This window comes from Brienomyrus brachyistius, chromosome 2 (genome assembly GCF_023856365.1).
Source record: "Brienomyrus brachyistius isolate T26 chromosome 2, BBRACH_0.4, whole genome shotgun sequence".
In the NCBI taxonomy this organism is placed as follows: Eukaryota; Metazoa; Chordata; class Actinopteri; order Osteoglossiformes; family Mormyridae; genus Brienomyrus; species Brienomyrus brachyistius.
The window spans coordinates 33294513-33349620 of NC_064534.1; the positions used below are offsets into that span (position 1 = coordinate 33294513).

A 55108-nucleotide genomic window follows, 5' to 3' on the forward strand; every position below is an offset into this window, starting at 1 on the left:
GTTTTGGGTTTCTTTTCTATTTATTTTTTAAATACTAACATACATTTGGAATTTGCACTTGCAGCGAGTTAACTGCCCCTTTTAGTAATCACGTCAATCAGGTCGGCAGGTTGCCACCATGTGCAAATAAACAAACATTTCCTCGACAGCTCATGATGAGACAGGCACGATAATGATTGGTGCATCTTTTTGATTTAATGCTCATGATTTATTAAAGCATTCCATTTAATTTGAACTCCCTACATAGAGTTGTGCATGCTAACTGTGCTGGGTGAGGTTTACTGGAGGACCGCGGGGGGATGACCAGTTTTGGGAGCGACAGCTCGACCGGAGAGCACGGAGTGCGTAAAATCTGCTGTGAGGTGCTGAATGCTTACAGATGCAGTACAGGAAGTGTTAGGGCCGGGTCATATGTCATTTGTGGGAGTCCTGACCAACGTACATGCCACGGCGAGGGCGTGTAAGAAGTGCTCAGATACAGCTGGATTACAGTACAGCTTTTCGCATCAGTAATGGTGGCTTTGCAGGCACTGCAGACCCACACAGAAAGATAAACGCCTGCCACCACATACTGCAGTGCTGGCAAATTCAGCGCAGGCTGCCGTGTACAACCGGAGGGCTGAGAACAGAAGATTTTTCGTTCTTCCTGCTCCTGTCCTTCACAGCCGGCACCACCTCCGGGCACCCTGATCTCGCCATAATATGGGGGGCAGAGGAGGGGGGTGACTCTTGGGAGTTCTTGTCCTGCATCACTGACGTGAGCCTGTGGGTGGTACGGACAGAGCGTCACAAAAACCAGGTGCAGGCTGGGATATTGTTGTGGCGGGGGGGGGGGCAGTGGTGGTGCAGCAACACAAAAGCAACTATTTTTTCTTCGCATCAGCATTACAGTTGATGGGTTGCTGGGGACAAGGTCATTCCCTTTTGGGGACCGTGAAAGGGAGTTTCTAAGGATGCGTTGAGGAACTGGTTGTGCGTGGTGGAGTGAGTTTGTGCACTGGTCATCAATCACACTGAAGTTGGAGAGAAAGCTGCAGTCTCGGCTATGGATTATTCCACAGTCCCATGTCCATCTTAGGTCCACAACGTCCCACACAGCATCGCCATTAGGCCACAGGGTCCTGCTGCTGGCCAAGGTCATCACCCCCCCCCCCCCCCCCTCCACCACCACCGCCCCCCCAGCCATCCCTTTGCCCTGCATTCTCCTCACTGGTCACCCATTGTGCACATGTTGTCCTGGAGACCCCTTCGTCACAGAGACATCTCCTTTGTCATACACAGAGGCTTTGCTGAGGTCAGGGCAGAAAATAAAATGATGGATAATCCCCTCACCGCACAGAAACACGCATCTCTATGCCAGTCCCTCCCTCTTTCCCAGGATGCACACAACACACAGTGTTCCCTTTACAATGCATGGAAACTTTGACTATACATTCTTATTTTGGCTTGGTCCATGAAATGTATGTTTGAGTTCGGTAACATGTAACTTTTGCGAGGTGTCAACAATGATATCGCCGTTAATGATAGACCTTTCAATGACAGATCTTCCAACATTTCTGGTATCCACTTCATATTTTCTGAAGGACAGCAGGACATTCAACAGTTTGCATGAAGATAACGTCATACACATAGGATCACGCCCACGTAGCTGGATTGATGCTACAGAATTCTATATTGGTTCTACAGAACGTCATTGTACCCTTCTATACTTCAGCCCCAAATCCATCAGTTACCTGGCTGGTTTATAGCTTCATAGCTGCTAGGCGACTGGTGCAATACACAAATGGAAAGGAAGGAACCTCAGAGATTCCTGTGTTTGGGAAGCATTTTGGGGGCATCTCATTTAGGTCCTGCTTCTGCCAGAGGCTACAGGAATGCAGGCTAGGGGTCCCTCTGATGCCATAGAAGGTCCTTTGGCTTGCTAGACTTCCCAAATGATCATACACAGAAAAAGGATTTATCTCGTTGTCAAAAAATGTTGTGGGACCTCCTGAACCACAGCATTACCAACCCCTGCACTGCCCCCCCCCCAACCAAAAACTTTCACCAGCCCACCTCCCCTGCCTCCAGAACTCCTACCTTCCCTGCTGACCCGCGCAAAAGTAGATAAAAGCTCCATCAACAGTATCACCGGGCACATTTACAACTGAATGAAGGGCAAGAATGGAGCAGTTTGTGGAAGAATGGGGGGGAGAGAGCGGCACTCACAGATGTTGGGGTGGAGGGGGGGGCATAGCGACCTATTGTTGCAGAAGGGGAAAGTGGAAGACGGGGAGGGTCCGCCTTTTGAAAGTTGATTTGTGACGGAGTGGGGGAGATGGTCGAACCAAGAGGCAGAGGCCAGTCAGCTACAGCTGTCCGGGGGGGGCGTGTGAACGGGGACACTGAGGGTCACACAGAGCGTAGCAAAGGTTGCGTGCGTGTGTGTGCGACTGTGCTGGGTGGCAGTGGGATCCTCTCAGGGTGCATTATTTAGGCTGCTTAGAATAGCAATACTGAAAGGTCTTCCCTGAACAGCTGGGATGAAAAGGCCACTACTATTGGTGACCCCCAAGTCCCCATCATCTTCCTCATTCAAGAGGCGATAAAGGGAAGTGATCTAATGAAGTCATTCCAGCAGAGCCGTTAAGAAGAGCTTCTGGCACGAACAGAAAGTTTGTCAAAGTTCAGCAGTGAGGGGCATGGCTAATTTCACTGAGGAAGACCAAACCCCACACATCCTCTCCTGCATCTGCCTGGCCTTCGTGGAGGGCATTGAGACCAGCCCCCCACCATGAGAAAACACATTCACACACCTAAAATCATATATACCATTGGCTGAGGAGACAGTGCCTCAGTGATACCATAATATGTCAGAGAACGATCCCATCAAAGGGTCCATGGATCCTAAGTTAGGTTAAACTCTTGCAGACACTAAACTTTAGATAACACCTCCTTGTGACTGATATCTTCCAGTCTTGGAATAAATGCATGCCAGCAGGTGCTACGGGTCCATAGATTCACATACATTTTTAATTTGAAACTTCTGCTTTTGTTTAATCCTTTTCAGCCATTTTGAGACACAAATGGAAAATCGATTGCTTTTCATTTATGCTTTTCATTTATGCCATGAAGTCTTAATGACAACACATACATGTCAGCAGCAAAGCCAGCTACATGTAATCCCTAATGTTCAATGACATCATGTGACAGAAGATTCAATTTCTACATCGGAATTTACTAGGGCCCCAAAAAAAGCATTACATTGTAGGCACTGTTTAGTGCAAAATGACTGCTGGCCGTTATTTGTATACTGATGTATCAACAGGACAGAGCTAAACCTTTCCTGTAACACAGACAAAGCAGGCATCAAGGCAACCCTGCTAGGTGGAATTTTCAGTAGGGGGGTGATGAAATATTATTCAAAATAGAAGAACTGATGTCCACACAACATGGATTAAAGATCAGGTTTGTCTGATCTGTAAACCTCCAACACAATGTCTGATTTCAGTGCGTCTAAATGGTGACTTCAGTAATACGTGAACTCCAATGTGTTAGTAAGAGTTAGCATGAAAGACTCTTAAAGAACGAATGTTGTTCTGGCCTAAAGTAGATGGGCAAAGCCACAGATCACTTAAGGTACTGCTAAGTAATTCCAATGCTCATTGCTGTTTAAGATCTAGATATTCAGACACGCAAGCTAGGCTCTCAGAGTCTCTAAACCCCTCTAGAAAAGCAGAGAAACCCCCAAAGTGTCACATACAGTCATACATGCGTCTTGACCTCAGCTTCGATGTCACCTTAAGCCCTGATCCTGCAAGCTCTGCTGTGATTACGGCATGTGGGGGGCATCAAGTGCATATATGTCAGGGGTCAGTTTGGTAATCTCCATTGTGTAACCCCTCCCCCCCCCAATCAGCATGCTGGGCTTATGAAAGAACAAAATAAGAAAAGAAAAGAGAGATGAAGCTCAGGGAGTCTCATCCTGGTTGAGTCAGGACAACCCATTCTCCATCATTCTCTTGTAAGCCAGGATGAAGGGGGAGTTATGGGGGTGTTTAATCCAGGTATTTAACTCACATTTCTTCAGTTCAGTTGTATTAACGGGCATAAGCAAAGTTTAAAGCTCTGCAAATCACTTCAGTCATGTGGGGAGGGGGGGGGGGGGGGGGGCACTCCCAGGGACTCTGTCAACCGTCACTTAAAGAGAGTCAGAGAGTCACTCAAAATGCTGGCGATGAAACTGGGCAGCAGGTGTCCAGTCGAACACGAAACCCCACTGATGGACAGCAAAAAGCTCGTGTGGCGGACATTGTGGGTCATGCTGCCCCCTCCATACACATCACAGCCCACCTTCGGGACTTCACAGAGCGATTCGGATAACTGCGCCCTCTCCTGGGCCAGGATCGTGCCAGCGGGTCACCTTGGTCTGAGGCAGGCAGCAGCCCTTCACATGGCGACTCGGCAGCCCATACACCTCGAGTTATCATACGGCCTCACAGTAGCCCACACAACACCAGCACCCATCTGCTGCAGTTTTTAAGGGGCCAAGTTGATTTCCCACTAAAAGGGCCCCAGTCTAATGTGACACTCACCATGTGCATGACTAGTATAGAGGCTCTTGACCTCAAAGTTTAAACTGCCTATACAAAACCCTGCACCTATGGGCAGCGAATAATGTCTAAATCTAAGAAGCTAACAGGTTAAAGGGGATAAAACCAAAAAGCATCAAACACTGTTTAAACGCAAGAAGCTAACAGGTTAAAGCAGGTCATCTCCAATGTAACCGTATAAAGAGAAGCAGCTAACAGGCTAAAAGGAGCTAAAATTCATAAGCAGAAGACACTGGTTTAAATTGAAGAAGCTAATAGGCTAAAGGAGCCAAAACCTATGAGCAGCAAACACAGTTTAAGGGGAAGGAGCTAAGGGCCTAAAGGAGCTAAAAGCCATGTGCAGCAAACCCTGTTAAATGGGAAGGAGCTAACAGGCCAAAGGAGCTAAAACACAGCAAACACTCTTTAGAGCAGGGGAGAGCGATCTTATCTGCAAAGGGCTGGTGTGTATGTGGGTTTTCACTGCAACTCCCTAATTAGATTAACAATTAGAGGACTGATTGGCTGAAGAGTCCTCACACCTGGGTTTGAACAGCTGACCTGCATACACACTGGCCCTTTGCGGATAAGTTTGCCCACCCCTGCTTTAGAGGGAAGGAGCTAATGAGCTAAAGGAGCTAACAGGCTAAAGGAGCTAAGAGAGTAACAGTTTGTTAATGGCAATACAAAATTAGTCTTATAAGTGATTAATCTAAGAACACATATCTTGCGTGTCAGACTTATACAAACTCGACGGACACAGGCACTACTACCAATAGGCTGACTAGGAGTCTTTCTTCACCAATATGTTAGAAATAAAGACGTTGTTGCATGTATCCATTGAATCAGTGATGAGTTTACTTTTACAGAGATCCTTATCATCCATTCACCAACTCACACATATAAATATAACACTGTAAAACACAGAGGTGGTCTGATATACCAGCCTTGATTTTTTCTCAATTATAATTTTGTCTCAGAGGCTTTTGATGTAAACATTTCAAATAAACCTTGGCTCTTGGTGAGAAGTGCCTGGGGGGCAGGGCCTGAGTGGTCCGAGGCAGGTTTAGCTGTGCTTGCTTTGGCGCCCCCCCTATTCCTCTCTGTCAGGGCCTGTGACGGGTCAGTACCGATCTGGTGGCGGATTGAATTGCAAATCTCTTGCCTTCTGTTGCTGTCCACGACCGCAGTGGCCTTATCCTGGCATTCATGTGGTAATGGAAAGTTGGGAGGGGGTGTGCATGTGTGGAGGGGGGGGGGGGGGGAGGGCGGTCAGGGGGGCAGCAGGACACCAAAATCGGCCTGAAGTCCATGGGAAACAGTTGTGACCAATACGGAACCCCTCACCATGTCCTTGAAACTTCTACGTCGGACCAGGATTCCTGCGAAATTCCCAACCAATGTCTGTGCTAGAATGTGAGCGTGAGTCTTTGTGACCTCAAGCATTTTCAAGCTTTCGTGATAATATTCATTGTTTATCGATTACAAAATAACAAGGCAGCTATTTAAGGATACAACCTTAACCACTTAAAGTATGAAGCTAAAAGCAGACTTTTCACCATGTTTGGCTTTACCTTTTAAAAATATAAACAGAAGAGATTACAGCCTGTAGATTCTTCACCATGTTCTCTCTTGGAAACCAAAGAATCAGACGTAAAAGTTCAGTGGCAGTTCTCACCATACAGGTTGCTCCACCTCTCCGTGCCACCTGTTATACACCTAGTCTTCCGTGGAGATGGCACAGTCTCTCCAGCACATAGCCATGGCAACCACAACAGGAAAGGGAGGGGGGGGGCAGTTCCCGTTAAGCAACACACAACTATTGCAACAGGGCAGATTGAAATGTGGATTCATCATACCAAGCCAAGGGCAACTAGGGGCAGACAAACAAGTGATTCTGCCTAACCTGTCACTCAGTCATTCTGCATCTGCTAAGCTCACTGTGTAAACAAAGTACGACAACTAATCCTTCCAGAAAAACTGAATAATCTAAAAGTAAACATAAATAAATTCACTGGCATATTGGGTTCCTTGAGGTACCATCAGCTGGTGAAACACTTATGAACATCATCAACACTAGTTTATGATACACAATTGTACATCTCGGACAGAAACTCGGGGGATCAAATTACATCAAGTTCCTTAACATAAAATCAAAAGAAGAGATTGTGCAAAAAATGAGCGCTTACTATCCCTTACCATAAACGTAACAAATAATCGAAAACTGCTTCAGTGTTTCCATAGCAGCTCCAAAATTTGAGGCAGTTCTTTAAAAAGGAATTAAAATAAATAAATAAGAGATAAATGCATAAAAATCAATTACTCTCAGCCACTGTACTTGGGCAAAGGCACTTGGTGTCTCTCTACTCCACAACACTCCTTTCTTGTCAATCTATTTGTCTGTAATTTGTAGCATTAAGTTGGATTGTAGTCCGAACAGAAAACTGCAAGGCATCTCAACAAGGGGCATGTTGAAAGCGTCTCTTTAGTGCAGTGTGATCGGTTCAGAGTTTTTCACAGAAATTTACTGCAATTTACTGGTGTGGATGAAAAACTATAGAAATTATTTGAGAAATGGATGTATCACCGGCAAACCGAATCACCCGCTTTGTTAGCATGCATTTTGCGTCCAACTTAAGAAACCAAAGTGGACTATAGAAAAAATACACTTAAAACACAACTGACTGATAAGCCATATTAGCACTTAAGACAAAAAGGTTTGACTATTTCCGGTTGTTTCTATAAAAATGACAGACCACATGGTGGTACCAGGGTGTAACGCAGCTTCAGTCACTGCATGCAGTAGCGGTTCTCAAAGTCTGACAGCAGCTCCCCGCTTGTCACAAGGCAACAGCAGGATGTTGGGCCAGTTTCTGGGCAGCACATGGTGTAGATGGGCCATGCAGACGGCACCAAACAGGCCTCCGGGCTCCAGATGCCAGACGTCTCAGTCAGAGCCTGGTGAGCTTTTATGGATCGCCACAACACCCACCCTCTGAGCCTTGGGGAGATGCCCCCCCACCTCCGAAAAAATTCAGGCTCAAAGGAAGAGGTTGACTTTGGCTATGACCGACTTACAGCCAGTGCTGGAGAAATGCTGGCCGTCATGAAGGGTATAGCTGACTGCACCTCCCACTGCTTCAGCTACGTCGGCGCGCTGGCATGCCCCGCGCTGGCACAGCTCTCGCCGGGCACAGCGCTCCACATGGTGCCGCCTCAGAGGCAGAAAGGGCACATAGAAGGTGATGAGCTTCTCTGGGATGATCTGCGACTGATAGAATCCACCTAGAAAACGGTACACTGTATCAGGGCACAGAAAGCACATGTCTGTAACGCATCACCTGCTTCATGCAATGCGGCAGTCAGGAAGCAGTGGCTTCAGGGTGCCACCTGGAGGAGGCCTTGTGGTACTACATTTTAACTGCAAGACTTTCGTGATGCACGTAAGACTCTTGTAACTTTCTTGGAAACAGTACAAAGGAAGTCAGTGAGACCATAAGGTCTTGCCAGAGAGACAAACCTCTCTTCCTTCAGACTAGCAAAACTTGAATACATCATCATCATCATCAACAATCAAAAATCTTATTCACGACTTGCAATTTTGCGGCATAGATGAACACATGCAGACGAGCCCCTCAGGCTAAACGGTGGAATTATGGGGCAGCCTTCTGGAGATCGCGGCAGCGGCCGGCATGCATGCAATCTGGGACGTGTGGCGGGAGCCCAGGCAGACGCGGCTCTTACTGTTCGGGTTGTTAAACACAGCTTGTGCGAGGGAAGCTTCCAGATCCCGAAGGCGGATGTCCTCCCGATCCTGCCCCCTTAGCTTGGTCTTAAGGGTCAGCTGGTTGACGATCTCCTCCCCAGTCGTGCTGTAAGTGCACATGCCTGGTCAGCTCCACCCGTTAACTTTACTCGTGTTTCATAATTTATTGTTTAGTGTAATAGGTGTCTCATAACAGTGTGCTAAGTGAATGAGTTTATTCTAATCACAACTTGAGTGCAATATGTAATATTACTAAAGGGGGTTCTGCAGTTTGATGTGGTCATTTTTTTTATACATCATACGCATGACAAAGAACACAATACAGATTCTCCAGAATTAAACACTTCACACTAGCACTCTTAGGGTCACTCGTGGTCACTGTCGACAGTACACATTAATTATTGTTAATTGTTTACTTAATGCCAGTTATCGTAATGTCGCACTGCAATGTTAATTGTGTGTGAAAAAGGCATTCAAGTAAGAATTTCATTGTACTCTCAACACTCTACTTTGTACGCATGACAACAACTATGAATCCTTGAAAGTATAATGCAAAATAACTATTTTAAGGATTTAAATCATGAGCACTGGCTTTATAGGAATAGAGAGGGTCTGATGGGTGATGTTTGTGAGCTGGTGCCACATCTGCTCTCTCAGGACTGATGGGGACCCTGCACTGGTTTCCACAGGACGACACGGGAGGGCTGCTCAGCTGTTCGTGGTTTATAACCGGGGACATGGGGAGGGGCCGGACACGGCGCCGTACCTCATGAAGATGTACATGGCCTTGCGGTAGTTGGTCTGGAACAGGACGTGGTCGGGGCCCAGAAAAGGCACCAGCACGTCGATCACGCCAGGGGGCATCTTCTCCATCTCATCAAAGATGAAAACGGAGCGAGCACAGGCGGTGAGGTTACCTTCTACCCAGTGCCTGAGCTCCTTCTGGGGTGGAGCGGGGGAGATGAGGGAGAGTAAGAGGGGGGAGGGGAAGGAGGAGCAATAGGAGTTAAATGCAAGTAGAAAAGGGAGAAGTAGGAGAGTTTTTGGCTGCACACAGTAACATATCATTGAGGCATCACAGATCTCCTGGTTGGAGAATGACACCGCATCCGAAGACTTGCACAATGTTTGTTTGCTGATCAGAACTGAGAATGTGATGAGCCTAGCAGGCTCATATAAACCCCCAGTGTATGAGACTAATATTACCGTATACTGCTGTACCAGGTCAGCCTTAGGAAAGTGCAGGGTGGGAATGAACTGGTGAATGTAGGGGCTGCCCATTGCTGCGCCATACAGGTGGCGGCCCACCATGGAGCCGACCAGCGTCTTGCCTGTCCCGGAGGCTCCGTGGAAGGACAGCACCAGCGGCCGCTCGGGGCTCTCCATCTGCAGGAAGCCTGCCAGAGCCTCCGAGACCACCTCCTGCGCTAGGTGCTGTCCGTATACATTTTTGTAGAGGTCCCATTCTAAACCTGAACAGACGCAGACATCATTAACCTTTCGTGTCCTACTGCAGGGCTGCCAACTTTGGTCAGCTGGCTGGAGTGAGATTTTCAATTTGATGCGCACACACATGCACAAGCATTTACATATAACAGTTTTATTACCTTTAAATAGTCTGTAGGGTTTTTTTGTTTCACCTGATATATATATATATGATATATGATACCATTATATACAGATAACATTGCTTTATACACATGTTAAAAAGCAGAAACTTCCAACGAAAAATCAACAAGAAACTATGTCTATTTATATCCAACATGTTATATAACACATAATGTGTTTGAAAACTTTTCAGCTGTATGATGTCAGAACAGATGAGCCACTCTCTTAGGAACATTACGGCTTTTTGGTTGCGGCTGTTAGCTTTGTTGCTGCTATTAACACTGATGGGACGATAGCGCAAGAAAAAGGGCTGCATACGCCGAACTACGTCTTGCTTGGAGGTTAAAGGTGTTTGACGTTCATTAGCGTAGGAAACAGCGGTTCTAGTGTTAAACCACTACCGAAAAGACTACAAACGCTGCGCCGGTTAAAATAGTCAGAGCAGGTCAGGTTTTAAATAACTTAATGTTTTGGCTATCGGTCCGGGTCTGTATGGTACAGCTTCTGGTCCGGACCCGGACCAGGGTCCGCCTGTTGGTGACCTCTGCAATAGACAATCCTAATTAAAGCCGCATGATCTTAACGGTCAGTAGTTCTCAAAGTCGGTCCTTGGGCCCCACTGCCCTGCTCGTTTTCCTACTATCCCTGCCCCACATACAAGTTCCAGCTGTCTTTCAGCTTCTGACTGACTGAATACACCTGATCCAGGTAATCAGCAGTGTGTAGGGCAGGATAGCTGGAAAACAAGCAAGGCAGTGGGGCCTGAGGACCGAGTTTGAGAACCACCGTCTTAACGACGCATGCAAGCTCGCTTAAATACGTGACATTCGTGATGCAAATATTCTCTCTAAAATATGTTTTGCAGAACAAAGTAACAGTAAAGAATACCCAAACGAAAAACTGACCACATTCAATTTCCACAAGGTTATCAAGATTAGATGATAAGGAAGTCCTTATAGGACGCCACGTCAATGACTTTAAGTACACTTTTTCACCCTAGCCTAATGGTGACATCATACACACGCGCACACACACACACATATATATATATACGCACACATATATATATATATATATATATAGTTTCGGTAAAACAGCTTTTAAATAAATCCAAGCACATCAAGTCACTCTATCCAGGTTGTGGCTGCATCGACAATCGACTCTTTGTCAGTACAGTACATTGTCTCGTTCTGTTTTTCTTACCTTTTATATCTGGATTAAAGTCACAGTCGCAATTGTTCGATATTGTGCAGTAAACTGATTTCATATTGGATTGAATAGCGTACACCACCGAAAAAGAACTACAGAAAAGTACCAAAAATAAAACTAGCATGAAAGGTACATTAACGGAACGCGCCATAGCAAGCGCACCATAAACAGCTTCTTCACGTGAAATCGCGGGCCACTAGAAGCTGCTGTAGTCTTTATTGAGGTCAAATTCAAGCAACATGCCCTGAAGGGGACCTCAAAAGAAACAACAACACCCACAATGCATCTAGGAATAAAGCTATCCGTCCGAAAAAGCGGAACTATGGGAACTATACCTTACGCTGCCACTGAGGGGCGCACAAGAACACCTGTAAAAACAGCATTGAACTGTTACAATGTCATAAATCCATATTTATGCACTCGGAACTTTAAATTCGATTTCATATTTTTTATCTAATTTCGACGTAACCTTTTTGCATTCTATGATTAATGTTGCTGGGCAAATAATATGTATGAGAAACTCCTCAGTTTAATATATAGCGACTATCATGTAACATCAGGTAATTGCAAAAGGGCTCTATAGGAGTGCCCATACCTCCAGTACTGTGCAAAAAAGCTGTAAGCCTAGTCTCTCCCCCCCAGTGGAATGTCACCTGTATGATCCAGGCACATTGGCTCTCGGCACATTTAGGGCTGGAGTTCACTGATCTGATCATTCTCACCCCACACTAATGAAGCACGGTCCTGGTTCTCAGCAGTCTATTGTCTTCTCTCGACAGGTACCACATTCAAGGAAGGCTCTGTTATCCAGGCAAGTATCTGGCAAATACAAGGTCAAAAATCGAATAGTGCTGGTATATCAGTCCTCGGATAAAGCTCTCAGATGAACTATGACAGATTCGTATATAAGATGTTCAAAGAAATATTCTCAAACCTTTTATCTGAATGATCCTCATACGAACAGTTAAGTTCCAAGGTCATGCACCATCCCGTGTAGCAGCTCACAATTCCTCATTCGAATGTAAAGCAACAATTAATAGTTTCTGCTTCAGGTAAAATAAAAATGTTCAAAATAGAGTAAAATGCTGAATGTACAGTGTAAATGTAGGGCAGTCTAAAAGACAATAGAGGATAATGAAATCAACTCATCTTTTTTTTCTTTTAATTATCTAACTGTAGTTAGGTATTATCTTGTTGATTAGGTTATTTTAAACAATAAAAGACATTTGTTGAGCTACTTCAAAATGACATAGCATTGTTTTTGTAATCACATTATTATCCTATTCAAAGCGTTATTAACAAATCAAAGTTCGTAATATTCGGAAATATCAGGTTTGGTTTTCCTTGCCTCATCATAGTGGAAGACGTTAAACTGTGTTGGGTTTGTGCTAAATGTGATGGGTGACTATTATTTGTCTGATTTTTAGAACCAGCACATTTTAGAACGTTCCTCACTCTAATACACAGGTCTGGTTTGGGCAGAGTTCTCATTTCTCACCTGAAGTAAACTTTGTTGCTGGTTTTACTGCAACATGGCCGTACAGGATTAGTTCCGTTAGAGAGTAAATGTGCAATAAACAGCCTGAAAGACAGAGTTCTAAGTCATTCCGTAGATTGTGGTCACACATTGTGGTATATTTTCTGTACCTGTGTCCTGATGTGTCCAGAAAGCACAAATCCAAAGCAAGATTTTGTTCTAACCAACCAGTCGAGCATTAAGAGTCACAGTCATAGGGCACTCAACTGGCCGGTTGGAAGAAAATCATTGTCTAGATTGTTACTTTCTGGACCTGAAATTTCCACCTCTGATAGTATGTAAATAAAATACACTATCTGGAAATAAACAGAGATATAGGAATCTCCATTCTGAAATAACGAAAGGAAAAAACCAATAATTTCAACAGGTAAAGGCCATTCAGCTAATTAAGTGGGTAATTAAGTTAATCAGTACACATTTTTATATATAATTTTGTAAATTCTTTATGCATAATTTCATTTTTGTAAAAACAAATTGATTATTACAGTAACATGACTTCCATTATTTCTTCATATAATAGTAGGCGGGGAATGCAGCAATGGAAAGCATTAATGTCCATTAATCTACTAAAAAACTGGGCGTCCATCTACAGTAAAATACCACCGAGAGACATGAGTATCATGTATAAAGTAAACCAAGAATAATATAAAATCTCCATGCCTGAAATCTGATGACATGATGAGTCCATGAGCAATAAGATTGATGGAAACTGCTTGCGTGCAAAGGTTAACCAAGGAGAAACATCCGATGTTAAAAAATAACACTGTCTGTATTCGGGTTTATGGGGACAATGAGATTCTGTAAGATTTCTGTTAGTCTCTGGCAAGATGAGTCCTGTGAGTCACAATCAAAAGTGTGATGTTCAACAAAACCAAAATAACCTTATAATCCCTATAACCTTACAAACCTTATAACCTTATAATCATCCGTGGGAGAATCACGGTCTGAAGTTGATTCTGTTGGATCTTGAGAAATCCTTTGTAGGGGTTATACAGAATTCTTGAATGGAACATCAGTGTGTGAGCTAAAGTTGGCCTAAGCATCAGTTCTTACAAGACAATGATTTCTGGATTTCTGGGAGTTGAAACAAAGATTGACCCTAGAACCACAAATAAGGGATATTGTGTTTTGATTAAGTCAATACCTGAATGTAAATCTACACGTTATTGATTAACAGGTTGTTAGCGCAGAAGAATATCTGAGTTTGACAATCTAAACATATTTTGTTTTTTGTCGTCGGCCCTTTATTTTCAATATCGAAGAAACAAAGCATAAAAATAAGGATCTGCATTATTAGTTTTTTTTAATATATGAAAATGATAAAGCCTCAATTAAGGCTGACACATTTTCAGGCATCATCATGTATCATATATCCTGTATCTACACCATTTGCTTCAAACTACCATAGCATAATCGTTCCAATAGCAGGTCCAATATTGTGAAACTTTTGTGAAGATAAGGGATGTGATTACCCCTCCTACATTAGTCTGCCAGTTTGTACATCATGTCATATTTATTTAATGATTAAACCAAGGGATTGTATTGAATGAAATGTTAAACTAACTAACAAAAACATATATTCCAGAAATGAATGCTCAGATCATTTAATACAATTATTATAAAAATAATGTCCACACAAAAAGGGAGATTAATGTCTGTATTTCAGAACAATATTTTTTTTTTCCTCTTCAGCAATTTACAAAATAAAATCTCACAAAAATAAAATACAAACTTCAGCAGACAAGTAGGCATATTTATGATAAAAATCTTTACATGGAAACCTCACGCCTGTACATAACCATGTAGGCAACGAGCTTGCTGAAAGACTTCCTCAGCTATTTGTAAAACTTAAAAGTATGGTAGTATGTGACATTTATCAAAGAAACTTCCGGTGTGCAGTGCGCGTAGTGATTTGCGTGGGATGAAGGGACAGCATTCTTGTCTCATCGCAGGATGTTCCATCCATTATCTACCACTGTCCTTCAGGACACAGTGGGCCACAGCAGATGTGCAGACAGATTCCTGTCCCCATTTTGCTTTGGGTTGCAGTGACAGGTCCAAATTTAAAGTGACACTGCACCAGTTGTGCCACAGTAGGGCACCTGTCAACAGTGAACTCTGCATATGGACATATTTTCAGTGAAGGCCATCGCAAACGTGGTCAGATGAGGCGACATCACCTGACTTCCCTCGACTGATCCTGGTTGCTCAAGCGGCTGGGTGGAGCTGAGCAGATAGGCCCGCATCCAGAAATTTGCTAATTTTGTGTTAAACACAGGTCACTCCCTAGAACATTCTAGTAGCTGTAGGGCTACAGAAATCTATATAGCTGCCCTGAAACCACCTCTGTGGGCTAACCATAAAAAGACACAATTCCCCATCACCCACAACCCTTTATTTTAAGAATGCAGTAAACATATGTTTTACAAAACAAACCATTTTAGTAGCAGCTGTAAGGGCTAAATACATAGAACTGCATAGCTAGATTTTTCAGGAAACAAATTCACGATGAGTGATGTTGCAGGTGTAGCCTAATTTTCGCTGGCAAAAACGATCAAATTGGTTATGAGTATAAGTGCTTCTCGCTTAAGTGCTTTGTCTGGCTGGGAGTTATTAATCAGTGCCTCCCTGAACCAGCAATGTTACACTGAGGTTCTGGATGACAATCTGACATGCCGAACTGATATACCGACACTCCTCTTTTGGACTGACTTCACCGTACAGTTTCCACAGGATTTTGTCTTTGCATTGCGTCTCTGTCCTAGGTGTAGTTGAACGCTGACACCACCCCTTTGCCCTTATTTGGACATCCATTTACCAGTCTTTCCACTCACTGATTGGAGGGTTACATTGCTCATCCCACTTCTTGGGACATACTTATTTCAGGTTCTTTCTACCCTTTGCCCACCAGGGGGCTCCAGCTTGTTGGACAGGGCTGTCAGGACCTTGTCAAATTTCTGGTAACGCTCTGCCTGGCTTGCCACCACTCCCCGGCTGCCCCACAGCAAACGCATCTGGAACTCCGTGAGGAAGATCTCCAGCAGCTCCGGCTGCTCCTGAAACCCTGTAGGGGAAAAGGACCTTGAGCTTTATGCGACACAGCCAATCATGTTTTGACAACAGAGGGCTCACTGTTTCTACGTTCTTCCTTTCCCGTACCCTGCAGTTTGGTCTGGGCGTTGCTGCAGTAGAGTTGCCCGTGTTGTGCCATGGTACGTGCTGTTTCCAAGTGACTCATTACCACGTCCACTCCCATGTCTGTGCACTCCCAAAGCTCCGCCTCCTCGCCCACAGCCACTCCCCTCTCCAGCAGAGACAGCAGCGGCACCACGTGAGGGAAGGTGGTGTCAGAGGGTATGCAGTTTTCTGAAGGACAAGGAGAGGAAACAGCTGTGTGGTTTGGCTTCCGCTGAGGCAAGGCTTTCTTACAATGATACTGAGAACAAAACAAACTGTGATGGAGAGATACCTAGATTGCCTTCATTCATGCTCTTCAAATAAGGTTTGAGTTTCTTTTCGTACAGGATAGCTCCCTCTGTGTGCCTCTGCCGGAGTGTGATCCACGTCTGCTCCAACCTCTTGACCTGGAAAAGGAAGCACATCAGGTTTACACAGGCCAAATCCTCGCGAATCACAGTCAAGCCCTTATGAACCTCATCACAAATCAGGGATACTCTGAATATGGAGTAATGTTATTGCTGATGACCTCCATCTGATGCCACCATTGCTCCCTCTCCACAACAGCCCCCCCTGGTGGCAGGTACCTGGCGTAGCTCCAGTGCTCTCATGATTGTGGCAAAGCCAAACATGTTGCCCTGGCTGCTCTTGAGCTCGGAGGCCAGCAGGATGACCTTGAAGAGAAAGGCAGCCCTCTCTTCCCTGCTCCCGGTGCAGCCCAGCAGTTCAGCTGCCATCATAAATGACATGGTGTGGAATCTGAGGGGGGGTAAAGATCAAGGCTGAGGCGGGAAAGAGTTGTGTGTGTGTGTGTGTGTGTGTGTGTGTGGGGTGGGGTGGGGGGGGGGGGAGGGATCACCACAGGTGGCTGCTCAGCTCAACCTCACTGCAAAAAGGGGACAGTACAATTCAACAAAACAATGGACTATCGCAACATCTGCAAGAATTGTGGGTATTCTGCCATAGAAGAACCTAGTCACTCTTCTATTGTACCCATCAGCAATTAAAGATTAATTGCAACAGTTAAATTATCCAACTGTATAAATGAGTATCAGCTAACATTGTAATGTTTTACATTTGATAAAAACATCTACGAAGCATATATATGTTTTATTTCCCATGTGCATAATGTAATACTTTTGGTTCTGCGTATGCAGTTCTACTTTTCATGAGAGACACAGTTTTGGGGGCAGAATGGAGAATCGGGGTTATTGGTCTTGCTTAAGGACCCAACGGTGATACAATAACTCTACAGCCACCAAGTTTAAACCCACAGCGCGATAAAATGGTACTGCTTCATCAAGCTATTAGTATGGAGCAACCTGGCAGTTGCATGATACAGAAGTTCCTTATTCTCTTATTCATTGTATCAGACCAACTGAATACGGATTTCAGTGTAAGCAGTGTTACTCAGTAGTGTACAAGATTTGAATCTTTAATGTTTTGCTCACAACCCCCATCTTCCTCCAAGGTCTCACCTTTCCCACAAGTCCAGGCGGAGTTGTTGTCCATGTGGGAGAGTCAGCAGCTCCAGACCGGAACTCACTGCCATCTTCTGCTGCATCTCCTCAGAAACGTTCAGTATCCTAGCAACCTGCAGTGCAGATCATGGCCGTGATGGCAAAAAGGTGAGCTCATTTAAATTTACTGTCAAAAGCACAACGCATTCCCTGGCTTGATACGCATTCAGTTATTCATTAGCATTAGCTCTTTTCAGATCTTTTCAGAATTGGTGACCCTGTTGACTGACTGCACTAGGACAGTGGTTTTCTATGAGGCGATTTTAAACCTGGCTGGAATCCTAATCCCAGCTCAAATTTTGGTCTAAAAATAGACCTGCATTATTCGTAAAAGCTCCTGGTTTACTGAGCCGTTTCCCCCTTTACAAAGTAAGTCTTTATAATGTACACCTGCAAAAACCACTAATCAGTTTAGCAAAATTAAGTATGGCCACAGCTGTTACAATTCCAAAGTGACAGAAATATTTTAGAGTCGTGCAAAAAATTGTACAAGAGATTAACAAAGGGGTTAAATTAGTAACTAAGGTAGTTTTAAGAATCTGAAAAATACTAGCATCAGTTAGTATGAGAGAACTATAGTCTCAAATTGTTTTGTGCTATATGGTGGGGAGAGATGACCTGATATAAACTAGGACAATAAAAATAGAAAGAGGCTGTAATATGAAATTACAGTGTCCTCTGCCAAGTAGGACGTCTATAGGCTTTTGCTGCGGGTGCCTCAATAGATACATAGGCACAAAATGTACAGTATCAGTCTAAGGTTATGACAAACATACTGAAGATGAAAAGACACCTCGAGGTTATGTAAGTACTGCATTATCACGTGAATAAGGAAGAAGATGGAGCGCTGTGACAGATGACCTGGCCCCCCCACAATCCTCAGACCTAAACCCCGTAAAGCTGGTTTGGGATGAGCTGGGTTGAAGGGTAACAGCAAGGCAGCCAATCTGTGCCCAGAATCTGTGCAAACTCCTTCAGGACTGTTGGAGAAGCGTTCTAGGTGGCTGCATGTGGAAGCTGGTTAAAAGAATGTCAAGAGACTATAAAGCTGTTATTGTAGCAAGGGGGCTATTTTGAAGAGTCTATAATTTGAGATTTTGAACACTCCTCTTGGTCATTGCAATATTTGAAATATATATTACTTTATTGCCTTTTACTATAAGATGAATAACAAAGCTAAAATAGAGACAAATGCATTAAACGCAGGTGTGTCCAAATGTTTGACTGGCACTGTATGTGAATTAATGTGAGAAAATGTACGCACCAGTGATCTGGGGGAAGCCGAGGCTTGTCTGAGTGGGGGGATTGTGCCTTATTGATGTGGGTGCCCTTACCATGCAGTCCGCCTTGGTGATGTGCCAGGCGGCGGTCCTGGCATCGACTTCGGTCAGCAGCTCCTTCACCCGCTTAAGGATGCCTGCCTCCAAGGGTTTGTTCTCTGCGGGCATCAGCAGTGACCTATACTGTCCGGGTTTGAAGGACGACTCCTTCTCCACCAGAGGGACACTGAAGATCCCTCTGCTATGCCCCAGCCCCTCATAGCCCCCCTCATAGCCTTCACTGGATAGGACAGGTGCTTTGGAAGGATGGGGCTTGGAGATCTTTAGGGAGGAGTAGGGACTGAGTAGGGTCTTTGGGCTGAGTCTGTGCTCGCTGAAGCAATTCGAGTCCAGCAACTGGGTCGAAGCGTTGAACAACTTACTGCCAGATGGACTTCTATGATGGGAGACTACAAGTTCACAGAAGATACACACAGGGAACATCAGGATCAAGCAAATCTGAAATATCTAGCAAAACCAGGAGATGTGCTAAGGTAGTGCTAACGAGTTCTTTGCTGAGAAGTCACAGCAGGCTGATGTGACTGTGTCAGGTGTAGATAACTGAGAATATCACTCTACTTTTAAGGCACACACATTTTCAGGCTACAAGACTCACTGGTATTGTAGGCTGTAGAGGGAACACACTCTCCAAGAGGTGACAGTGGAGACTGTATCATCTGGATCTGATCCATACTGCTGGATAATCTGTAGAGACACGTTACTGCTTATGATTAGATTGACGCGTCTGTGAAAAACATATAACCTGACAGAATGTGATGAGACTGTCACTAGACTAGCCATAGTGCCCAGATGGGGGCAGCAGATTTATTAGTAGCTCTTCTCACCTGTGAGGCATGGTCAGCAGTGTCCTGGGCCTGTCCTCCAGGGTGACACCTTGCTTCTGGATAAACGTTCTCCTCAAGCTAGATAAGGGACTGGCTGGGTCTTGCTTGCTGTTAGTCATGGTGAAGGCTGCCTCCAGAATGCGCAGGGGAAGGGTCCGGTTGATGGGGCAGTAGATGTGTGCACCGCTCTCCAGTGACAAGGGCTTTTGACTTCCCACATAGAAGTGGACGAGGGCAGCTACCGAGTCAAAGCTCTCCCTCCCCAGCTGATACTGGACCCGAGGGCGAAAGGTGCCGGACTCCACCAGAACTTTGCCAATGACGAAGTGCAGAACCTTGTGGCTCCAGCGGCTGGTCAGTACGTAGTCGCCCATGCTTGTGAGTGAGTCCCGTATCAGGAAGTCTCCATTTCGCAGGACCAGCGTCTCTGACACCTGTCAGGCCAAGAGAAACCAGACGATCAAATCCAGGGCACCCAGTGAGAAGATGAAGTAAAACAATACAGATAAATATAGGTAACGTCTTTTTTTGTGAAGAAAGACAGCAATGGTGCTTTTGGCCGTGGCTCGACTAATGTGGCCTACATAACATTAAGGTAGATACCACTACCCCCTACCCCTACCCCCTTAGACCTATGAAATGCATATAATCTGATACAGATACGTGTAGGGGATGAGTGGGACTGGTTTTCAAACCGAATACTGCAAATACCAAACACAAATACAGGTGCTCCTCTACTTATGAACTTTCAGACGTACGAACGAAGAGGACTGTAAGTCCAAATCTTGTTCGCTGGGCTCCCGTTTCCAGTCCGCAACATCATTTTTTCCCGCTCACCAATACTGCCTAATATAACTTCCGAACGCCACTCCCAACGCGCAGCAGCGTAGCGTGCGGACTCCCAGCATCCTAGCTCTTTGTACTTACGTATACCTTTAAATGGTACTCAATAACGACTAGTGAAACATTTCAAGTTACAAACGGCCACTCAGAATGTAACTCGTTCGTTAAGTAGAGGAGCGTCTGAACTGACCGGGTGGCTTTTGGTCCTTCAGCCAAAAGGCAATCAGGTTTGGGTTTTTGGCTTAGTTAGGTAGTTAGGTTAGGGTTATACAATTAAGAAAATATGATTTTGCTTACATTGGAAGCTGGTTCTTGCATGTCATGTCTTGCATGTTTAACCACTACAAAGAAAACTCTTAGCAAAAAGAACTTGTCTTAGCCTTTGCTATATATATAAATACAGTAACATTCTGTCATGACTCAACTGTAGACTGAGCCATAACACTAATAATCCCAGGGGATTAGCGATGTTATAATGCAGGAAAAATCTTCTTCTCCTTTTCTCATCATAAATGCTTAAAGAGATATTATTGGTTCTTTATCTGCGGGGTTTCTACCAATGTCGATAAATTCACGGAAACTTAATATCTGTTGATTTTATCAGATAACCGATACGCCGGTCGAACCTTAGTCTACATATACTTCTGTTTATGTTTCCAGATTATGGATGAGCCAACCTCTCGGGGCATGAGGCCATGGTACCAGCCATGGCTGCTCATATCATCGCTGCTTCGCTTCAGTTCCTCCTCTAACTCCTTCCGAAGCTTCTCAGGTGGGCTGTCAAGCAGGTACCTCTCCTTGGAGAACTGAGGGGTGCAAGGAAACATACAGAGGTGACACAGTGGCCTGAAAAGAGAACAGCCGCGGGGACGCAGACATCCCAACATCTGTGTGTCTGTTCGGATCGTCAGCATAGACTTAAGAAGAAGCTCAGAAGCGATTTCTCAAGGAAACCGTGTAGCGATGCTAATTTCTGATTTAGCCACCCTGGAGAAACAGCGACCATGCACATCTTGCGGGATCACTGAGGTCATTCCCTCTTTGGCTAGAACACCCTGGACAGTCCAAAGAGACATTGTTACTTAGACAGCTTCAGGGACAACTTGAACTATTAAAAAACTGACCCCTGTTAACAACCCCGCCCCCGTTTTTAACAACTGTCATCCAAATCACTCCCATCACATGACAACCATTTCCATTATATGGCGACTGAACTTCTTTTGAGACCCTCCTCTTACCACCTGATCTCTGTCTTCCATGTGCATCCAATCACACTCTTTGTTCTACCCTAGTAATCAGAGTTCAATTCATGTTTAAGGTCCCCTAAACCCTACTCAGTGCATCATCTCTTAAACCCCAAGCTCCAAGATCCCCCCTCTAAATCCATAATCTACCCTGGGATCATCCCTACTATACAGTACTTTTTGGTCATCATAACTTTTGGGGAAAAAAAAAACTGTAAACTTTATTTTAAGTCAGAAAAAGGACACAGTTTTATCTAAGAGACTGGAATGTGTAGCACTGAGACATAGTATCAAAATCATATTATTAACAAATGCTTTATATAATATTGCGCTGCTGTTTATCTGCTGAAACAATGATGTCACTCACTGACATGTGACATCGTGAGGAGGGGCTGTTTCCTTCAGGGAGAATTACAATAACGCAGTGGAAAGCAGTATCTGGGAAACAGTAAGAATTGAAATATAATAGCAGTGAATGTAATGGTTATAAATAAATATATTTGATAGACTTCAAAAGGACTATTAAATAAATAATGGCTTTTTTTTACCTGTGTGGATTTTATTTGCGGTAGAAGTTTATAAATAGCACTAGTGACATTAAACTCTTTCGACAGCCAGACTAGCAACACATAAATTAATTTAGCCCATCAAATTATTATAAGATCCCATCTTTGAATTTATTAAAAACACATGATTGTATATTTAAAGCCATTTGGAAGGATTGACTCTCTGGGAGGTTCCAAAAAACAAGGCCGTGTGACAGACCTGCGGCAGGCACCCCTGCAGCTGGGGGTTAGGGGCCTCGCTCAAGGGCCCACAGACACGTGACCATTGTCCCAAGGCTGGGGCTTGGACCAGTGATCTTCTGATCACAGACACAGAGGCTTAGCCCACTACACCAGATACTGCTCCCAGCTCCATGATTATTAATGTTTCATATTGAGGAACGATCATCAGTTCGACCGTCATTTAGCCATCAGACAGGCTGTCTGAAGTTATCTGGAGTTTGACACATCCGCCCTTATGACGATGTCTTCCGTTTCAGTCGGTGCTGAGAGGCGGTGCGCTTTGCTGTTATATCTGTCAGGCTTTTCTCCTGATACAGGACTTCATCTTGGATGTGTAGACGAGTGTTCAGGAGGGCTCTGGGCAGACAGCTCTGCATCCAAAGTTCAGCCGAATAAACAAACGGCGATCGCCGCTTAGCAAAGGTCAGTGGATGGGCAGGATATGCGGCTGTGCGGGACACCTGGGCACACTGGGAATAGTGATTGACGAGCACGGCTTAAGCCAGCCGAGCAGGATAATTTATGTTAGCTGTGCTATGGAAGCAGTGCACCCTGCGTGACTGTGAACAGGGAATACCCACTGCATAGGACATGCTACATACTGCATATTAAAAGGGAAACGTTATACCGAGAAAGGTCAGCCTGACAAGTTCTGATGACTGAATTGGGATGTTATATAAACTAAACAATTATGAGTGTCTAAAATCTAACCGACTTACCATTATGAACTATTCCAGCAGAAGTCTACCCTCTGTTACATGTTCCGCCAATGGAGCTGGGAGATGCAAGGTCCATGATCTGATTGTTTTTTTGGGCTCTACATGCACATCATCACCAGCACCCTACCAGCACAATAGGGGAGGGTACATCATTGTTTCCATGACGGCAGCTGAGGATTGGAGGGTGAGGGGTCCTTTAAATGGCCTACAAGAGGATACCCTGCAGTGATACTGTCCTAGTGCTATTCAATACCAGAAAGTACTGGGAAAAGGGTGGGCCACTGCTTCAGGCCTGATCACCTAGCAGACTGATCGATGCAGGAGGCCCAGAAAGTGAATAACTTAGAAAGTGGGAAAAGCAGCATCCGAAATGAGAGGAGGAGTGATCCACAGTCCATCACTTCCAGCACAGCGCTGCGAGTGCAACCACAGCAACGTAAACAACATCTTTAATGCTTTAACTCTGCTTTAACTGTTCATGAAAGACAATAAACCTGCAGTAAATTCCCACAGTACTTTAGCTTAATTCAACGTACTGGCTATGTATGTACTTGGTAGGTACTCTGCACCCAAGCCAGAGCCTTCATCATCATCATTAATCCATCCATCCATCCATCATCCATCCATCCATCTCACCCTTTTCATTAAATCCTTTCCCAAATTAAGGTTGCATCCTTGACACCAGTACATGTTCAGAGAAGTCAGAAACAGGACTCTGCGCACCTGGCGCCAGAACCGTCATAATCTGTCATTAAATTATATTATAAATGAAAAGTTTGCACATATACAATATTAAAATGAAGAAAGAGACTAAGAAATGCATCTGAAGCATAATCAGAGAGGCAGATGGGGGGCTTCAGAGTCAGACACCCGCAGCGTCTTCTATAACAGCCAAGCCAGAGACAGGAGGAAAACAGTCTAGTCCTAAGAGACGTACATTATCATTTCAGCCAGAACTAAACAAACTCCGCTATATCCCAGTCTGAGGCACTGGATTACTGCAAAACTTCCCCACGAGTTCAGTGTCTCTCATTCCAGCCATAAACTTTCAAAGCTCAGATAACTTACTTCAGCCTTAAACTTCCACCAAATGGAAGAAAGTCACCTGATATTACATTTACACCAAAGGGTGTAAATATCTACTAAACATTCTCACACTTGTCTGCATAAACCTAAATACACCGACGCCGCAGTTCATCCCTTTAAACGGCTGCTTGAAACGATGGTCTCCTTTGAGTCCAGACAGGCTGACAGAGAGCCACTGGCAGCTGCAGCTCACCTGCACCCGCATGAAGGATCTCCTGTAGATGCAGCAGGAGGCGGCGGTGGACAGGAACCCCCAGAGACCGCAGTGCTCCGCCATCGCCACGGCACCGCTAAAGACCTGACTCACTGGCTGCCTCCGCTACAGTCCCGCGCCGCGTCTCCCCGGCCCACGACTCCGCCGGCCACCTCGCCTCATCCCTCTCGGCTGGAGGGACATGGGAGGGAGGGGAGGAGGCAGGCAGATCCGTCCCCCTGCCACCTCCCCAGGCAGCACGTATAACGGACAGCGAAGATGGGAAGTACCTTTAAAGAAGCTGCCACAGCGTCTTGCTGCAGTGACAGTGCCAGTGAGGCAGTAAACAGCCCAGCATGCACTGCATTATTAATAATGCAGACTTTTCTCCAGCTCTTTACCTTCACATTAGTCTAAAAAAGTAAGATCCCAGTGTGTGCAAGGGCGTGGGAACCAGAGATAACATGCACCCCCTACCAATATTTAGTTTGGCATCATTTGCCCTCCCGAATAATAGTCCTTATTAAGCTGTGCCCCACCCAATAATAATTGTCGTGCACCATCTACTATGGTGTATCAACAATGACAACTAATCACTTTCCCTATTTTACCATTATAGTCAAACAAATTTGATGCTACATATTGCACACAACCATTCATTATTTTTACATTTGGTTGAGTATATTACACAGGCTGCCTTGAGTCGTTGTGAATGCTAGAAATTAAATTAAAATTCAAAATAACCCCAAAGGAACACAGGAACATGCAGAAACCAACGACCATCAAACATTTTGATATCTGAAAAAATGTCAAATTCTAACAGTAACACTCCCAGTAGTAATAATGTCATTTTGACGGATACTGACTACAGACAAATTTTTGTCCGACATCGCCAGTACTGACTGGTTTTTCTCTGAACTATTTTCTGACTCTGAGGTTAGCTGGGAGGGGGGACTTGCATTACTTTTACGGGGAAAATGAAAGGTCAATCTGAAGACTAGATTTATAATACGTATAAGACTGTCTCGCCGGCCCGTACTTCGAGACCTCTTCTAAGTGGAGTTGTCAGCAGTCTTGAATTTTTATGGGATCTTCCCATATTGTAAAATAAAATGCTGTCCCATTTTGAACTAATGGATATTTCTTTACATCGAAGGTGGCAATCATACTTCTAAGTGGTGAATGAGCCAATGAAATCCCTCATCTTCCTCTATGGAAAATGCCTGATCATCCAGTGCAATCATCTCCATTATTTTAGTAGTTATGACTTTAGCTCTCGTGTTGTTAATTTTTAATACTGATAAAGTGTAAATGTCAGGTGGCAATATCGACCAAAACTGACACATCGGACCAATCCCAATATCTTTATTTTTAATGAATATCGACAGGTACTGACGTTGCCAGTTGTACTGTGTATCTCTATCTGGATGTATGGGAAAAATATTCTCTATTAAAAAATGAATATTTACCGTTTTTAGACACCTTTACGCAAAGTGACATACAACTGAGAAATCAATTGGAGTTAATTACCTTTCGCAAAGAGCCACTGGATTTGAATCATCAATCTTCAGATTACAAGCACACTGTTCTATTTGGCAGAGCCAGACTTTACTGCACTGGAAACAATTTGAACAGAATATACTAACAGCTATTGTTTTTGTTTCCTAAATAATCTCAAATATGATTAAACTCATACCCTATCTACCATTGTACGTCATAAGACTTTCACACAGGGGGTGCGGGAGGTGAAGACTGACACTGATAACTGAGACTAAGGGAAACACATGGTTCTATTGGAAGCGTGCAGTGCTTGCTGATGAATAAAAAAAGGTTGAATATGTATAACAGAGTAAGCTGCAGTGCTGGTAGTTTCCTGTACTTGTCCCGTTTCCAATATCTTAGCATTCTTAGAAACATGTCAGGATCTTAGGAGTTTCTGTCACAGGAACGATGCATAGTGCAGGCAGGAAAGGAAAGTGACGATCCACTTGTGGCTCCACGAAAACAGGGGGGGGGGGGGTTATTATAGAACTGAAATAGCTGGGAACACTGCTAACAAAATGGACCATGAGCAGTCAAAACTAAAAAGGGGTATGAAGTAACTAACATAACAAAAATGATCTACGAAAGGAAACTGCTTAACACAGAAAACAGGCAGGGAATCATACATAGCGAACAGGAGAGCCAACATCAGGGAACATAGTCAATGACTCCACGGGGAACAGAGCAGGATCAGGTACTTAAATACCAAGTAAACTGGGGCATACATGGAACAGGTGTAAGATATAATCAATTAACTAATCAACACAGGACACAGGACAACTAGAAACAGAGCAGTACAATCAACAAGGACTGGCAAAATAGGCAACAGGTGAAACTAATAATTAAATCGAGGAACTCAGAAACTAGGGAACAGAATCCAAACACTAGGGAAATAACAAAGACACGCAACACAACAATCAAGGGCACAAAGCAAAAAACCAAAACAGAATGGAAACCATAAAACACAGGAACTAGAAAAACTGATACATTGGGAAACAAATCTACTAAACACCGCACCATGCAGCAATCCTGGAAACACATGAAGGACTTGAAGGACACAGGGAGGACAAGATGGCCAGTGACACCTGCTGGCCAAAAGGGGAAGAAACATGAAAGGCTTGGGCAGACGGGTGCTAACCCTGACACAAACCAATATCATACGCAATCCTGAATTTTTACAATATCATAGCTACATGTTAATCCCTGATTTTCTGTCATTTCCACATCTATGGTGAATATTCTAGCAGCCATGATGTTGACAGAGTGATAGAAGGTATGGCCTTAGATTGACGACAGCAATGAAACCCTTCTTGCCACAAACGGCTGAAGTGGGTCATCAAAGACTGGGAACCCAGACATTTCTAGTAAAAAAAACCACATAGATTCGATAGAGCTACACCTTACAGCTACTGGCCTTATACCATGGTAATATGGGTCTTGCTTCTTGTTATGACTGATTGCTCTATGACCACCTCCCTTTGTTGCTTCACCACTTTTCAGTTTTTGTTATAATCGTTTGCACCAGTTCTCTCTCTCTCCCTTCCCTGGCCACTTATTGTCAATGTGTGTCTGAAGCATGATCAGATCAAGCGTCAAGATCATCTTCAGATCATTGTAGGGTGAAGTGATGCTCTGCAGTCTGGGAAGTGCAGAAAGAGACAAAAAGATCGTTTTTGGTCTTTTCCGGGCTACAAAGGAGGAATGTAACAGAATGCATTATCTCATTGGCCTTGTTTAGTGCCTTGTAAGGAGGCATGTCTGGAACAATCATTTGAGTGTTCAAGCCTCTCTATTTCTTGTCCATTTCTGTTTTTTTGTGACAGAACTGACCCCCCCCCCATTTCTTTCTCATGCCGTTCCATGCCCTCATGAGCATTTCCTGTCAGGGGGGTTCCAGAGAGATGAGGTAATAATAAGGATGCTAGTCTGCTCTAATCCCATTCGAAAACCTGCACCATATTTACATGGAAAATACACATCTACCTCTCTACGGGAAGACATACTTTTATAGTCACGCTGTGGCAAGTCAACATCCTTCTCAGGAAGGGAAGTAAGGTGACCAATCCTGCTTGTGGTTGGTGATTCTCTTCCTGTTTCATGTCAGCGTGTGTGTTTTCTATGGGTAGTAAATGTAGAGAAGAGAGCAGAGTTTCACTTGTTGCTGGCTTAGATTTTCAGAAGAGCAAACTTTTCATGTGCAGTGTTTTGTTTCATGCCAGATAGATAGATAGATAGATAGATAGATAGATAGATAGATAGATAGATAGATGCCTTGTACAACCCCTAACCTCTAAAAAAGCCAACCACAATTGAAATCCAGCTGTGCTCCATTGATAATTCTCATATTGTTTTTTTCCACAAGAAGCTCAGACACTGCAAAGGCTGACCACATGTAGCTTTTTATAAAAAGATTTTATTTGTATACTTAATCTCCAGTATTGAGGAAAAACACTGTCAGAATAGTCCTGAATGTTGCAAGTACTACACGCCCATTGTTGACCATAACCAGACCTAACTGGAACAGAGTTGGTTACCCATGGTAACCCAAGTAGCGAGAAAACATTTGTAGGGAATGGGCAGTAATCCTAGCCCTCTTCTGCCACAAATCCCATTTCGACTACAGCTCAACTGCTACGCACTTAAACCTTTGGCTCTTTTCCATGGTTTCACATTGGCCCAAAAAGAAGGCTGGTTCGCAGACAGCGGAATGCAAACGAGCACTCCATCTTCCACAGTCCTAGCTCTTGCTACTACAGAACAAGAGGGCTTTCTAATTCATTGCCCGCTAACTGAGCATGTCTCCAGAATAATGTTTGTGGTCTTGTCACAAAGCCTCTACACCTTTGTGCTGTTTTTTATTTAGGAAAAGGAAAGAAATTCTTACCTTAACATATTCACCTCTGATGTCCATTGGCAGGTGGCTGGAAAGAAGAAGAGGTAAAAGGATTACAAATTGTTTTTTGAGAATTTCATTTAAACTGTTAGGAAGCCGCTATTCGTGTGTAGCTGCAAAGCGTGAAGTTAAATGTTTAGTGCGTGTATAGATATATACACATATTGGTGTGTGGGCATGTTTGCATGTGCATGAGTATGAGCAATGAGTATCCGTATGATCACATGCATGCCGGTCTATGCAGTGTGTGTCATACAGGAAGTGATAGCAGCGGAGACCCAGCGGCTTTGAGATACCAAAAAAAAAAAAAATGGTGGGGACAGAATGTGCTGGAACTCCTGACCTCTGGCATCCATTGACATTGCATGTAGGAAGTATTACGCAACACGCTGCTAAGACTCAAACAGCAAACGGTTGACAGCTGTTGGCCAGTTCTCACAACACCTAGCAACAGTTTCAATTATGGGTGCACCTCTCAGGCCATAGAGAAGGAAACTAACACAACTCATCGCCATTCCCCCTCCCATCTTACACAAAGAAACACATTTCTGGAAAAACATCAGTCCAGTGTCCTTGACAGAAAAGCGACTTACAGCAAATAGCAACGTATAGTGCCCATCTTCGAAGATCTGCATCACCAAGCAACAATAAACATTAAATTAACTTAGAGCTAAACATTGGGCAAAAGTCTTAGGCAGTCAAACGAAAGAGAAAGCTATGTATATGGCCAGGAAGTGTACATTTGCTTGAGTAAAACAGTAAAAACTAGTAAAAATTTCTTCGGTTCTCCAAAAAGTTATTGATATCTAGTTGGATGGCTAGACCAGTTCCCAAACCTCTCATCAGGGGCACCCAGCCATTAAATTTCACCATCAGCTCACTTAATTAATTAACTTAATTGGTTACAAAAGTCAATGAGATACTGATTAGCTATATCAGATGTGCCAATGGTCAAGTCAAAAATGGCATGGGTCTATTGTATGGTTGCTGGACGTAATGGGGGTGATTTTAGCAGAGATTTTGGAATGGCTATGCTAACACACTGACATAGCAGTTTTACACCAACATAACGATCATTTAAACATCATTTTCTTTGGCTGCCTAAGACTTTGGCATACAGACCTCACAGTAGATTCATCCAAAGAAAATTATTCATCTGAACATGGGGCTGCCCTGAAATGTAATCCTTGATTTCTACCACTTTTCTGTTTTCTATGTGAAAACAATTTCTGTACATTCATGCTATACCGAATGGATATTTTCTTCCTTTTTCTGTTTCCATTCCCTCTAATGACATCTTGCCCTCCATCAGCCTTTCTAGTCTTGAGTGATCCAGAGAGGATGCAGGAAACAGAGACACTCTGTTCTTCTCTGTTCTTTTCTCAAAGCCACAGCAGCTACATATCACAGATGTCAATAGCTAAGGGTTACCCTCTATGCATCCATAGCTCTAACTATGCATTAAGACTGGCAATCTCGAGGCACGCATGCAGTGCATGGATTTCAGAATATATGAGGAAGGGACACTTTGCCAATGAGAAATATAATCTGCTAACCATTAATCGAACATGAATGTAATCCAAAAGAACCAAATAATGCTTCATCAAATGGACTGGCAGTCATTCACAAAATGCCAGATAATCACAGTTTTTAACAAATATGAAAAAATAAATGCAAAAATAAACTTTGGCAGTCACTGGGAGAATTGTCCCCTGTGGCCATTCTAAGACTATTGAGTAATACTTGTGGAAAGTAATAATATCTATATACGCACAAATCACCCATTAATGCTACTATAAATCCCATGTCTCTTCAGAAGCTTGATTCCACGCCCTGCCTTTCGTTCTTGCCCCGTGTTGATCACTCCCAGCTGCCCCCTGTTGTCTTGCGTGTTAAAACTTGTATTTAAGTACCTCCCAGTCCAGTGTTCCCCAAGTCTGTCATTAACAACCTATCCTCATGTGCCCAGCATCCGGTCCATTCCTATTTTTCTGGAATATTCTTAGCTATTTTATTGATTTGCTGCCTTTTTGTTTTTTGTAATAAAATCCCACTATTCAGTGCATCCCGACCCGTCAAAAAAAACGTATATTTATCTTTTTACTAAATGCACTTAAAAATACACAAACAACCATATTAATAATGCTGCTAAATGTGACATAACTAAGTCTGTTCTGGAAAACATACCAGTAATGTATTTACATAAAATATTAATTTCAATTACAAGGCTGGAGGCCTACTTTCTCTTCATGGGTGGTCTGTCACTGCCAGTGTTCAGACAGTCATAAGGTTGACAGTCATGTAGACTGTGCTACCTTGTAAAATGCCTGACAGTTGAGCAAAGAACATTCAGGCTCAGCCATCCCACACCTAAACACTGCCATAGATACCACACACCGTGCACAGACTCACAGCCCTGTTGCATACACACAATCACTTCTTTAGGAATCTTATTCCTGAAACCACAAACTTTCTTAAGTTACATAGGGGACATTTAAACAGAAATAAGGGGGGGGGGGAGTGGCATGAACTACCCAGACAAATTCAGCTTAGTTACCAGCTGGACTGCCGTAATTTTCAGGATGCTCAGGATGCTGATGCAGGCTGATGTCATTCCTAGAAATATTCACACAGCGGCACCATCGGAGATACTACAAAGGAAAGGACATGGAAAACTCTACTCTGTATTAGAACAATCAGCTACAGTACCCCCTAACCTGCAACACGCACATTAATCCAGAAGATTAAAGCTACTGATTCATTGCACTAGTATAATTATTAAATTTGGAGGTGAGACTGGAACAGACCCCTGACGTCAGGGAGAACTTGACCCTCATGAGTTGAAAGAACCTCAAGCACCACTCATCTGCAGTGCATTCCAGCCTGGATTCCTCTGCACCGGGCAGGAATTCCTGTTGAGGACTTACAGCTGTGAGAGTCCCTTGGGTCCCTCTCACTGCAATCCAAAATCTGCCTCTCCAAGGGCACAGGTCATATCCTTCCCTAGGGGGGTGAGGCTTACAGGCTGCTTCAACATAAATCAACCAGCTTTATTGTCCCAAGACTTCCACCGAAATCTATCATGGGGATTTCATGGGGATCCGTAAAAAAACCCCATCAAAGTCATTTGCAACAATGCTACTTCTTTCATATGTGAGATACCACTGTGTGCGTCAGCAGTCCAATAAAAAAAAAAATCATCCTAACAGACAACATGCTGATACAAAACGTCGGATGATGTCTTGCTATGGAACAAAGTTTTAGCTCATCCTGTAACAGCCCTCCACCCAAACGCATACAAACAAATGGGCGTCCTCCTCATTCCTGGTATGGAGAAAATAAATAAAATTAAATACAGAAAAATAAATTATAACTGAAAGCGATTTTTTTTCCAGAGCTGCACGATTTCAGCCCTAACTTGGAAGCGAGAAAAGGACGTCATTCTTTGGAAAAGAAAACGTTCAGCGCTCTAAACCTTAAATGCGTTGCATAACATCTCGTCCCCACCCCAGATCACAGGCGAACAGCACTAGCGTAATGCTTTAATATACCCATTATGTGCCGCTATAACGTACATGTATTGTGAGGAAATTGATAATCTTTCATTTAAAAGTGTTTAACTTCTCATTTTCATTATTGTGAATTAGGATGTCACTCTAAAAAGTGAATATTTGTTTCACGTAAAGTGTATTAATCGCCGACGTATTTTATTTGTTTTTAGTAAGTGCAAAAATAGTTTTGCTATCAGCTTACATGCTACTGCTATGCGCAAGTGAAGCATATTAGAGGAACTTTCCCATTCAAGCAATGTACGTCTACCGGACAAGATCCTTTTATTTGGTTTTAGTCTCTACAGGTGATCTACGTTTTGCACCGATATACGCTTCTCAAAGTAAATTTGCGTCTTATGTAAAACAGTCCTACCTCAAACCCATCGTCCAGACAAACAGACTTTCTGCTTTTCCCTGGCTCCTATAACGGGTGTCCACCTCCCTTTCCTGATCCACCGGCGGAGCTGACGTTCAGTCGCGCACAGTTGACAGAAGAAGAGGAGCGCTTCTGTCCGCTGGGATACCGCAGCCCCCCCTCCAAACCTTCAGTGCGAAGGCAGTCCTTTATGGGAGGGATTTTTACGTCCGCCACTACAACTTCAGTACCCATGAGAAATACCAAGTACAGTGCCATATAAAGTTACTCTCAAGAAGCCTTAATATGTGGAATGATCCGTCAATTACTTTTCTAATAATTCAGCACTAGGGTGTTCCAGGGTGACCCTCTTTGGATTATTCTGACTATTGTGTTTCTTATTTATTAATTTGGTTAAGTATTCACGGAAAACATTCCCTGATGGTTTATCTTTAACATTTGTACACTTAAGTTTCGATCTGGTGAACAATAACAAGATCCTGACCATGGCTGCTTGGGGAGCAATTTGGGATGGTGCAGTTAGGTTGTAAACAGCATTTAAAAGATTCGGTTATTCTACATCTTCTGCTCATTCTTTCATACGGAAAGTGAGGAAGATGATCCGAGATAACCGGTGGGATGATGGATGGATGGATGGGTGGAAAATGAATAAATGTTATCCACCCATCCTGTAACCGATTACCTTGGCACGAATTGTATGTTAAACTCGTTTATAACAAACGTTAAAAACAGATACCGGAGCGTTTAAAAACTCTCTGTTAATTGTGCCATAATTAGAGTTATACACAAAAACTGCCAATTTCAACTCAACCAAAATGAACAGCACGTATTGTGTAGAAAATCTGGGTCAGACGCACAATTTTCATACGTCCCAAGAGTTGGCAGAATATCCAGTAAAATACATTGGTTACTCACTGGAGACACCTAGCAGCTGTTAAACTAAATGCAGACTAAATTTAACGAGACCAGTTATCTCCCTCAGTAACTTTACTTTCATTGCATAGCATAGCAAGTGTTTCCGCTCAAACAGAAGGCCAAAAATGAAATCAGTTTCAAACAAATCCCGGTGATAAAATGCACACCAGGAATGTCACTGGAGATATATGAAAAGGGAGGGTAGACCTTTACTGGGGGAGTTTGATTTTAATGAAAATTGTTAAATAATAGCAAAAATAAGAACATTATATTTAAAATAATTAGTGTGCATTGGACAGAGTTTTTGAAAAGACAAAATATCTTGGGGGGGTCTCCGAGGGACATAAGAAATAAACTTGATGTGCAATAATGACAGGAAACAGCTCTCTAGCATGGTAATACAGGTAACCTTCATCACCAACCCAAATTGGATAGTATATTTGAATGTGGGCTGATACTTATACATAAAGAACACATATCAGATGTTATTGTCTTATTCGCTCATGGGAGTTTTACTTGTTGTTCTGATGGCAGAAAGAAAAATGATTAGTGGTTCATAGAGATAACCAATAAGATTGCAGAGGAGGTGGGTCCAAGCAACTAGAGGAGGTGGAATCATGACATCTGATTGGTTAGTGAGGCTTCCTCTAGTTGCTTGATGGCTTTCATTTGCGCTGTGAGATGCATGTAAGGAGACACCTTCAGTAACGAATCATCATTGTAACGAATATCACCTGGTCAAAGGCTGTGACTCCTGGATTTCACCCAGCCGACTTTCAGACTGTTCTGGAAGAGCGCTGCTGGTCCTGTGCGTGCTGGTCGTCATTGTGCTGGGTCGGCTGTGGTCCTCTAGCTTCTCTGCCAAGGGCGGCATCTTCTGAGCCTCAGGGGACAAAGGACACTGCCGTGACGGGCTGGCCGCCTCATCTTGTGGTATCCCCGAGCTCTGCTTAATCTCGTCCTGCAAAGCACTGGTACCTACAGGATGTGGTTTTACAGCGGTATCCGGGAAAGAGGCCTCATCTACGGATGGCACACCCTGGAGAGACAGCACACTCAGCAGGGGCGAGTCAGCAACATAGTCACCCTTCCGCGTCTCCAGTACAGCTCCACTTGCAGACTTCTTGGAATCTTTGCTTTTCTTCTGTTTGCGGGAGTGACGGGGTAGAGTGGCCAAATGTGAGCATGCTTCGCTGGAGTGGACGTGGCTGGGACCGAGGGGCCGCACTTCTGTGTCATCGCTGCACCTCTTCGCCAGCAGGTTCAGACCCTGACTCCCATCATGCTTTGCAGCAGTCTTGGAGGATCTGTTGTCTAATGAAAGACTGTGTGCAAGGTTCGATAGACTTCCAAACCATTTAAAACCTATGGCATAAAAGACAGGGGTAATATAACTGAGATTTGTGCATACATTAATTATTACATCTTCTTAAGGCCTTGTTCGTACTTTCCAGTGTGTGCTTTCAGCCCGCAGATGATCATGCATGCAGAAGCTTGTGTTCACAGAAGGTCACAGTCAGTGCATGCATGCAGCAGTGATACTCCACCACACCAGCAGAGGACAGATGTATTGCAACAAACACAAATACCAGCAGTGTAGTGAAAAGAGTAAACTTTTTATGGACAGTTTTAAAGTAATCACTAGGCTTGGGCAGTATTATGGCAATACGGCTTACCACAGTATTTTGAAATCCTTACAACAAAATTAGTACTTGCCAAGATTGGGACAGTGCTACTTCTGAAAATTCTGTATATTGAAAAGTATGAAAAATTAGATATGTGAATACCTCTGCACCTCTTCGTATAGCTGTTCACCATAACTATCACACCACACTGCAGCAACTATTCTTCCTCTACTCTTTCTTGGTTGACCTCTCCTTTGTGAAAGCAAGTGCTGCCACCTACTGGAAACACCTAGCCAATTTCCTTGCACATGTGCAGTCGACGCACCAACACACATGATTTCCACCAGCCACATGCACACCATCCAGCACAAACCGCTGATGATGAAATTTAAGTGACTCCCTCGTGCAAAACCAAAAGCGCATGTGGAAAATTAAAATATGAATGTATGGCTTAACTTCTGGAGTTCTCTATGATGAATTTAAATGGGCTGTAAACAGACCACTGCTTAAAGAAACTTAGAAATTAGTACTAATGTTCTTAACAGTTCCACCAAAGCCACAGCACTGAAACAATTTCATCAATGATGTCAACATTGTCATGTTGTCAGTTTGTGCTTCTAGATTGTAGTCCTGTTTTTGACATCATCAATTCTTACTTGTATGCTGATTTGGACATGAACTAACTAAATAAATGCAAAATAAAATATATTACAACAAAGCTGCATCCTATATATTATCAGTGAAATGCGGATAAATGTTGGAACCTTAATTCTATGCTCTTTACATATTGCCAATAGTGAGGATTATTCGAAAAAACATAACTTTCACTCCTCTTCTAACACACGAAAGCATCTCTCAATACAACCAAATCGCCGCCATAATCTGTCAGGAAGCTGTTTTAAGGAAGTAAAGTGATGGACAAGTCATAGTAAAACTGAAGTCCTCCATCTATACTCTGGCAACTCCCTTCACAATGTCTTGTCATGCATATTTATCATTGAGGGCTGAGATTCATTTTCACTGAATCTCCTGAAATTTTGGTGCCATTTCTGATGATGATCTGTTGATTAATTTTCATATATATAGTAGATTGTGAAGGAGAGCCTGGGAAGTGGGGAGTCGGATGTGGAAAATATTAATTGGAGCAAAAAATCAGGATCATACAGTTCGGGTGAAAAACCAGCACATGCAGACAGAATTCAAATCCTAAGCCAAAACGGGGACCGCGAGAGAGACGATGGTCAAGTGCAAGCAAGAGACAGAACAGAACAGGGCAAACACGTAATCTAGGAACAAAATAAGAATCAAGAACCAGAAGACTTAAAAAGAAGTGTCAGTCAGGGGTTCCGGGGGAGGGGGAATTATGGTAGCCAATGACCCTACTGCAACACTCTGCCCTCAGCAAGCATAAACTTACCGCAGATTCAAAATGCAGAAGCAAGAATTCTTACAAGAAGGAGCAGATAGCACCACATCAGAGTTATTTTAATGGTTTCACTTCAGATTCTGCTTATGTAGAGTGCAGACTTATTTTTTTTTCTGCTTACTAATAAGACACTCAGATCCTCATTTGTCTAACTGGACTAATCAAAAAACTGTGCAATGGAGAATCTCCACTGAGGTTACTTCTTGTAATTCTCACATAAGACCGTTGGCAGTAAAGCCCTCTGCCATAGGGCCCCTAATCTATGAAACAGTCTGTCACCTTATGTGAGGAATTTCCGCTTGGTCTCGCTATTTAAATCTGCATTTCTTGCTTGCCTACCATAAATAAAGCTGCTTCTGCTACTGTCACAGCCTTGCTACTGGTCAGTAGGCGACTGAAGACTGGTCTGCAGGAAAGTGCAGCACTACAGGTGCTGTAATGGCCCATAGGCAGCTTGACAGGGCCACACACAAGGACACCCTACTTTCTGGCCTGCTTATTGCTTCCCTGCCTGGGATGGTTGGGCAGCCAGCTGACTTTGGGCATCCAAAGGTTTTTCCTCTTATCCATTTACATAATTGTTACCCTAAACTCTAGTGACATAGCAAGTGCCACTGTTACTTGACTTTGGTCAAAGTGCACTTGACCACCCTTATTGAGAAAGGCGGTGAACGAAAACATACCTAATCGCCACATATAGGTTTATTTAACTATGAAAGAGTGGCATTTTAATCAAACAGCTATTCATTTTGCTATAGTGGAGTCAATATTTTAGGAACTCCAAGAAAGCAAACAAAAACTATTTTAGGCCAGAGATGGGAGAAAATGCACTTAGAATAGTACTGATGACAAAATATGTTCAAGTAAGTTGAGTGTGAAATCGCCCATATTGGATGGTGCCTGTGATGTTGAAATTGTTTTATACAGATATAATCACATTTTTTGCATATGTCACTTAAAAGTAGCATGTAGCCTAAGAGTCACTGTACAGCTCCCTTCTATTAGAAATGTGTGCAATGCATGACAGCCTGTTAAGCCCTCTGTTCCTATTCGAGGTGGACCTTGCCCACTCATACAGGGAACGGAAATGTCACCCCATGCACTTCATGGTACACCGCCCAGCCTGCCTCCCTGTTCCCTTTGGACATATCTATACATATCATGCTTAAATAACTGCTCTTGCGTAAGTTATTCCTATAGTATCTGGCACATACAGAAACACCCACTGAGACTGACTTCTACCTTGGGGCACAAAAGCAATGTAGCCTGCCTTTTCCAGTTACCCTCCATATATAAGTATTGTTTACCAGCAAGCCATTGCCTGTCAGCACAAACACTTACCCAGTCTGCGTTTGCTCATGGTGCCGCGGTTCTGCTGCTCGTTTAATCATCCGGCGTTTCTGCCTTGTACACTGCAGACCGCACTCATTTGAGGAGTCCAGCGGAGGGCAATGTGGACTGAGGCAATACTATAGTGAAAAATGCAGCTTCCCTTATTAACAGGGAGGAAATGTGACATGTGTTTCACAGCAGAAAATTTAGTAACTCATTACTGAGATAGATGCGCCCAGTCTGGCCGAACCCTGCTAAGGTCTTTATGTGCTGCACCTTCACCTTGTCCTCCAGTTAAAAAAATAACCCGCTCCTGCCATCTTCCGTCTTAAGCATCCTCTTTTTATAATTTTACCCTCCCAATTTATTTGTATTTGGAGGTCAGTTGTCATTCAGCAGTATCTTGGGGAATAAACTGTTCAGTATATTTATTTAGTGTACACTGAACAACAAACTAGAATAAAAAGACTGTCGTGGTTGAATGGCAGAATATACCCTCGACGATCACTCTTCTGAATTAAACTGTAACTGCTGGGTCGAAATTGACCACCGGGGCAAAGCATGTATTCACTGCTGTTTACGGTGTCTTTTTTAACCAAAGTACTGCAATGGGGTCGGAGGGACTAATGAATGCGCTTGCCTAGGCTGCAGCCTAGGGGACCAATATGAACAGCGGGCCCTATTGGCTATCTACCTTTTTATTATTATGTTTAAAGTGATCCTTTATTGGTTGTTTATTTGTTTGTGAGTTGGTGATTGGTTAAAACTGAATGGCCGGAATAAAACATTTTAATAGTGAAAACTTATTTTATAGGTAAAAATAATTGCAGACCTTTGTCTTAATGTGGAAGTGTTTAACTGGCTACAAAAAATGTTTTATCCTGTTGAAAAAATCCATGTCACAGCTCTACTTCAACAGCAACTGACGGACTGATATTTCATTAATTCGGAAACAAGATGCCTGTACGATATGGACAAAAGTATTAAGACATCTGGCCATTATTCCCACAGGAACATCCCATTCTAAATCCATAGGCAATAATATGAAGTTGGTTCCTTCTTTGCAGCTATATCAGCTACCACTCTTCTGGGAAGGTTTTCCACAAGATTCTGGGGCGTGTCTGCAGGAATTGATGCCCGTTCATCCAGAAGAGCTGTTGTGAGGTCCGGCATCAATGCTGGACGTGAAAGTCTGGCTCATAATCTCCATTCTAGTTCATCCAAAAGGTGTTTGATGGGGTTCAGCATTAGGTCACAGTCATGCTGGAACAGATAAAGGCCTTCCCTAATCTGTTCCCGCAAAGTCTGAAGCATAGAATTTTCCAAAATGCCTTGGTTTGCACAAAGCAAGGTCCAGAAAGACATGGTTGGGAAAGTTTGGTATGGAAGACCTTGACTAGCCCTGACCGTGAGGCCTGACCTCAACCCCATCAGCCATCTTGCAACAGCAGCAGCCATCTTACACCAGCTCAGCAGATGTGCCGCGTCACCAGATTTGAGTTACTTGCTGTCATCCGCTACACCTGCCAATTCCGCCACTACCTACTGGGCAGAAAATTCCTACTCGAACAGATCACAGCAGTCTCACCTGTTTTTTTCCAGTTGAGATATTCTGAAGGTCGGCTGGCTTGCTGGCTAGAAGAGCTGAGCCAACATTACTTTTAGACCGAGCAATGAACAGGCCGCAAACATTACAGTGCTGATGCCATGTCAAGGCAAAATAAAGAAACTGAAGATAACATTGTCGATGTTGTGCCACTCTTTCAGAGTGTATGCAAGCTTCTGCAAATGACAAACATAATGACCACCCCTTACACACTGCCACTAATGATCAGGCAGAACAGTTCAATAGAACCTTACTTAAGATGATCCAGTGCTAGGTGAACCAAAACCAAGAGACGCGGGACGAGCACTTGCCCCTACTCACTTCAGCCTACTGCAGTTCCCAGCATACAGTCACAGAGTTCAAACCTAACAGAAGTTCATCAACGACAGGATATCCAGTCTGGGGCTGCAGAAATCCACTCTGACTAAATGGGGGTAGAGGATTTTCTTTGCAACCTGAAGAAAGTACTGGAGGGGGCACAAACGAGAATATGAGAACATCTCTACACTACAAATGAATATATGATGCACAACAGCGTTCATGCACAACAGCGTTCTTTAGTTCTTACACATGTTAAATGAGTCACCTGTACTGAAGGGAGTCAGTACTCCTGGGGGGGGGGGGGGGGGGCGTAGTGTGAGACAAGTGGACACGGAGACAATGGACAAGTTTGTTCTTTCTCTCTTCCCTAAACGTGTTGCTTGTTCTGAATGAAGCATGTTCAGGAATGTGACACAATCACAAATAAGGGACACAGTGAGATGTTTAGTTAGCTGAGGTGGGACGACAGTCCTCATGAGACATGACTCATTGCATGCGGACTTGCTGTTCTGTACCCATGTCAGAGTTGGCAACCCGCATAGTTGACTTAACAGAGTTAAATAGCTGTATGTTCTGTACTGACCTAACCTGAGTTGAAACGTGAAGCTATGGACATTTAAGTTCCAAATTTGAAGTAGGTTGATATTATACAGACAGAATAGCTGTCATATTACCCGCATTATTAAAAGACATCACAGAAAGATAAAGGGCACCATTAGAGTTTTTTAATATAAGAATGAACTCTGTGGTAGTGAGGATGATTAATTCATAAACCTCTTTAAGCAGTTAAAGGCGAGACAATTAAGTTTTTTAAAACATTGTCACAGCTATTTGCTATTTTTAAGTTAATATAAGAATTACTCTTGACATTATTTACAACTTCAATTTCCTTCTGGTTTGCTTTGCTTATTAAGTTTCTGTTGCATGTATAGCTGCTGTTACATGGTTCCGTCTCAACACCAAGGTCTGTTCAAGCGTGAAGTTGCACATTTTGAGTTATACTTTGCAGCTAAGTTAAACTCTGAATTGTAGGGAGATGAGTGTTTGGGGAGCTCTTCTTTGCCCTGAGACCAACTGTATGACTTTTTGTTCTGCTTTTGGTTAAATTTTACTGTGCTGTGCTTTTATCTTACCTAGAGGTAGAAAACTGAACTTTCATATGTACACAGAAAACCATGTAGGCCTACATACACTCAGTGACAAAAGAAGCAATGGTCCGATCTGGATGTATTTTGGTACACATGCAAACCAGCGATGGGTATGTAAATGATTTGATTTGCAAGGAGCTGACACGTCTAGTCAGCAGACACAGAGGATGTCTTGTAGACGCATTAGACCACATTACTAGCACTTGATGGAGTTTGATAGGGGTCACATTGTGGGTTTGCATGAGGCTGGGTGGGCGTATTATGCAATTTCCCTGCTTGTGGAGCATGCAGATGTCAACCGATGTTGTAACCAAAGGGCATATGAGGGCACCCATGCATGTCGTAAAGGTTCCGGTCACCCAAGACACACCACACCAAAGAAGGATCACCGTACTATGCGTCAAGCATTACACAACCCCATGACATCTTCGCCTGCCTTCCGTGGACAGGTATTGTGACATCTTGCGTCCGCATGTCTTACCCCTCCTGAGACAGCACCCTGGCACAGTCTTTCAGCAAGACAACGCCCGTCCACATGCGGCATGTGTGTCTATGGACTGCCAGTGTCATGTTAATGTTCTCCCGTGACCAGCCAGGTTCCCCGGTCTTTCCCCATACAAACATGTGTGGGATCAGCTTGGACCTCAACTCGGACCCAGTGCCAATCTGCAGGATCTCGAGGGCCAGTTACAACAGCTGTGGGCCGACTTGCTGCAGGAGAGGATGCAACGGCTGTACGACTCCCTTCTGCACCATATAGCCGCATGTATCCAGGCCCGGGGGGGATGCCACACCCTACTGACATGGGACCAGCAGTGAGCCCATACTGTCAACTCTGTTGTCTGTTTGATCTGACATTATAATCATTGTGATACAGTCACATGACCTTTCACCATGTGCTGATTCATTTCATTCCCACCACTCCGTCTGGGTGCTTAACTATGTTATCACTGAGTATATATATATATATATATATATATATATATACATATCATTCTAAATTACCACATGGAAGCGTGACTTGTGTCTCATCGGAGAAAAATCATTGAAAGAGTCATTGGAAGCATCAAGTCTATGGTCAGCATGGGGGCTCATTTAATTGATCATTTTAAGTTTTGTACAGTGTTTCTGTGATGATGACCTGCTAGTGCTTTGCACATAGGCAATGTGATTATTAATGTTGATCACTAGATGGCAATAAAACTACTGAAAAATACCCAGTCCAAGAAATCTACACTTAGCAATACCTTTAACCAAGAGGGTCTAGCTGTATAAATTAAAAAAGCATATATTTTCAGTAATTAATAAGTATTCCCAAGACATGTTTAAATGAACGGCCCGGGGCAAAGTACATTCCAAAGTGGCCCCCTAAGCATGTATCAATGGTTTGACGGGGCCACCTTGCTGTTACAGTGGACTGTCCTCCCGGCGCTCAGAGGAGGGGCTCTGTGGTTCTCTGCGCCGTCTGCCGTTGTGTCTACAGAGGATTTAAAGTAGTTTGTATGTGGACATCAGGATCAGAATGAGATTTATTTGCCGTGTAAATTCAGACTTATAAGGAATTTGTCTCGGTGTGGCGCTTGCAGTGACATAAAACAACCAGAGAACCAGAAAAAATAAGCATCTCACAGCCAACGGTCAAGTCATAATCAATAAAAGATTCACACGGTAATGGAACATGGATATTTCATGGATATTTCGGCACTGCTCAGCTACTAAAACATCCACAGGTATGCATGTGCGCCTATGTGACCTTCTGGAGAAGGTCTCAGCTGTGTGAATGCTAGCTAGAGATACAAAAGCTAGCTAAAATTAAAATGCCTGTAGCATGTCACTTAATGCGTAAAAAAACTGATTTCCTTAACATTCTTTCCTGGGTGCCCCCTTGCTTGTGTCCTGTGCTCCAGGCTCCTCCCACCCCAGAACACTGACCAGGGAAAGTGACTAGAATAAGGATGATATATGTATGTTGTCTTAAAATATGTTATATTGCTCATAAAAGTTAAATGCACATAACTGAAGTGGCCAAACGGCCACAGTATGGCTTTACACATGCCCCTTGTTCCATGCATAACTTGGTTGTGGGTTCTATCCACAGTCCAAAGACATGCAGTTTATATGATCTGCCGTTGCTAAAAATTGTGTTTGTGCCCAAGAATCCTATCTAGGGTGTAACCCTGCCCTGTGCTTCCTAGAATAGATTCGCTACTACCTAGAATTAGGCAAGTGGTTAAGGAAAATGAAGTGACGGTTAAGCTTATGCTATAGTTTACTCTGAGGACTATATATGAACGGAATGAAGAAAACAGATTTGTAAAATCAAGGGTGTTTGTTCGGATTCTAGCCGAAGCCTTGTTATGGTACTCCTTAAGCACCTATGATTCTAGTACAATATCCCATTTTACACCAGTAATTTCTAACTATCTAGTTAAGGGCTTATATTAATTACATTTTTTGCTTGAGCAAAAACCATTCATTTAAGAAGCACCAGGACTGGGATTGCAAACGTCAGACCTTATGTGCTGTGAGGTGTGGGACCTGTAGCTCCCACCACAAGAGGGCAGTAGATACTGGATCTGACATGCAATTTGAAGCTGGTGACTGAAGTTTGAGACTCCGCACAGGTAAGTGCCCCCGGCCCAATTTTACTGAAAAAGAGACGCAGCACAATAAAGTAATGAAACCAAATCTGCAGGTGTTTATGTAACCATGGGAACTCAAAGGATGTGATCGCATCAAGTAATATCACTGAAGTATGCACTTTAATTGCATCTTTCTGTTAATGTCGCGGTTAGGCAAGGAGTTTGCCTCTGCAGTAGAGACTGTGAAGCCAAGGAGCCAATGACGTCCAACCGTCTGTCAGGAAGACATGTGCAGGTGGTTGCTAGGTCAGCTGGTTCACTCCGTTGTGCTTTTTTGTTGCTCCCATGCGTCACACGTTGGCAGGCTCATTAACTTCTTGTGTACCCAACATGCCACACTGCCAGTCAGCTGACAGCGTGATAGATACAACGATCTTCCAGAGGCAGCACCTTAAAAGTTTGCAGTTGTGGTTGTATGGTCCTGGTTCCCTTTGTGACCTGTTCTATCACCGCAGCATCTTGTCCCCTTGCCAAATCCCGGTCCATTTAACCCTAGTCCTGCCCAATCCTGATTCTTAAAGGGGTTTAGAGATTAGCCAGGGCTTTTATCCAAAGGCTAAAATTATCCACTTTCTGAAGCTCAATTATCAATTTTCTTGTTACCTACTGAGGCAGTCTGTGTGGACTTGTGGTTCCAGCCCATTCAAAATGATCCTATTGGTCGCTTTCAAAAGTCAATTAAAGATTAAGCTCATTATGTCACTGGAGGGCTTCAGTACTGTAAATGGAGTTTACAGGGAAACAGATGACCCAGTTGTGCTGATCAAAGGCCAGTGGAGCGAGAGACCAGCTCCTCAGCCTTACCAAGTCACTGGAAGCTATTATGCTGCAACAGCTTCTTCTGGTGAGGCGGCAATGATGCAGTGTGTCTCCTTCAAAAGCCAGGCAATACTGATGCTGGGTTCAGACAAGCATGACTGCAACAAACATGTTCTTTCATCTACAGGACGTCTCAGTGAAATGAAACACTAAAATCTTAACTGGTTCCAGCTGAACCCACAAAACATCTAACAGAGGGATAATTGAAGACCAAATTTTCAAAACGCAGTCCATTTCTTGTTTTTGAGATGAGACCACCAATCTCAGGATTCTGCGTCATATGTTACAGTCTTGGGAAGCAAAACTCCCTCAATCCAACCAAGAATCTGTTAGGGGACCAGAAGACCAGCCCATTTCAAGGCAAGATAGATGCAGATCATCAAGTCAATTTAGCAGTTGATTCCACAATGACTAGCTTAGTCTAATATCTCTCTGGATGCCACCCTGTAAGGCCAGCGACATTTTTGTACATGGTGAATGAAATCATTCTGATTCTGACCAAGGCAAGTGAGTAGGCCAGTGTTTGCAGCTCTGGTGATGGGCTGAGAGACACAAGCCATATGCTGTCTTGCCATCATTAAAATTATGAAATGGACTAGAGTAAAGTTATTTTTACAGTTTCCTACATTGGCGCCGATGGTGTTGAGGCTGCACGGCAGTTCGCTTTTTGCATATGGTCACCGATGTGTTTGGTTTGGCTGCAAGAACGCTGTGAAACCAGACACCTGCTTCGGACGGAGGAAGTGATGTAAAGCATCCCACAACGCTTCAGCGACCTTGTGTGCCCTTGCAGCGGGGAAAATCCTCTTGAAGTGCATTGAAGACCGAGGCAGCCAATTCATTAAATATTTACAGCCGCCTCTGATGAGAGAGAGAGAGAGAGAGAGAAAGACAGAAAGATGAGGAGAAGGAGAGAGAGAATGAAGGGGGAGAGAGAGGGGGAGCCAGGCCTTTTCATTGTGGCTCGTTTAGCCCCCTGGGGGGCTGAGGTTGCATTATTCTGCAGAGGAGCTGTTGTGTCCACTGAAGTGCTAAAAAGAGAAGCTCATGCAAACAATCGGGAGGTTTAATTTTAAGCATGTGCTCGATGTTGGTGCCTCAAGGTATTTTTCTTGGGGAAAAAAAGAATGAGAAAGACCGATGAGAGAGACCCGTGACGCTGCAGTCCTTTTCTTTGCTCTCAGCTCGACCGCATGTCAGCCTCCCCCCCCCCCCCCCCCCCCCCAGCTGTCAGCCTTCTCATTCAAACATGACCAGATTCTAAAACTCATATTCAAAAACAGCTTTATTACCATAATATTTGCAAAATACATTAATAAATGAAAAAAAAAATCATTAATGAATGGAAAAAAAGCATCTAAGAATAGCTGACAAATGGTATTCTCTCTCTCCCTCCACGTCTGCTACCGTCACTCCCGGTGTTTTTGTTACGGTGCGTAATTTTCAGCAAACTTGAAGCTTAACTACCAGTGCTGCCGTACCAGCCGCGGCTGGGGAATAGACTCACAGCTCCGATCCTGTCAGCTCTCTCTCCTTGCCTGTGGTATGAGCATCGTGTGCCACTGCCCCTGTTGTTGGGTTTAACGTGGTGTCAGCGGCTCTGGAGTATTTCGCCAGGCACGGCTCGTCCCTCAGCTGTGCAAATGGACCGTATCCGATTCCCTGCCATTCAGTCTGTACCGCTACTCTTGCTGTTATTATATTATAATAATGAGCTCTATGTGTCAGATGTTGGCTTAAAGAGGACTCCCCTTCGGTCCGCCTGGCATTTCATCACTCTGCCTGAAATCCTACAATAGGCAGCAGCTAATGGGAGATCAATTATAAATCCACTGTTAAATCTTAACCTTGAGCTGCACTGAGCCAGACAGAAAGAGACGAGATGAGGGTGAGCTGAATAATTGGACTGAGGCAGTGTGAGGGCATGGAGTGGGTGGAGGGGAGATGAATGCGCCTCCCGTCGAGACGTGGCACATCGGCGGGGGTCTCCTAAGAAGCTACTGTCACACCACATGGCATCATTTGGGTTACTCTGCTGCTGAAACCCGAGGTTTGAAACTGGAGATTGAGGACATATGGCAAGGGTAAGGCTCAAAAACCGAGAACTGGTATAAAGAAGGAATGGAACGAGTTACTTTTTGATCAAGGTAATGCAGTGGTTTCCGGTTTGGTCCTTGGGGACCTGCAGACAGTCCACATTTTGAAAAATGTGGGCTGTCTGGCAGAGAGCTCGGAGGGACCGACAACCTGGACCGGCTGTGAGTCCCCGAGGACCGGATTCGGAAACACTGACTTAATGAAATGATGCTTTATTTGCCATTTGCACAAGTATGCGTACATCTACATTGGAAAGCTTATTTTTACATATCCCAATATGTATCCCAATATCGTGCTCGCTCTGAGGAGAAAAATACAACATTAAATATAATAAATATATACACAGTGTGTGCGTGTATGTATAGATACATGCACACGCACATTGTATGCATGCATATATACACACACACGGCTGAGAACAAAGCTTGGCGTCTGAGAGTAAGGTCAGGGCATTAATGTGGCATTCCTGGAGTATTTCAGGAAGGGGTCAGGGGTCTGCAGAGGGCAGGGCTTAAAGCAGTGACTTCCTATTCACAGTTGCGGTGGACTAACCCACCTTGCCACAGACCACCCCACTGCCCCACCTTAATGGAGTTTATGTGGTTTTTTTCACCACACAAGAGACGGACCTTCGAAACCGTAATAAAGAGCACACTGAATAGGTTTCCTTGATGTGGCATTTGAGGAACACCCATCACTCCCATCTTGCTCAGTTAGAATACCGCAGACATGGTTGCCTCAGCAACCCAGGCCGAGAGTGTGTCCAGGTAACCGACGAGCCTCTTCCTTTGCTCAGGTTTGCCTTTCACCGCGACTCCCTCCTTCCTGGACACAGCTGGATCTCTCCTTCTCATCATCCACTATGTCGCCACCCGGTGGGGTCGCTGTTCTTGAACCCGAAGTACAAAGTGAGGGGATGCGATATTGCAGGTGATTAAAAGGGTGCTGGTCCTTCCTGGCAACCCCCCTCACCCCATGGCCAGGATATCAGCCCACAGATTCAGGTTGCAGGCAGGAGAAAATGTCCAAGTATCATCGTACTTCAATATATTTATGGGGGCATAAGCGGAGAACCAGCCACATGAGGCCCCCGACACGATCTGACGGACTGGTAATTTGGCTCCTCTAAGCATGCCTACTGATTGATGGCTTTTATTATTCAGTTCTCCTGCTGGTTGATCCAGCACTTGGAGCTGGGATGAATTTTACAAAGGTGGTGGTGGTTGGGGGGGGGGGGGGGGGGGGGGGGCACAATTACAGGAGAAGTGCAGAGAGCGTGTAGTCATCAGCATTTCTGCACCAGCACCTGCGCCTACCTGCAGAGTTGAGCCGCTCATTGCGAGTGGTTTGAACCGCCGCTGAAGGAAAAGCCATTTTGTTTAACTCAAGGACAGATGTAAACTTATCTCTGCATCCGCGACTCAGTGAGGGGGCTCGCCTTCCCAGCCCCATTCTGCTCCGAGGGCTCGACATGCACACCGCAGCCTCACGCTGTGCGACTGCCTGCTTCCCTGTTCAGGCTGCTTCCACTATTTTCCGCCAATAATTTTTTTTTGTCTTTCTTTCTGTCATTATAGAATTCAAGGCAGGTTGTCTACGTAACCGCCGAGTTGCTGAGTTCACAGTATATGTATCGAACCAATGTGTGTATATAGTCGGTGACGCATCGTGTATAGTGGCCGTAGAAAATTATTCCAGTATCCACACTGGGAAGTGGGGGCTGTGGCGGAAGAATTCTGCTGCAGTTTTCTGTTGTCCTACTGCGCTAACACAGCACTCACTGGTGCTATATTTAGCTCCTTTGACTGTTACATTGGCTTCCCTACACGCAGCTTCTCCTCGGAAATGTAAACAAAACCACAGCATGCAATGTCACAAAGGCCCTCTATCTGCCATGCGTCTCTCCCGTGACCTTTGGCTCTCTCCAGTCATTGCCAGTCCGCATATCTGTCCTTTATTGCCTCTTCTCTGCCTCCCTGCCACTGCATCCACACAGCATGGGGACCAGATGGAAGGAAGAGACTAGTCTCATCACAGAGTGTCACAGGGAACCAGCAGGAGCAGGTTTTATGTAGCGATGATTCCAAGCTGCCTGCTTCACCTTATTGAGCTCCTTTACATGCTAAGCAGCTGACAGCACAGTCTCTATTCTCTTATGCTGCCAGTACAATCTGCCATCAGATCATTGATCTTTCTTCATAAAGAATTGAGCGAGAACATCTTCTGCTTCAGCAATGCCAGGACTAGGCAGGATCTGACAAAGTTCATGATCAGTGGCCAATCCACAGCGACAGACACGCGGCAGTGGCTGAAAGAGAAAAAGGCTGTTTGTGAGAGTGGAAGGAGTAGAAATATGCAATTTCTCATTAAGCGTGAGCAAAGAAAAATTAAAAAAAAATCCAAGAGCTCATCAGTTATTTCCCCAGCACATTTTTTGGCACCAATAAATAATTTTGATTAATTAGACCATGCATAAAATCTTCAGCTGGAGTGTCCAGCAGCTCAGCGCAGCCCTGGGCCCTCGCTTCATAAACACATTCCATGAAGGGTGTGATATCAGGCTCTGGCAGAACACCTGTCCGTCTCTTTCTCTGCTAAAGGAGTGTTCAGATGTTTCTCCAAGAACACAGCCTTTATTTTACCTTCCAATATATGACTGTAGGACCTCCACCAGGGACTGTCGCAGAGAAACCAGGCATAGGCCACATAACAGCTATTATTACCCCTCACTGTTACTGTAGCACGTGCCCAAATCCATTCAGAAGTCCACCGGGCTAGGAATGCGAGACGGCAGCAACCAGATACCTGGTGCATTTGTGCAGCCAAGCTCAGTCGCTCCACATGCGACCTGCTCTCTTTCGTCGTCTATGGAACAGTGGACCCCGGAACATGCTCATTTATTTGTGTCATCCTTGAAAAGTGGCAGCAGGGAACGGTTACTGCGGTTCTTAGCAGCGTAAAGTTCATCCAAAATGCATTTTCGTCGCGTTCGTTTGGCAGGCGATTTTGCCCGGAGCCGTGTATGAATGCAGATCTGAGAGCACGGTCAGCCGGCCTCCCTGGGTGTCAGGTGCCCAGCGATGACATGCATACTGTGCCAGCCACAGGATTTGAACCCAGATTCTTCCGGATAAGGACACAGATCCCTAAACTGCTGAGCCACACACCTCTTAAGCTTGACATTATAAGTCAAAACACAGAATGTTCTGACTTTCAAAAGGAAGTTTACTGACATCGTTATTCGCATTACCGAAGCCCACATCCTTATTTACAGCTAAATTGGTTTCTATGTCATTATCCATTTAGTATCCTTTTAGCAGTACTTGTTTACCCAGTTAACCTGTGGTTGCTCTTAAAGCACCATAGTTAACCCCCCCCCATCCAAAACACAATTAATACGTGGAGATGTGTGGATTTCAGTAACCACAAAGTAGATGTATTTCTCTTTCCTGATGGCAGCGCCTGGTTTGTGTGTAGTTCCAACCTGGACCCGCCACAGTGCTGGATACCCAACCACAGCTTCCGATCTCTTTGCTCTTTTTGGTCTTACAGTTCAGCAACATCCCCTCCTGTTTTGCCCAAAATGAATACAATGTTCCAAGAGATTGTTCTCTGAAGCCTTGGTTAGCTAATCACAATCAGCAATTAGTGTAATCAATGTAATGGATGCAATATCCAGCATATAGTGTGGTTATATTAAAAAACAACAAAAAAAACAAACCTATTCAGTATGTGTTGCATTTGCCTTCAGATTTTTTTGGAACACGTGGACATCTGGGGTGAAACCAGCGAAGCATTCTGCTGAACAGACTTCTGCTTTTTGTCTTAGACCCACACCACGCACAGGCCTTGCGGCCAGCGAATCCCAGGGTCCTCATACCTCACAAAGTTATTCATCTTAATGTAGTACACGGATGTGATCTTAGCTTCACGGAAACATTTAAAATAGGCTGAAATGAACGTTTGTATCACACTGATAAACCGCAGAACTAAACCCACAGGCAGCCTCCCATTTTAGTGTCATTGTGCAGGAGGGAAATGTCACTGCTGTTTGTTTTTAATTACTGGTCCCTGGTCACAGCGTTAATGAGTCAAACATCGTTACGTAGCTCACCAAATGATGACACACTGAAAATCACATTCAAACACTGTTGCACTATTAAGTTATATAAAAGTGTGATATCTACAGGTTTACCTTTCACAGGCCCTGCATTCACCATTCATTTCAATATTTACTTTTACCAACATCGTCAAACACAAAACCTAACCATTAAAACATCTGTCATTTTTTTTTACTTTTTTTAAAAAGCTAACTGATGCTTATCCTGCAGGACCGACTGGAGTTCTAAAAGCTAACGGCAATGCAACAAAGTATTAGACATTATGAGGTTGGCGTGTATGTAAACTTCAGACCTACTAATTTTGTAACTTCAGTATTTGCATTGTAAATAAAACCATTTAAAAGTGAAAGAGTTGGCGTAATCATTCAGGGAAATAAAGAAGATCGGTTGAAATTATTGTAGGAATGCACTGAATGATGAATATTAAACTGGAAATTATATCGGAATGGACGTTGAGCGTATTATGCTTCGGTGCATGTAAACTTTTGGGCACGACTGTATAGCACAGTATGTGGGCTGTCCCCAATTTGGCATGAAAATAGACCTTTTATTTTGACAACAATTTATGGTTATCCATTTCCTTCACTCAGACCACAGACACGCTTGCTGATAATAATGTAAGGCGACTTAAAGTTCATTCACTCTCACTATTAGATAGATGACTAGAGGTAAATTAATTGCGAACGTTACTTGAGCAGTGCCTGTAGTTCTCATCCCTTTCTTCCTTCACAATAGGGAACAAGAAAAATTGTAATCGCTTCTTTCTGCCAAGCTTGATTTACATTCTCCTTCACAGTAAATGTGTTTGTGTAGGTGGGTGAGAAAGATGGAATGTCTGCATGTCACTGATTGATTGGGGTGGGGAGGGGGGGGGCTCCAGCCATCCACCTTCCAACAGCTCATACTGGTCAGGGGTGCGGGTGGGGGGGAGGGAAGGCATACATTCATCATCCATCTTTCTTCCAACAGTTCATCCTCAGGGTTGTGGGTGGGGTGGAGGTGGGGGGGCAAAATCATCTTTCTCCCAACAGTTCATCATCCACGTCAGGGTCGGGCGGGCTCAAAAGCCATCCACCTATCTTCTAACAGCTCATACTGGTCAGGATTGCAGGGGGGGGTACATACTATCGCAAACATTATAGGGATTAGTGAGGTAGGTGGGGGCACTTAAACAGGGTTGGGGGTTTTTCTTGTTGAGAAACAGTTATTGAGATGCTAGTCTCCTAACAATTAATTAATAAATCATTCAAAAGGCACGATTGAACATTTTTTGATTTATTAAAACACAACTTGCATCATATTCGATAACTCAATACAGGCTGGCATTTATATGAATTTGGTGATTAGTTATCACTGTTGGGATGCCAATGTATTGTAGGAAGAACAAACTCTATACATACACAGGCCCAGAGGGTTACCCGCTACACCACCACGCCGTCCAGTCTCCTTTTGTGGAATGCTGGGGTATCTGCTTGGCCAGTTAACTGACCCAGTTTGATTTGGAAAGCACAAAAACCTTTGTTTGGACATTGGACTTGTCACTGGAGCAGCTTAAGCCTACAGTACAAAAGGCTCTTTTTTCCTGCTTCAGAAAGCAGACTTGCTTGATAGGGGTGTGACGGTCAGTTCAGAGTTCGTCCGCAAAGCTGAAGTCGTGCTCTCCTTGAGGTAGTCTTTGAGACAATCCTTGCTCCCTTGAATGCAAAAGATCTTAAAGCGAGATCCTAGACTTAATAATGAAGTAGTGTCTCATAGTCATGCAGTGCTCGTAATTGGACCTGTAAAAGCTTACATCCTGTCTATTACAGGAAGCAAAGGTGATGATATTTGAGTAGTAATATGGGGAGAAAGAGGCCAAGAGACAGGATGCAACCTGTGCTTCCTGAGATAGACCCCAGGCTCTCTGGGATGCTGCGCGGAACAAAAGGTTATGGTGAATAAATGGATATTTTGTTAGCAGTGCTGTACCTGTGTGGCACAAAACTACAAGAGAATCATGATTTCAGAACTGATCACTGGATAAACAGAACCTTCTACAGAGTGTGAGCTTGACTAGCTCTGTCATCACAAAGGGCCTGCATAATTTCTGCTGGAACATGCGCAAACACTAACAAAAGTAAACAATAATTCCATATCTCTTCTGAAGCAATGAGACAACCGTAAGAACAAAAACATTTTTAGCAGTTTTCTCCTCCACACATATTTTACGCCATGTGGATGCTATTAGGTGGAAGTTAGAGACCTGGCTAGAAGACAAGAAGGAACTGAAACAGTGCAGATGGTAGCAGTTTATCCTGCACACCACTGACACTAACACAGTATCCTCTGTGTTGATATCTCAATATATTTAGCAGATGCTTTTACCATAAGCAAAAAGTACAAGTGTGGCAATGAGGACATATAACATTTACCGCAGGTAACAGGGAACGCTTTCATTGGTAGCCTTCTAACGTTTGAAACCGAAGGTTTGAATCTGATGTGAGACATCGCCAGGGAAGTAAAACCAAGATGGATGATGTGTAAATGTTTCATGAGGTCAAAATAAACAACTGTAATGTCATTCTGGATAATAAGTCCAGAACAGAATGAGTTGTAGCGGTCTGGTCAAGCACTAGACAATGTACCGTAAGAAATCTTCAGGACCAACCCACAGATGCCATGCGCTACTTGCAAACATGTACGAGGTACCAGCAGGATTGGACGCTTTGCTCTTCTATCACCTGACTATCCCTTTGTGTATTTATACCAGGCTTTGGTAAATACTATTTTCTTATTGGTTCAGAGATGTGATGTGGGTATTGATTATTTCTGTGCAACTGCACAGGGAGTTCCGGCAGCCCAACCGTTTTACATTAACCGTTTTGAATGTTCTACTAGACATGTTAATATAAAGATAATCTACTCCAACGTGATTAGTGCATTACACCTAGTTGTTATTGATTATTTTTGTATTTGCGTCATTCGTCATAGCTTATCCCTCACTTATCCATGTATACGCAGTCATGTAGAGATTGACTGGGGGACTGACAGAAGGACATTCCGGAGCAGTAACCACCAGCATCCAGAGACAAATCTGTCAGTGGTAGCACGCTGTCAGCGATTCAAACCTTATGTGGGGCATGCATAACTCTGACCAAAACGTCTGCGTGGCCATGAATGTGGGTGCATGCTCAAGTGTTTGTCACCCTGTCTGCTGACTGGACAGTTCTGCAGTTTTGATCCTGTGGCTGTATCCTCTCAGGATACAGGACTGCAGTGCAAACCAGTCCCCCTGTCAATCACCTGCCCTCCTACCAGGCCCAGCTCTCTTTAGCTCTGCATTGATCGCATTGTTACGGATGGCGAGGAATCAAATAACGCACACCGCCTCATCAATACAGTCTCCCACGCTCCCTTCCCCTGCAGCGCGTTACGTACCTGCAGAATTCAGTTGCAAAAGAAACCCGCGCTGATCCCGAGAGAGTTCAGCCTTCAAATTGTTATGTACAAGGCGTACAGATGGTGGAAACACTGCAATGAAATTCTTAGTTGAAATTTTGCCCTCTTCACAATGCAAATGTAAAACATGCAAATAGATAAGAGCAGCTAGTGCAACAGAAGAGAAACAGTAATATACATGGATAAAAAGGGTGACAAAAGTAGTGAGTGATGTATTCACTATAGAACACTAATTTTGCATATTTCTGTGCATAAGACATATCTAGATGCAGGCGCTGTCCATCTAAAACTGATCAAATGAGAGGAGTTTTTACAGAAATGCAGCACAGGGAAGTCACTGCTTAACACTGCCCTAACATCTTGTTCAAAACTCAGATCCCTAAAAATAATTTTTAACACCACTGACGATTCCGAGTGGAAGAAACGTACCTCATTTCATAGTTTGCAGATGGATGTGATAGTCAATAAAATGGTGCACATCTCTATGCACTGTAAGTGGCTCAGTAGGTAGCTACGACTTCACATCCCCAGCACTGGGGGCAAAAAAAATCACACCCATGCTATTTGTGGAGTCTGCATGTTCCCGTTGCGCTTTGCAGGTACTCTCATTTCATCCACAGTTCAGAGACAGAGAATTAAATGAACTGGTAAGTTCCCTGTGATCTTGTACTGCATTTGGAAGATGGACTGACAGTCGAGTGCTTTACAACTATTCATCAGAATGATGGTAAATTTTGTTGTCATCCTACTGCTATTGGTGCCCTTGGTTGCTTTTAATTTGTGAGTGGATAGTAAACTACATAAAGCAGTGCATATTACAGAAAGTCTGAA

At 43.9% G+C, this 55108-nt stretch overlaps 2 protein-coding genes across 5 annotated transcripts; both read right to left on the minus strand.

The window, feature by feature from the left end:
* Positions 1–5407: 5407 nt before the first annotated feature.
* tor2a (torsin family 2, member A) lies at positions 5408–11337 on the minus strand. The gene is made up of 5 exons (XM_049002124.1): positions 11149–11337; positions 9544–9809; positions 9104–9279; positions 8316–8443; positions 5408–7856 (listed from the first exon to the last, which is right to left on the minus strand). Exons 1-5 carry the CDS (start codon positions 11303–11305, stop codon positions 7612–7614), a joined length of 972 nt encoding a protein of 323 aa, XP_048858081.1. The 5' UTR covers positions 11306–11337; the 3' UTR covers positions 5408–7611.
* Positions 11338–14334: 2997 nt separating this feature from the next.
* On the minus strand, positions 14335–38217 carry sh2d3cb (SH2 domain containing 3Cb). 4 transcript variants are annotated; one of them, XM_049000046.1, is made up of 12 exons: positions 38095–38217; positions 34437–35067; positions 28852–28888; positions 21073–21201; positions 19553–19986; positions 19324–19412; positions 18723–19117; positions 17347–17462; positions 16456–16627; positions 16161–16275; positions 15851–16057; positions 14335–15755 (listed from the first exon to the last, which is right to left on the minus strand). In XM_049000046.1, the coding sequence occupies exons 1-12, from the start codon at positions 38111–38113 to the stop codon at positions 15574–15576; spliced, it is 2526 nt and encodes an 841-aa protein (XP_048856003.1). In that variant the 5' UTR covers positions 38114–38217; the 3' UTR covers positions 14335–15573. The 4 variants fall into 4 exon arrangements, with proteins under 4 accessions (XP_048856003.1, XP_048856005.1, XP_048856004.1 ...); XM_049000048.1 differs by lacking the exon at positions 38095–38217 and adding an exon at positions 27971–28083 and having other exon boundaries at positions 34437–34455; XM_049000047.1 differs by lacking the exons at positions 34437–35067; positions 38095–38217 and adding exons at positions 27971–28083; positions 32785–32928.
* Between the last annotated feature and the right edge of the window lie 16891 nt (positions 38218–55108).

Excerpts from the sequence above, each read along its gene's own strand:
- sh2d3cb (XM_049000046.1), bottom strand. Across the intron at positions 21,202-28,851 it reads TCAGAGGTGAATATGTTAAG|TTCTCCAAGGAGAGGTACCT; the intron begins GTAAGAATTTCT and ends TGCACCCCTCAG. Across the intron at positions 16,058-16,160 it reads CATGAATGAAGGCAATCTAG|AAAACTGCATACCCTCTGAC; the intron begins GTATCTCTCCAT and ends CTTGTCCTTCAG.
- tor2a (XM_049002124.1), bottom strand. The coding sequence starts at position 11,305 with ATGGCGCGTTCCGTTAATGTACCTTTCATGCTAGTTTTATTTTTGGTA. Across the intron at positions 8,444-9,103 it reads GCCATGTACATCTTCATGAG|CACGACTGGGGAGGAGATCG; the intron begins GTACGGCGCCGT and ends GTGCACTTACAG. Across the intron at positions 7,857-8,315 it reads TGTGTTTAACAACCCGAACA|GTGGATTCTATCAGTCGCAG; the intron begins GTAAGAGCCGCG and ends ACCGTTTTCTAG.